Source organism: Gymnogyps californianus, chromosome 1, assembly GCF_018139145.2.
Source record: "Gymnogyps californianus isolate 813 chromosome 1, ASM1813914v2, whole genome shotgun sequence".
NCBI classification, from domain to species: domain Eukaryota; kingdom Metazoa; phylum Chordata; class Aves; order Accipitriformes; family Cathartidae; genus Gymnogyps; species Gymnogyps californianus.
Genome location: NC_059471.1, coordinates 53,541,611 through 53,613,699, shown reverse-complemented (window position 1 = coordinate 53,613,699; position 72,089 = coordinate 53,541,611).

Below are 72,089 nucleotides of genomic sequence, written 5' to 3'. Positions count from 1 at the left end.
GAACGCACAGAAGGGAAGGGAAGGGAAGGGAAGGGAAGGGAAGGGAAGGGAAGGGAAGGGAAGGGAAGGGAAGGGAAGGGAAGGGAAGGGAAGGGAAGGAAGGGAAGGGAAGGGAAGGGAAGGGAAGGGAAGGGAAGGGAAGGGAAGGGAAGGGAAGGGAAAGGAATGAGAAGATCCTTCACCTACATGAAGGAACAAGACCAGAATTTGATAAACAACACACTCTACTGAGACACAACATTTCTTTCCAGTCAAACACTGGAACAGGCTTCCTAGAGAGGTAGTCAATGTCCCATGCCTGTAAGTGTTTAAGAGGTGTTTGGACAATGCCCTTAACAACATGCTTTAACTTTTGGTCAGCGCTGAAGTGGTCAGGCAGTTGGACTAGATGATTGTTGTAGGTCCCTTCCAAATGGAACTATTCTATTCTAACTCAAGACCCTGGATTCCCCACTGGTGACACTTCAAGTTAGATCAAATCTCACATCTTTGCTTCTTTGCAGTAGATATTACATTAGTGTCTCCTGTACTCGGTGACAATCAAGTCACATGTTAGGTGCCTGATAACATAATGTGTCACTATTTACCCCTGCCTCAACTACACCGTAGGTGTGCCAGTCTTTACCTCAGCTAACAGTTGTGCCCCTGCCTGGCCATGGGCCCCACTGGTCTGATCTCTGACCTGCAGACTGACTTCTTGGCTTCACCTCAGAACCACAGAATCACTGAGGTTGGAAAGGACCTCCTGAGGTCATCCAGCCCAAGGATCCAGCCCCTCCTGAGGCCATCCCTGCTCAAGCAGGGTCAGCTAGAGCAAATTGTGCAGAACTGTTTCTAGTTGGGTTCTGATTCTCCACAGATGGAGACTTGACAACCCTTCCAGGCAACCTACTCCAGTGTTCATTCAACCTCACAGTAAAAAAGTGTTTTCTTGTGTTTAGACGGAATTTCATGTTAATTTGTGCCCATTGCCTGTTGTCCTTTATCTGGGCATTATCGAGAAGAGTCTGTCTCCCTCTTCATTCCTTCCCATCAGGCTTTTATACACATTGATGAGATCCCCCTAGAGCCTTCTATTTTCCAGGCTAAATAATCTCAGCTCTCTCAGCCTCTCCTCATATGAAAGATGTTCCAATATTTTTGGACCTCATACTTGTCTTGTCACCATGGACCTGCCCTCTAATCAGCGGAGTATGTCTGACTCTGGTTACCTTTACCAGACATGATTCTGACCCTGACCTGACTAACCTTGTGGCTTGACCTCACATCTGTCCTATCACCATGAATGCACCTGATGATCTAGACTCTTGGTTGAATCTGGCTGCTACCTCTGGGCCTGCTTTGCTCCCCCTGCTTAGGTACTGTAGGACAGGACCCTGGCTGTCAAGGCCCCTGTCCTGCTGGCATGTTATTACACTCAACTCGCCATGCGTTAGGGAGCAGCTGGCCCTTTCTGCTTTCTGATACTTTGTACCGTTGTTCACAATGAATCTGAGTTCCTGCTTATTGCAGTGGGTTTGCATATCCTCTCTGCCATTCACATGAGTCTGAGTGTTCATTTGCCAAAAAAACCCCCCAAACCCCAAAACTCAAAAAAACAGAAATCTGACAGCAGCAGTCTATGGTCATTGACTGAAGAGTTCTGAGATTCCTAAAGTTGCAGACGCATATTTAGTGCAGTCTGGCCAACATCTGCTAAAGCTTATGGTGCGCTTGGAAGTGGGCCACCTTCAACTAGCATCATGCTGCACAATTATTTTTTTTATTAGTTTCCCAGACAGTGATCTGCAATGAAGATATAATCCTGACACGCGGTAACACAAAAAGTAAGGATGAAGCCTCTTGTGAATAGAACAAAGTATTTAAAGAGGGAAATTGGTTTCAGAAAGGAAAGATAAATACATGCACAAAGGGATGCGCTTCTGAAAACTAAATCACAGAATTTAAAGTCATTCCTACTGGTATGACCATGCAATCACAATATTTAAAAGAGCTGATTGAATGGCCATTTGTAGAGAGAGTCTCAATTACTGAATAGTTCATCTAGGCGAGGATGCAACAGGATGCTTGTTTAAGGGGATTTCCTGTTTTTACTATAACTTGTCTTCTCAGACCTTCTCATGTTGTGATGCTTCTGCTTCAGTTTTGCTTCCGCCTCTGCTCTGTTCAGCTATGCCCCTTCCTTGGTTCATTTTTTTCACACCCTATCTCATCTCCTTGGGTTCCCTGCTTTGTTCCCTTGTTACTTGTTACTTGGCTTTTCTCTTGTGCTACTTTTATACTGAAAATGGCAAGTAAGAACAGGATCAGGCCATCTATATTGTTTGTTTTTATGCTAGTGCTGGTTTCATGTGTGATACCTGTAAAGGCATCATTCTTGTGTTTGTGTTGATCTATCGGTGCTTGGCTGCCCCTGTGTGGGGGTGGGGGGGGTGGGGGGGGTGCACACCCTAGGGATACCTGCTCAGCCTTGCCATTGGCTGGACCTAGTGTCAGGGGATCGCTGCAGCCTTGCTCTAGCAGACCAGGAAGGAGAATGGCCCTGGGTCCTGAAGCTCACCATCCTCAGCTTCCCTTTAACAAGGAGGACCATCACGTAGAGGCCGTCACATCACAAGTATTTCCAGAAGCCTCAAGAACAGGAAATAATTTACTAGAAGCAGACAAAAGAGTCACGGGCAAGAGTCATGTGAGTGCAGGGGAGGGGAGGGAATAGCTCCAAAGGGCTCCAAATGACTCCAAGCTACCTCCAACCAGCCAAGGCAATGCTTGCCCTGTGAGAGAGATGGTCTGCCAGAGCTGTGACACCTCAGGGGCAGGCGTTGTAGCTTCAAAATGGAAGTAAAATAGTTTAGTTAACCAGAAAGAGTCCTCTCTCCTCAGTATATCGCTAAGCAGTAGCTGAAGCATCTTGTATACAGGTGTACCCAGGGAAACAGAGCTCTACTACTGCTTTGTAATCCTCCATGCCGGTTCCTGAGGCTGTGATCAAATAACACAAATTAAGATTCAAATTGTTTTATCTCATACTAAGGGAGATGTCACCCAAACATGGGTAAGCATAAAGTTCTCATGAAGTAATTTTTGCATTTCCCTTCCTGAATGACAGAAAGAATTTAAGCATAGTAGAGCCTATATTTCTTCTTTGGTTTTATTTTCAAATACAGCAACACAACTCCTTCAGCTGAAAAAACATGCAGTGTTCATTGACTGCCAACACAAAAAATGAAATGAACAACTTATACTGAATGTTCTAGCTAAGTTATATACCTTACACTAGATCTTCATCTCTGACTTTCCACACATTATAAACATTTTACAATACAATGCTAATTATACAGCTGAGCCCCAAATAAAATAATGTTCTTTCTCAAGAGAAAAAAAAAATCTTTATCTTTCCTGTGATCAGACATTAAGTTCTATTATTTTCATGATGGATAGCACTACACAGAAATATTAAAACAAAGTTGTTTCATGCTTTATATAACATCTATGTCAGCTATCCTTGAACTTTTTAACAACGAAATACATTCGTTTGCCTAATAATATCCCAGTGATGTATTTTCACATAATATTTTCTCCTAAAATAATAAAAAAATTACAATTTAAGAAAACAAAAAATAGAACTTACCAAGAAGTGACGGACTGGTCACTGGCAATTCAACCTCACTGATTTCATACAAGTGCTTGTTACGCTGGCAACATCCTTGTTCTGTCATAGGTAATGTAGCAAGGACAGAAACTCTAGTGGCTTGAACCTTGAACACTGTTTTTCAATTCCATCACAGCATTGGCTCAAGATGCAGCGGTAAAATGTGACCTTTTATAATTCATTTCACATATGACATGTTAAATCTCAAAAGAGAAAATTATGACTAGTGTAGAAAAGTAATTTTATAAAAATTGCAATATGTATAAATTAAACCTTTAATAACAAATGAAGGACATCTTGAGTAAATGAAGAAAAACTCTCATTTTCCTTTCCAAATCTCAATAACTTTAGCGGCTTAAGTAAGTAACTGAGCACTGCCAGACTTAATAAATTACACAACCTGTGTTAAATTCATTTCACATCGGTAATTGTTTAAATGCACTTTCAACATCTATCATTTGCAGACTATTTTAAATGGTGCACTATCATATATTCTGATTTTTTTTCTCTCTTCTTTTCTTATATTATACCTACCTTTCTTTGGGATTAAATCATACCTCTTTTTTACCAGAACCATCCAAGCTACATTCAGATTCCTAATAGAAAAACCCATATATTTTTTAAAAAATTAAAATTACCTCTCTGGGGAAGAAAAAAGTATGATTCATATAATTTTCACTTTACTGGGATGTATTAAGAGAGTAAATTAAGTCCTCAAACCAGACGAGATCTCACATGAACACTCAGCATTTCTTCCATCTGTCTTTTTTTATTAGGGATAAGTCTGTCCCGTGGTTCTTAGTAGAAAGCAATTAACCACTTTTGTTATATAGAGATGACACAAAAGCTGGCATTTTAACGTGTTTTTTCTTTTTCTTTTCATTTTCTAACGCACACCACATCAAAATATTTTTAGCTATCTATTAATCTCTTTTTACCATCTTCTTTTTATATCCCAAGAGCATCATCATGGCAACACACTGTGAGGAAGAGTACTCTTACTGCAGTGTAAGGTAAATAAAGTGTCGTTAGCTCAGATATCAGCAAACTGATTGCAAAGGAGATTCTCAGCATATTCTAATGATTCATCTTAGTTTTCTTGTATTTTCTTAGGGACTGCTGTATCAGTTGAGTGTGATATCTGCTTTCATTTAAAGGTGAATATATTTTCATTTTAATTTGCACAATAATATTTAAATATGGAGTTTTGAAATATCATAGTCAACCTTAACTAAAGGTTTGTTTTTCTACAAGTTTTTACTTTCTTAAACAGGCACCCCTTGTGCTTAAAATGTCTTCACTAGTTCTAAAGTCAGAGATTATTTCACTGGAGCTTCAGCAAAGTTTTCCCTACTATATCTTTCTCTGCTTTCTCTGTATAACTCTGGGGGCAGGGAGGCATTTGAGTTTTGGATTTTGAAGTCTACTTTCACTTCTTTCTTTTTTCTTTTCCCTTTTTTTTTTTTTTTTTAAGAGAGAGAAAGTGTCAAAGTTTGAAAGTAAAATCTTTTCTGGACGCAGTTATAGGAAGTGAAAAAGTATTTCTGAGTACATACAGTGGAATCTGCCAAGATTTTCTGCAGTTTTAGAAAGCATTTTTTCCCTCAGAGACAACTACACATCTTTTCTATCCAGACTGACTAGGCCCAAGGGGCTTTTCTAGGACAAGCTGCACAAAGAATACTGGAAATGTCTAAGTGGAGCAAAATCTTCTCCAAAACCTGAAACTGAGGGACAAAAGAAAAACATTATAAAAAGGATATATTGGAACCTTGATTTTAGGAACTGATTTTTGTGGATCCTTAATAAATGGCAACTTAAATATGGGATATTTCTATCTATGACTGTACTATTTCAGTGAATTTCCATGTACAAGATATGTACACACTTCCTTGCTAAGTTGGATTTGGTAGGAACTGTTTACAGTTCCCAGTGAAACCCTATGAATTCTCCCTAGCAAGGAGCTGGTGAAGAAGTTACCTACTTAAGTTACATATGTTCTATAGTGTAACTGCATTGTCATGTACAGTCATGTACAGGACCTTTTTAGAAAGTGTGGCGGGTTGACCCTGGCTAGATGCCAGATGCCCACCAAAGCCGCTCTATCACTCCCCCTCCTCAACCGGACAGGGGAGAAAAAATATAACGAAAGGCTCCTGTGTCGAGATAAGGACAGGGAGATCACTCACCAATTACCATCATGGGCAAAAGAGACTCGACTTGGGGAAAAAATTAATTTAGTTTATTACTAGTCAAATCAGAGTAGGGTAATGAGAAATAAAACCAAATCTTAAAAACACCTTCACCCCCACCCCTCCCTTCTTCCCGGGCTCAACTTTACTCCCAAATTTTCTACCTCCTCCCCCCCAGCGGCACAGGGGGATGGGGAATGGGGGTTTCGGTCAGTTCATTACACATTATTTCTGCCGCTCCTTCCTCCTCAAGGGGAGGACTCCTCACACTCTTCTCCTGCTCCAGCATGGGGTCCCTCCCATGGGAGACAGTCCTTCACAAACTTCTCCAACATGAGTCCTTCCCATGGGCTACAGTTCTTCACAAACTGCTCCAGCATGGGTCCCATCCATGGGGTGCAGTCCTTCAGGAAGAGACTGCTCCAGCGTGGGTCCCCCATGGGGTCACAAGTCCTGCCAAAAAACCTGCTTCAGCGTGGCCTCCTCTCTCCAGGGGTCCATGGGTCCACAGGTCCTGCCAGGAGCCTGCTCCAGTGCAGGCTTCCCACGGGGTCACACCCTCCTTCAGGCATCCACCTGCTCCGGCATGGGGTCCTCCACAGGCTGCAGGTGGATATCTGCTCCACCGTGGACCTCCATGGGCTGCAGGGGGACAGCCTGCCTCACCATGGTCTTCACCACGGGCTGCAGGGGAATCTCTCTCTGCTCCGGCGCCTGGAGCACCTCCTCCCCCTCCTTCTTCCCTGACCTTGGTGTCTGCGGAGTTGTTCCTCTCACATCTTCTCACTCCGCTCTCTCTCGCTGCAACTGCAACTCCCCTGTAACTTTTTTTCCTTTCTTAAATATGTTATCCCAGAGGCGCTACCACTGTTGCTAATTGGCTCAGCCTTGGCCAGCGGCGGGTCCGTCTTGGAACCTGCTGGCAGACATAGGGGAAGCTTCCAGCAGCTTTTCACAGAAGCCACCCCTATAGCTCCCCCGCTACCAAAACCTTGCCACGCAAACCCAATACAGAAAGAAAGGCAGAAATAGAAAACACTAAATAAATAGATAAATAAGTGTGTGTAACCCTCTGGGATGGAGATCAGAGGTAAAAGAGCTATTTGCTGCCATCTATTGATGAACTGGACAAAGAGATGGAAAGAGCAACTAGCCCTGTACTAAACATCCCCTCTACCAGGATACGAAGGCTTGGTTCATTTTGGAAATTTGCTCAGAATTTCCTCATGGGACCAATGAGATATCATTACAATTTTTCTGTCACTGAAAAACAGTATGACTGTTCTCAGGGTGTTTAATCATAGCTTAAAACTTCATGGTACCCTCAGGTAGAGAGAATCTACTGTGAAAAAGAGGAGATGATGGAAAACTCATTCATACCTTGTGGGAAGAGTGCATCCTTGGTAGTGTAGGAGCAATACATACCTACAATACCTACAAAAATGTAGGTAGTGTAGTGTTCACACAGAACAGTAAAATCATATACACATTATGATCACACATTATTAAAAACCCCTTCTTGAAAAATTACACAATTAAAATGTAGCTGCGACAATATTGGGGAGAGAGGATGGGAGATCTGCAACAACAAATAGTTGCAAAATTTGACTGAACACTTACAAAAAAATTATTTCCAACTTTTATGAAGGAATTTTCCTTGTTTTATGCAGATGTGCTACTTATGTATAGTCTTTGAAGGATTTTATCTAAGTTTAGTTTTGAATTTTGCCCATATCCCTGCAAATTCTGGACCCAAAATTTCTTTTGACAAAGTCTGATCAGATTTTTTACATGAGAGGAAAGGTTTTATTTATTTGTGTTTATTAGGTATGATAGATGAGAAAAATCAAGGTAAATTAATTATATCCATTTTCTGTTTTATTCCATCTTGTTCTGGTGTTGCTTTTATTTTCTTTTTTTTTCTTCTTTCTTTTTTAATAATGACAAATGCATGTTTTCTTCATTGAGCTGTTTTAAACTGATCTTAAAGGTCACCTTTACATGGACCTTTCTGAGATATGAATTAAAGTAAAATATATTTGCCTACTTCTAGACCTAGGAAAAAGAGTCAAAATGTCAATCAGACTAATGTTACTAAACTTATTTTGTTAATTGTGATCTAATCTTCAGCATCTTTTCAAGTGTGATCAAATTAGATGAAGTGCACATAAAAAGTGCAACTGAATACAGTTTATTTGACCACAGAGTGGTATCTGATGTCATTTGAGATGCCCTTAAGCATTCCTCGTCACCACTAGCTGCTGCTTCAGAAAGACTTGAGTTTCCCATAGTTTCTGTATCATATCTGTCAGATGCTGGCATATGTCTTGGGTACTTCAGGGTGTCTCAGATGACTCTACAAGCCTATTTATAGAGAAGTGAATTAAGCACATGATCCTTTCTTCATACTGCAATAAGTACCAGACAGCACCTGCCTCCAGCACACTTTGGTCTCTTTGAAATACACAGAATATTTGCAAGACTAAATCATGAGTATATCGTTATTTCATGGTGATTTAGATTGAATATTAAATATACATACAATATTAAAAATTAAAAGATAGTTAATATAATAAAAGTAAAATCACCTGTAATTTTCTAACTTTCATGTAAACACTCTGTCATCGCAAAGCACGTTCTGTAGTAGATGATTTACACGTGATGTATGTGCTCTTTTGTGACCAGACATCTTAAGGAAAACAAATGGGATGGGAGTAAATTTCAAATTGAGACACTTATACTTTTTTATTTAGGGGAGTTTCAACTATGAAGACTAAATGTTTTTCATGTCGTTAAAAAAACTGAATGCACAGGAATGTACTATCACTATATTTTTCAACATAATGGAACAAATTGTTTATAGAGTTAAAGATAGAAGTTATGAGTGAAGAAACATCAGAACTCTTTAACCTTGAACATTTAAAGCTCAGTTAAGCTCCACACACTTTGGTTTACAGTGATAATGAAACTTTATCACTATTTCAGATGCTTCTGGATATCCAAGGTACCAACATGGAATGACGAATATGAAACAGAACTTACAGAAGCTTTTCATTCCTTTGGACAAGCTGGGAATCAGATAGACCTTTGACAGCTGAAGCCTTTCTTTATTGACTGAAATCGAATATAACATGATGACTATTTGGGACACTCCCTTTAGGATGTTAATCAAGACATTTAGGCATACAAATGGGGCTGGGCACAGCAGGAGCTGCATGGGGGGAATTCTAGAGCTGCCCAACATTATCCCCTGGAGGGCTGCTGTAACAATGAGTGAAATACTGAACAGGAAGGTCCAGTTAGTCACCTAGCTCCATGTCCGTCCATTGTCTCAAGCCAGTCCATTAACCCATATCTGTAGATAACTGGCTGATGAGGTCCTGGACCACCCCAGGAATTACTGACTAAGAGCAGTGGGTGTGCACACAGGCACAGCCTTGTTATCCACCTCTATCAGAATTGCAATTGGACTTCTATATTTCTAAAATGTGCAAAATCTCTTCTGCTATCTCCCTGTATTATCACTATTATACTGGCCACAAATAACCTTAAGAAACTTGCACTGCATGTCATGCAGAACTGCAAGAAGAACTGAAAGGACAGTTAAGAAACAGAGTCCCTGGAATTTATAATGCAAGATCAAAATTCTGTCAGCATCACCAGTCTTTGATGAGTAAGCTCATGGAAATTCAGAGTAACTACATTTTTCTGTTAACTTGACAATGAATGATTGCTACTAACTTCTAAAATGTTCCAAACCTGGTGTATATATGCTTTCAAACATCAAACAGACCGAGTGAGAAAAAACAAGCTATGATTATGAGTTCTATGTATGAGAGAAATTAATGTAAAAAATATAACAATTGCACTTGGGGATGAGAAAAATACAGAAGAAAGTAAGATATATAGAACTGGGAGCAAAAGAGACACTGACATGGAACAAAAGATGAAATAAACTGGTGAAAGGAGGGAGAAGGAATAAGTCTAATACTGTGAATAAATCAATTATAGCTGTATTAACATGTGGTTCATACCTAACAAACATTTATATTTTGTTTTGTCTTTGATCCACTTTTTTTTACCTAAATGCAACTAAGACCATTAAGCAACATGAAACATGAATAATGAGAGGGAAAAATACCTGCAGACTCTTGTAACAATATGACCTAAATCATAGGGAAATCAAATCAACAGCTTCAAAGTGCTTACAATTTTCTGTTTGGATGTTCTAGGTGGTTCTAGGCACAAACAGAACAAGTTGGATTCCCAGTTACAAGATAGGTAAGAGGTACTTGAATGCCCAGCTTTTCACCTTCAGTCCTTCCCCCTGCAATAAAGTGAGTTACATACCATTCTCTTTATAAGGATCTTTTGTTGGATAACACATTCTAACAGATGGAAGTGTTTTTATAAAGAATCTGTAATTCTGGAAGCTAGGCAAGGGAGGCATTTCATTCTCAAGCTTCCCTCATCTTCCCCCAGAGGGTATCTCTTGAAAGATGTTTTGGTCCCAGTTAGCAAATACATAATAAAACAGTAGAATTATTCAGATAAAATTACTCTGGAAGAAGTGTGAACTAAGGCAAGATTTGAGATGAGCCCTCCAAAGGCTTATCTGACCTGCAAGCTGTATTTTCAAGTATTAAGCTCATTAAAAGATAAAACAAAACAAACAAAAATCCTTCCTTACTGTGTGTGACATATTCTAGTTTCTGTCAGAAGGCCCAGGGCAATCTGACCTAACATTAGCTCTGTTCAACTCAGCAAGCAGTCAGTATGCTGGAGGGCAGGGCTGTCATTTAGGGGGTTCTCAAAACGCTATGGAAATGGGCTGCTGAGAAGTTCAGCAAAGTCAGACAGAAAGTCTTGCTCCTGGTGTAGGATTATCCTATGTGAAAATCTGAGCTGAAAGCTGCTAATTGGCTAGAAAGCAGCTTTGCAGAAAAGAACCAGAGGGTCAATATGAATAACATGGTTAATGTGAGTCCGCAGAGAGCCCTTGTGATGACAAAGACCAGTCATATATTCAGTTGCATTTGTAAGGCCAGAGCTAGCAGGTTGAGGAAAGTGATTATGCTTCTCTGTTTGATATTTGTGAGATGGCATCTGGAGTACTGTGTCTAGTTTTGGAGTCCTCAGTACAAAAAAACACGTGGACAAACTAGAGTGAAGGCAGTGGAAGGACACTAAGATGGTCAGGGACTGGAGCACATCACATAAGGAGACGCTGGGATAGTTGGTTTTCTCAGCCTGATGAAGAGAAGGCTAAAGGCAAGTATTAATGGCTGTCTTCAGTTAATGGGAAGGTATTAGACTGATCATTCTTCTTAGAATAAGAAGACAAAGCTGGACTCTTCTTGGAAGTGCACAGTGAATGGGAAATAGCAGCAGTAAGGTTCCAGTTAGACATAAGAAAAATTCTTCAGAGGGAAAGTAATAAAAAATTGCACGGGCTGCTCTGAGATAATGTGGAGTCTCCATCTTTAGAGATATTTGAAGGTTCCCAGGAGATGGTTCTAAGCCATTTGCCCTGGTGTTAGAGCCACTTTAAGCAGAAGGTTGAACCACATGACCTCCTGTGGCGGGTTGACCCTGGCTAGATGCCAGATGCCCACCAAAGCCGCTCTATCACTCCCCCTCCTCAACCGGACAGGGGAGAAAATAAAATGAAAGGCTCGTGGGTCGAGATAAGAACAGGGAGATCACTCACCAATTACCATCATGGGCAAAAAGAGACTCGACTTGGGGAAAAAATTAATTTAGTTTATTACTAGTCAAATCAGAGCAGGTAATGAGAAATAAAACCAAATCTTAAAACACCTTCACCCCCACCCCTCCCTTCTTCCCAGGCTCAACTTTACTCCCAATTTTCTACCTCCTCCCCCCCAGCGGCACAGGGGGATGGGGAATGGGGGTTTCGGTCAGTTCATTACACATTATTTCTGCCGCTCCTTCCTCCTCAAGGGGAGGACTCCTCACACTCTTCTCCTGCTCCAGCATGGGGTCCCTCCCATGGGAGACAGTCCTTCACAAACTTCTCCAATGTGAGTCCTTCCCACGGGCTACAGTTCTTCATGAACTGCTCCAGCATGGGTCCCATCCATGGGGTGCAGTCCTTCAGGAACAGACTGCTCCAGCGTGGGTCCCCCATGGGGTCACAAGTCCTGCCAAAAAACCTGCTCCAGCGTGGGCTCTCTCTCCAGTCCACGGGTCCGTAGTCCTGCCAGGAGCCTGCTCCAGCACAGGCTTCCCACAGGGTCACAGCGTCCTTCAGGCATCCACCTGCTCCGGCGTGGGGTCCTCCACGGGCTGCAAGTGGATATCTGCTCCACCGTGGACCTCCATGGGCTGCAGGGGGACAGCCTGCCTCACCATGGTCTTCACCACGGGCTGCAGGGGAATCTCTCTCTGCTCCGGTGCCTGGAGCACCTCCTCCCCCTCCTTCTTCCCTGACCTTGGTGTCTGCGGAGTTGTTCCTCTCACATCTTCTCACTCCGCTCTCTCTCGCTGCAACTGCAACTCCCCTGTAACTTTTTTTCCTTTCTTAAATATGTTATCCCAGAGGCGCTACCACTGTTGCTGATGGTCTTGGCCTTGGCTAGCGATGGGTCCGTCCTGGAACCCACTGGCATTAACTTTATCGGACATAGGGTAAGCTTCTAGCAGCTTCTCACAGAAGCCATCCCTGTAGCCCCCCTGCTACCAAAACCTTGCCACGCAAAACCAATACACCTCCAAAGGTTCAACTGAAGCTAAACTGTTCTATAAAGATGTGATTCTATGATTACATTTAATCTGGATATCCTTGCGTTATATCTAAATAATGCGATTGGATTAGCATGTTTTAATCTTTCAGGATGGGACTCCTCTCCTTCCATGGTAGACCTGTACATTTTAGATGTTTCCATCTGAAGAGCTATAGGGATGATTTGTCCCAGCCTAAGTGAATAATGTTATTAAATGATAGATTTTACTATTAAGTGCTTGTTTATGAAAGCAGATAAACTTACCTGTATCAAATAGAATAGATTGCTACTGATATTTGAGTCTTCATAAAGGCATGTAATTATTTAGTGTTTTATTGTTACTTATTATGTAATTAGTGGCTTCATTATTTTCCAAAAGACAGACATGGTGATGTTTGCAAAGAAAGGAAAAAAGAAAGCCTACAAAATGAAAGGTCTCTACCAATCTGTGTTAGGTGAAAAAGGCCTTCATTTTGTGATCACTTCATCCCTGAGCATGTTAGCAAAGCATACCAACTATATATTTCAGAAACAGCATTTAGCATATTATCTTAGAATGTTTGCCCAGCATATCTATTGTGTTAGATGTAGTTGTGGCAAACCCCTGATACTGCTGAAAGAAAGAACAGGTGGATTTGGAAATGAGGAAGAGACAAAATATAGAATACGTAGTTAGTTGTGGAAAAGAAGCAAAAAGATCTGAGATAATTCCTTCAATCAGCTGTCTGAATCACTGAAACCCACCTTTTATGACTGTCATTGTCTTCACATATTTGTGTTAGTTATGATGATAGAGAGGAAATTTCAAAAAATACTGTTTTCTTTTTGTCCCAGAAGGAATTACATGACTAAGGTGATTCACAGATTCATAATTTGAAGACCACCATGACCGCCATCACCATGGTGACAAGATTTGAGTATAAATGAGTTTACTTCTCTATAGGAGCACAGTTCATCTTGTTTTTAAATACTCAGAATATTCTTTGAGCTCTCTGATCTGAGCTGATACAGTTTTTAACGACAGTCACAAAAAGGAATGTGTATTTTATTCTGTAGTTGAATTTGCCTAACCATCTTCAACCCATGTATGCTTTGTCAGCCGTACTGAGAAATAAGCGCTCTACTGTCACACATTTTTGTGATATTACAGTGACAATGTCAAGCTTCACTTTTTTTACTAGTAGCTTTGTTTTCGATCTCCTGAGTAAGTTGCACTTTGATCTCTTGATCATTTTTGCACCACCTGGGGATACCCAGAAACATGTGCATTGTTTTGATGGCTGCCTTGTCAATAACTTGCAAAAATTCATAAGAGTGTATCTGATTTTACTTCTTTATAGTCAGAATTTCTTTCCACAGGGCTCATTTGTGATTGTTTTGCTAAGATTCACTCCTTTCTAATGTATGTTTTCAATTTTGCACTCTTCTTTCCAGATAAGTTGCTTTGAAGTTTCTTTTGTTAAAACACATTTTGTTGAGTTGTGACCATTTTGTGATAGTGAAGTGATTCAGCTCCTTCAGTCAGAATGTCCAACTGGGAAAGAAAATATACATGCCAAAGTGCATTGGAATATCAAAAGAAAGGCATTTCTGATTTAAAGGATGTTTGAGTCATACAATTTCTAGTTTTTTTCATTTGTAGTGAAGTTCATTTCAAATATATGATGTTTCATTATTTCATAGAATCATAGAATCATAGAATGGTTTGGGTTGGAAGGGACCTTAAAGATCACCTAATTCCAAACCCCCTGCCATGGGCAGGGACATCTTCCACTAGATCAGGTTGCTCAAAGCCTCATCCGACCTGGCCTTGAACACTTCCAGGGAGGGGGCATCCACAACTTCTCTGGGCAACATTTTCCAGTGTCTCATCACCCTCACAGTGAAGAACTTCTTCCTTTCATCTAATCTAAATCTACCCTCTTTCAGTGTAAAGCCATTACCCCTCGTCCTATCACTATGCTCCCTGATAAAGAGTCCATCCCCATCTTTCCTGTAGGGCCCCCTTTAAGTACTGGAAGGACGCTATAAGGTCTCCCCGGAGCCTTCTCTTCTCCAGGCTAAACAACCTTAATTCTCTCAGCCTTTCCTCACAGGGGAGGTGCTCCAGCCCCCTGATCATCTTCATGGCCCTCCTCTGGACCTGCTCGAGCAGGTCCATGTCTTTCTTACGCTGGGGGCCCCAGAGCTGAACATAGTACTCCAGGTGGGGTCTCACAAGACTGGAGTAGAAGGGGAGAATCACCTCCCTCGACCTGCTAGCCACACTTCTTTTGATGCAGCCCAGGATGCGACTGACTTTCTGGGCTGCGAGCACACATTGCTGGCTCATATTCAGTTTTTCATCCACTAATACCCCCAAGTCCTTCTCTGCAGGGCTGCTCTCAACCCACTCATCGTCCAGCCTGTATTTGTGCTTGGGATTGCCCCAACCCATGTGCAAGACCTTGCACTTGGCCTTGTTGAACTTCATGAGATTCACATGGACCTACCTCTCAAGCCTGTCAAGGTCCCTCTGGATGGCATCCCTTCCCTCCAGCGTGTTGACCACACCACACAGCTTGCTGTCATCGGCAAACTTGCTGAGGGTGCATTCAATCCCACTGTCCATGTCACCAACAAAGACATTAAACTGTGCTGGTCCCAATACCGACCCCTGAGGAACACCACTCATCACTGGTCTCCACTCGAACATCAAGCCAAGTCCCTCTTATTCCTTAGAAATTAATTATTTAAGAAAAAATGTGTTGGATCCAGTATGTCATGATAGTTTAATGTTTATCTTACCAATAAAGCTCCTAATTTCCTTCCTAATTTTTTGTTTAGTTTGAAGGAATCTGTGGCTTATAACAGTTCCAGATGTTTTCAGAAACAGAGTAAACAGAGACTGAAATAAGTACAGGCTCAATCCTTTTCTAAGTTGAAACTTAGATCAGTTTAACACTAGTCCTACAACAGGTTTTTACAATACATTGGTATGGTAGAAAAATAAGCACCTATTACTCTTGGAGGGGAATTCATATTATGAAAGTACTGTTTTTTCAGTATCCTACCACTATAGATGAGTGCCTGTGAAGTGTGTTAATTGATCTGCAGAGAGCAAGCTCAATTAAAGAGACATTTGAGAACAACCTTCAGTTGAATAAGGCATTTCCCAACGTAGGGAACCCTGGAACTCTCCAGAACTCTAATTCTGCTCCAGTGACACCCCAGTGGTGCCAGGGAGACAGGAGGAGGAAGTCTTTTTCCAGAGCCTCCACGTGAGATCAGCTGAAGGTATTTGTGGGAAAAACAAAACAAAACAAAACACTAAACCAATCACCAAAACAAAGAAAACAACCGCCAACAACAATGAACTGTGAAAAAAGTCTCCTAGTCAGGCAACCCACAGCCATAACATTGGCTATATTGGATGTTATGGACATGCTGACAGAAGCATATCCCTTAGCTGTCTTGGAAATGTCAATAAGCATAATAAAGCAGAGGTGATCTGTAGGAACTTAGGAAGAGATAAGGATCTGTGAGCACTTAGGAACTGGATACCAAATCATCTAGCTGGCAGTCATATAGTGCATACTGAGACAAATTTTAGAAGGAAAAAGAAATTAACTGGGAGGAACAGTAATAATTTAGAGATAAAAGACAACTTTCGGCTAAAGTGGAACTGATGGAAGAAAATGAATGCAATTATTCTGTAGCACAGAAATAGAATTAGCTTGGAGAGAATTTCTTTTAGAGATGCAGAGATGAAGAAACCTTAAAAATGTTACCTCTTTCAAAAGATTCAGAACTGGGATCCCCCCTCCCCCCCTTTTAAGAACATAATATCAATATAAAAAGACTACCAGGGAAAAAAAAATACTGAAAAAGCCTCATGTTTGAGACAATTTTATAGAAATAAATATCAATGGAAGAAGAAATTATGGAAGCTGTACAAATACTAAATATAACTTTTCATTATCATTATAAAAGTTGCATTCTAGCATATAAAACATGCTAAATAAATAAAAAATGTAATAGAACTGCTAGAATATGCTTAATATTCATTCATTGTCAGGAACAATGCAATTTGATGAGAATTCATCAACTGAATATATAGATTTCTCTTTTCCTTATCATTGTTTTATTTTAAACTATGCCAGTTAAAATGGCTAACATCATCATAATAGCAGAAATAAAACTTTTCGCCTCTTTCAGCAATTAATCAGAGATTAACTGGAAATAAAACTGAAATATTAAAAGTCACTGAATCTTTCCTATCATAAGCTTTTTTCCATTGGATTTGAGTTATTCTCATAATGTCTGGTAAAATATATTTTTTCTCAAATTAAATTAAGAAAAATTATCTTTGATTTCTTTATTTAGTTCAGCATATCATCACTACTCTCTAGAACAATTAAAATATATCACAAAGATATTTAAATGGATGATTCATTAAGTAAATAATTATGATTTTGTATGGGCTTGAAATATTCTTCTGATCTTCAAAGTAACCAAGTAAAAATGACATAGTCTACACAAGGTACCAATACGGCAGTATTACCTCAGCATGAGTGCCTTGGAATTCCCATGCGCCTCCCCCCCCCCATATTGACAAAATACCTCTGCATTTTAAGAGATGCTTCAGTGGCAGCTCATTTGAGCACTGTTGACCTCTTTTTGTACTTCACATTCCCCATTTGAAAGCAGTCCTGTTTATTACACTGTCTTACCAGAGATACACCCATGAGCTTTTTTTGGTGGTGATGAGAAACAAGACCTAATATTTGCCTTTCTCATACCATGACAGGTGAAGCTTGGTCATCATAATAATTTTGAGAGGAATCTGGGAACATGTGACAGTGAGAAAAAAATGAATTCCAAGAAACATATTTCAAATTATTGTGTCAGCTTCAGTTGGGGAAAAAAATGTTTATCTGAGTGCTGTATTTATGAAGATTTAGGGGGCTTTTGTTATTAACACAGCAATTCTTAGAAAGGTGTCACTTTTTGAAGGAAAAGAAAGTTTTACTGTAAATATAATTTTCTGTCTATATAATTTATATGGAACCTTTTTATGACAAGTTTTTTTGATATGAACATTAGTTACCTATTTCAGTGTATCTCACGGTAAACCTTCCCCTTGAGTTACAAAGCCTCCATGATGTACTGCACGATGTATTCACTATTGAGTATCTCTTGTAACAAATGTATGATAGTATAAGATTTTCACTGTCTTGGTATTATAAAAAGTTAAATGAGTACTGATACAATTCAAAGAGCAGATTAGCAATAATGATAGCTTTGCTTTGGTTTAAAATTTAGCTTTAAAGCATATGAAATGTTAAACCAGGGCTACAATCTCTACCCACTAGACAAATAAGATGATAATACAACTTCTACTGTTGGGCTAAACCAGTCATACCATAAAGAATTCTCGTATTAAATTCTATGGGTGAAGTATTTTATAAAAATGCTAATTAAGGTTTAGCAAAATCTGTTTTGCTCTGCATTTACTTTTAAAAAATGTCTGTTCAGCACAGAAAAATAGGAACATGGCAGATGTTGTGGAAAAATCAGCATCTATTGAGGGTTTCAAGTGTTCCTAAAAAAGACTTACTGCCTTTCTGAATAAGATCAAAAGAAGAGAATTTTTGTTAAGAAGGGAAAAAGAAAGTAATTCTAGTGAACAGAAAATCAAATAGCATATGCATCTATTTTTTAAACAATCAGCTGCTGCAAGTGATGTGCATTTTGTTCTGATAGTAATAGCTTAAAGATTTATTGTACTTCTACTTTACTGTTTTTGACTATAAGAAAAAAAGGAAAATGTAAGGAAAAAAAAAGTCCTACTGATTTTGACGAAGTTAAGAGATTGACCCTGACAATTAACATTATGTAGGACTAATAGTCAATACGAGGGGAAAAAGCAGACTAAATTTCTAGGCATTAGAGCAGGGAACTGTAATCTCTCTGTGTTTACAGAATAAACAGATTTACAGGTAACTGCATAAAAATACTTTCCAAGAAAGATTCCTGTGCCTCAGATCATGATATTCCCCAGTTCTAGGTCTGTTTTCACTGATTCAAAAAATCCACTGATTTCAAAAGAACCCCAAAAATAGAAGATGAGTCACGAAAAAATCTCAAATATGCAATCCAATGCCATTTCAAGCTAAAAATTAAAGGTTGAAAATTGTTTTGCATTACCTCAAGTGCTGTCAAATGGACAACTACACACCATTGTCTTTTTAATTTTTTTTTAATATACAAATATTTGTATTTGTAGTAAATTCAATAGTATTTGCATAAATCATGATAAAACTCTAGTCTTATGAAAGTTAACAATTTACCTCTCACAAGTAACTGATTTCTGCAAGAGATTGGGGAAAATGGATGGCATATTCCAGTTTTTTTTTTTTGTGAACTACATCATTTTGTTCTGAACAAGGCCTTCATTATTATGTAAATGAATTATTACTCCTCCACTAGATTAGACATACATATTTGAATTGTTTGAATAACAGAGACAAATACTCTTGAAATTTTTCCTGCCTTGGCCCTGCTTAGATACACCCCAGTTAGTGCTATTCTGAAGGTATCACCACTCTGTGATGGGCAAGACAAGGAACTGAAGATGAGAGGTAATCATCTCCCTTGCTTTTAGTGTTCCATTTTCTAGCTAAGAGTTTTAGTCCTTGCTCACCCCAATGAGGAAGAAGAATTACTAGGAAGAAAATTAACTCTATCCCAGCCGAAACCCCGATACAGAGGTACAAGATTTATGGGAGTGAGGAACTTGTCTGGGTGCAAGATGGAAAAGAAAATCCCCGTGCTTCCAGCTCAGCATTTGCGTAAGGCTATGCCCTGTGGCAGAGACATCTACTAACTTCTTGCATTATTAGGGAGACAGGACTTAATAAGAAGCAAAGTATAAGTGAGAGAACAAAGAGGGAGATCCGTTTCCACTTACAATATCCCCAAATCCTATATTCCTTCGCTTTAAAAATATAATTATATGCAATTCATAGTGATGACATGATACTTGCCTTTTTATTCTCTTTTTAAAAATCATTATTGTAAGTCAAATATCTTACAGTTGCTGGCAGAAAAATGAAAAAGCCCCTCACTACTTTCATTGGAAGTATAATTTTGAGTTTTTTGTAGTGTCTTATTGCTATAGCAGATAGAGATCCACAAATTTCCATTCTGCATAACACACAACAAGACATGGAAGACCTTATGTCTAAATGGAAAGGAAAGACAGGGTAGAAGACAATAAAAACTGTAAAAACATGGTAGTACTCATCTCAGATCTCATGATAATGTGACTTTAACTTCTAATTCAGTGCATTTTCTTCCCTGCTACATTTCCTACATATGTATCTGATAGTCTTGGAATATTTTTCTTTTACATGTTTCACTCAGGGGAAAAAAAAAAGATATCTCATCATCTAGATTCAATTCATATTATCTAATTTTAGATGACAAACTTGTTGGCATCGGCATTTGATCTCATCAGACAGACTCCTTTTACAGTCTGTGGAGAGTAATAAGCACTTCTGTTGTGCAATTCACCTTGTTCTACAATAAATATCTAAAACAGAAAAACTCTGGGCTAGGAATTCCTGCTTTTCCCCTGTGTAAGCCTAGTTGCTGAGATACAAAAAAGGAGTTTTAGAGTTCAAGAATATTGGAGAGCCAGGAGGGGAACAGCACTGTGTTGTAAACCAGTAGGAAACAAACAAACAAAAAAGGTTGTTCAAAAGGCTTTTTCATAAGAATCAGTGTAGTTATGTTGAAAACATTTTATATGAAAATTCAGGACAGACTAGATATGTCTAAATTTCTTTACAAGGAGAAAGCCTGCAGTTTCAGAGTACAAAAGTGTGAAGACTGAAAAAACCTGTTTTGGAAGACTTTGTGCAGCAAACAGTATATGTAATTATGAAGACTATGTTCACTTGCATCAACTTAAAAAACAGAATACTAAAACTCAAGGGCAATTCTTTGGGTTGGATAGCAAGCAGTTTAACACTACTTATCAGCAGCAGACTGCCTAAGACTTTCCTACCCAGCAAGACAGGTGAGAGAGCTCTGTGATTTGGCAGCTGCAATAGCTTTACTGAAAAATAGAAAAGTTAAGGAACTGTCATAGCAAATGGCTTATCAAGAATTTAATCTTCATCTGATTGTTATTTCATATTGGAAATTACTTATGTGGTTATTACACATTATTCTATTTATTTTCCTTCTTACTGTCAATTTCTTCTTTCCCTCAATAAAGTACATTTTTTGATTCATTGTCTGCAAATTGAGAGTTATAAAATATTGAATATCAAGACAGTTTATTTTCCCAGGTTTCCGAGTGGTGTCTTGAGCCAATATTTATTAGTGACCCTAGAAATTCAACCTGTCCTTTGTAGATACCAGCCATGGGTTCGCAGAAGAATTTCACATCTAGAAAACTAGTTCTAGTGGTAGATTTTTGTGTTGTATAACTCTAAAATGAGGTGAAATTAAATCCAGGGAAACAGCTGAGATGATAGTGATAAGGGCATACTCTAAGCAGCTGCTCGGCAGTATGATCACCGAGCAGAGCCCTGTAGAGCACTGTGATGTATATGAATAAATAAGTGTAGACATGGTCTAAATGTCCAGAAGATGTTGATAAAATCTTGTTCAGATAGCAATCAAAGAACGCCTTTGGCAGTGTATGACAAAACATTGCATTAATAGTATAGCAAGTGAGGACAGCGTTCCTTATCGGGTCCTGATACTTGTGAGGGAAGACAACATAGAAATATGTATAAGAAAAATGGAAGGAGAATACAAAATATTGGTCACAAAACTGAAAAGATTAAACATTTTGTCCTTTTTATCCAAGAAAGTCACAGACTTTCACATAAAGAAATAGTCACAAAAGCCTCTATTTCTGCAAAATTTTCTAAGCTCATTTAATATACTAAAAAAAGTCAACAGCAGCTATTTTGACAGGTTTGTTATCAAGTGATGTGAACAATGGGAATCAGATATTCCACTAAAAAGTAACTTCAACAAGAGTGAACTGGATATCTTACTCCTCGGGAAGCTATCATAGACTAGTTTTTCCACTTACTAGGACACACAGTAAATCACAAATCAGAGCTTCCATAAAGCAGATAGGACTCTAAACTGGATATTTATGAAAAACAACCTTTGTTTTTTTCTGCCAAGAGGTCATGTTTTTATGGTGTCCTATTCAGTGGTGTGAGACAAGGTTTTTATCCTTAAAGAACTTATGTATTGTTAACCATTTATTTACATTCAGAGACATCCCCCTTTTTTTTTGAGAAGGGGTGAAACTATGACAGATAGACACAAATTTATTCTAGATTTTATTTACTGTAATTGGAATATCTTTGTAGATGCAGGATATTGATACAAGAATTTAGATTTTTTGGGAGAGAATTTTCTGGATGTTACCTGTGACTGACCCTCCTATGCATTTTTATACAAATTTGTTTATTTATGTTCACACAAGCACATACCCACACAGACAGATAGCTAGAGAGACAGATGCATGTGCGCACACACACATACACATTCACACACACACTTAGGATATATAGTTACGCATCACGTGTTCAGTTTTCACTGGAGCCAAGCTGAGAGACCATACCAATCATTACTGTCCATCAAGGTACCTAAAGCAGTGTCAGGACAAGGTCATAAGATACATATGTAATAGTTTTGTTAAGCAAAAATTCTCTTTCTATATGAGACCAGATCTTCGATTTGTGTATGCCTTCAAGTTGCATCCTAGCTTCATGTCAGGAATAGATCAGTCACATACCAGTTCCCTCCCATTTTCTCTTGTTACTTGTTTTCTATAGAAGAAAAATACAACAGACTTTAGAAATGAGGGTACTACCAAACAAATCCCCAACATGAGCAATCAGTGGACTAGTCCAAGAAGTGCACCCAAAGGCAGACACATTTAAACACAAGTGAAGTATGCTAAAATATGTGGGTTTTGGTTTGAAGGGTTGTTCCAGTAAATGAACTAGCATAGGTTTTCAGTACTTACTACAGCAAGTCTTTCTTTTTTTGTGAATTTTTTCATAAAATTTGCAGTAAGTTTTCTGTTATGAGGATTTCTTCTTTTATATATATTGTTTTCAGTTCAAACTTCTGAATACATTTGAGTGTGTTATTTGAAAACTGAGGCATGTTTTGCTTTGCAAACACAGTTTTGTCATGTATAAGCTTGCTGGAAAACAATGATTACAAATACTGATCTAAAAATGTAAGAACAAACCCAGGATACAGAAAACATGTACAAAATCTTCAGAGAACAGGGCTGAGCAACATCTAGTACCTGTAACTTCTAGGGAAAGGTTCTGACAGTCTCAAACACTGGTCACTAAAAGTGTTTGTGAGACTGACTAATATGGCACTATCAAAATGCATTATTCAAGACATCAGAGACTGATGAAAGTAGAATGCTATCACACTGAAGCATCTTGTCATTATTAAAGCCTGTCCTTGGAATCTTGCCTAGTAGTGTATCTTTTAACAGATTTCATAAATGTTACTCTATTAAAAAATGTTCGCAGAACTTTTTAAGATGATACCATTTTAGCCTATGTTGCTTGGGCTTTTTGTGGTTTTTTTTTTCTTCCTTTTTGCTAAGCACTAATCAACCTTAAGGTTGAATGCAATTTTATAGAAGCAAACAGTCTAAAAATGTTCAGCTTTCACCATCAAATATATTTACATTAAACCTTAATTACATTTCGCCTCTATTCATATGCTAAGAAGATTTGTTTTATTTATTTTTACATGTCTCCAAACTGTTTTGTCATGGTTAACAACAGCTTTGTAATGGCTGTGCATTTATATGTCAAAAGCATTGTTCATGTCTGTTTTAAGCTTGAAGCAGAATGATTGGGAATGATTGCTGATTTTATAATTTGTTTAATTGCTGTTTAATAATTTGTTTGTGCCTTTTTCTCCTTGATTTATGTTCTATTAAGACATTCTGCATTTTATCATGACTGCTCAAGGACTATATTTTAATTTCCATCTCTACTACCATTTCTGTTACCCTTGAAATACCTTCAGTTCAGTACCCCATCCAATCTTGGACTATACTCCCACTCCCAGTTTTTACTCATTTGTACCCAGATTTGTATTGCTCTCCTGAATTCCAGGTACATTCCCTTCTATCTTCTGTCAAGCCCTCAGTACAGTATATGACATTACACTTTCCCCAGTGTCCTGTTTCCCTTTTTCTGTCTCAACAGCAAAAATCAAGAAGCCTGATATGACAACGTCCTTCTATGTAATCATCAGTCCTTTTTTCAGTTACGTCCTTGATCTCCTTTCTATGCTTCCCCAAACTCATCTTAGACATTTTTCTAAACACTTTTTTCTTCACTCTGCAGGTCCTCAAGTCATGCTTCCTGTCTCTAGACTGTCTTCCTACAGTCTTCCTGCAGGCTCTGCAATTATAAACTCTGTGCTCAGTAACAACTTAGTTTATAGATATTTATACATGTTTAAAGCAGGTACCTTAAAATTTGCCTTTTATATACCTAAAAAACTTCTTTCTGTCTTTACATGCACGCTAAATCCATTCCCTCTTGACTTTCAAATTCCTAATATAAGCAGTATCAGCTGGAACCTAAAGCAATACTTCCTGAACTAAAAGGAAAATTTAAAAAAGTCTCTTTTTTACCTGATGTTACAGATTTGAATTTTAATTTTGAACTCTTTTGTACCTCTTTGTCTCATTTTAAACACATTTTAAGGTTTCTTTCTGTTTTCAGATCATGGAAAGCTGTGCTAGGATAGAAGAAAATCTGTCATTAAAACCATACAACTCCTTCTGATACCTAATAATATGTAACACCAAAACTCAAAGGAAAACCCAAACCATCAACAAACAAACAAAATCTGCAAAGAAGGGTGTTATGGACAATTTCAAGGTCTGTTTCTTCACAAAGAAGTTCAAAGGACAAGGACTTCTAATAGGAAGCTTTTTCAGTGCTGCCTGTAGATTGATTTCTGCTGCTGTAAAATAATAGGATAAATGCATATGAAAATGGTGAAGGTATTCAGGAAACATCTGAAAGTGAGGTATAGTTATTATTACATAAAATGTCTACACATCACACTGAATCATTCTAATGTAGTAATTTAAATGTGGAAATAATATCAGATCCAAACATAATTTAAAAAAATATGTCAGAACAGTTCGCTACTTATACCTGCAGCTAAAATCTCCTCTTTGTGATAAATATGTTTGCTTATGCACTTACTAAATGGAATAACCTTAAACATATTTTGCAGTCTGCTAAAGTGCTATGCTCAATACAATCTACTGTACAGTTTGAGTGCTTCTCTGTAGTCAGAGGAGATATCAGGCTGCTTTGGTATCTACCATTCACAAAAAGAACTAAAAAGGTTGAAAAAAATCCTCTTTAAATTTTGTAATTTGGTACCCTGCAAACTTTATTATATTTTAAAAACCATCTGATTATTCTTAATTACACTGTCGTGGTTTAACCCCAGCTGGCAATTAAGCACCACACAGCCTCTCTCCAACTCCCCCCGCCTAGTGGGATGGGGGAGAGAATCAGAAAAAAAAAAGTAAAATTTGTGGGTTGAGATAAAGACAGTTTAATAGGACAGAAAAGGAAGGGAAAATAATAGTAATAATAGTAATAATAATAATAATAGAATATACAAAACAAGTGATGCACAATACAATTTTTCACCACCCGCTGACTGATGCCCAGCTAATCCCCAAGCCACAGCTGGGGCGTATAAACTCCCCCCAGTTTATATACTAGGCATGACATCATATAATATGGAGTACCCCTTTGGCTCATTTGGGTCAGCTGTCCTGGTTGTGTCCCCTCCCAGCTTCTTGTGTGTTCCCAGCCTCCGCTTGGCAGGGCAGTATGAGAAGCTGAAAAGTCCTTGACTTAGTATAAACACTGCTTAGCAACAACTAAAACATCAGTGTGTTATCAACACTGTTGTCATCCTAAATCCAAACCACAGCACTATACCAGCTGCTAGGAAGAAAATTAACTGTATTCCAGCTGAAACCAGGACATACACTGACATAAAAGTAATAAAATATAGCATTACGTAGAAGAAAAAGTAGAAGTGAAATAAAGGACAAAATAGAAGTACTGTTTATTTATTGAAAAAACTAGGTCAGATATGTGATATTTCTTGTTTGAGTTTTCAGCCAAGGCTTAGTTAATGATCTCTGGTCTGGAAAACCACAATCATGCCTGTCAAGAGAGAAAATATGGTTTAAAAATTTTCTAAAACCAAAAATGTAATCTTTTGTTAAATATTATTCACTGAGTTGTTTATCAAATGTGGGATATTCCACAGATCTTAAAATTTGTCATAATTCAAAACAACTCTTTTCTGAGGGGGGATCTGTGTTTCCAGTCAGTGATAGGAATGTTTCAAAATGAAAACATTCCATCATAATGATAATAATAATAATAATAATAATAATAATACCATCAGTGAAAAACATGAAGACACTAGTGTTTTTCAGCTATCAAGGACAGATGAGACCATTAATTTTCAAGCACAATGGGGAGCCTTCCTGAAAACCTAATGATACATTCTGGCCTCTAGTGATTAACACTTAATAGGATGAGAAATGAATTCCAGATTTAAATTGTTGAAAGGCATAAAATCTATTAAAAAGAAATTGCCTACAATGTTCTCAGCTGAAGTTATATGACTTGGAATGCATAGATGTATATAAGATTTTTCAAGAAACTGGTTTGGGTCACTACAGTTGTAATTGAAGGTGATTTTGGAAGCAGCTGTAGAAAAGGACCCTAGTATTAAACAAATGTTTTCAATTAAAGTATTAGCTATATGGATATTTAAATCTGTTTTTCTTTGTGTGAATCCATGATCTGGAAGTATATTCTTCTTAATGCCAGCATACATCTGCTGATCTCTTCAGCAATACACTGTTAGCAGCTGAGAATAAACTTTTGCATTTGGAATCCAGGCTATAGGGCAAAAATCTGATAAACTTAATTTTTTTTTTTTTAATTGACTATTTGGAAAATTATGAATTCATAAAAAGTTTATCATTCATAGTACTTAATACATACATTACAAAGAGAACAGGCACACTGATATACACTTCATTTTTGTTCCAAATATGAATTAACTCAATGAAATTAAGAACTATACTTAGGTGAAATTGAATTAATTTAGACATATATACTGTCCATTGACTGTATATATGAACTGAATTAATTTATGCCTTTGAAAGCACATTTGGAGTAGTCAGTAAGTGATCAAGACAGGCAAGCTGAAGAGTAAACCACAGCAGAATTATAGAGACATGCATCAATGAACAAAAAAGAAAAGCTTTTCCAGGAATTAGAGTACTTATGAGCAAGAAGAAGGAAATCAATGGAAAGACTGTAGTTTCTCCTTCGAAGTTCATCTTTTTTTTTAACCCAAACTGCTAGAAGAACTTGCAAAGAATGCAGATGCAGTCAGCTATGACAGGATCTCTGACATTTCATGAAGAGTTCCCATCTACCTAACCTGTATCTTACTTTCCAGTATTCTTTGTTGTTGTATTCCTTTGCAGTGGTTTGGGCTGGGATAGAGTTAGCTTTCTTCAGAGTAGCTTGTATGGTGCTGTGATCTGGATTTGTGGTGAAAACAGTGTTGATAACACACGCATGTTTTAGCTATTGCTAAACAGTGCTTACACAGTCAAGGCCTTTTCTGCTTCTCACACCACCCCACCAGTGAGTAGGCTGGGGGTGGGCAAAAGGTTGGGAGGAGACACAGCTGGGACAGCTGACCCCAACTGACCAGAGAGATAGCCCATACCATATGATGTCATGCTCAGCAATAAAAGCTGGGGGGGAAGAAATAGGGATGTTTGGAGTTATGGCATTTGTCTTCCCAAGTAACCGTTATGCGTGATGGAGCCCTGCTTTCCTGGAGATGGCTGGACACCTGCCTGCTGATGGAAAGTAGTGAAGAATTCCTTGTTCGGTTTGCTTGAGCATGCAGCTTTTGCTTTACCTATTAAACTGTCTTTATCTCAACGCACAAGCTGTCTTTTACCCTTCTGATTCTCTCCCCCATCCTGCAGGAGGGGAGTGAGTGAGTAGCTGTGTGAGGCTTAGCTGCCTACTGGGGTTAAACCACAACACACAGAAAAAGAAATATAGAAGAGAATGTGTTAGCTAATTTTGGAGTTATAGAGATCTATAAAGCATTTTCAATTTTTAAGTAACATAGCAACAAATAGAATAACAGAAAAGGACGAGGTGGGGAAGCAAAAAGGAGAGGAGGAAGGGGAAAAAAAGCAGGAAAAAAAAGAAAAGAAAAAGAAAAATTGCTCAATAAATATGTTACTAGTAATCTAAAGTACCTTCTGAATAATTGAATGAGAAAAACAATAAAAAGGGCACAGAAAAAGAACACACTTATGAGAAAAAAGGTGCTTAATAGTCTTTAAGGCTTGGTTATATCTGTGAGGAGACAACACTTGAAAAAAATCTGTAACTGCCTGCCCTATCCCAGAAATCTCAGAAGAGCAGTTCATTTTTCTCTCCCCTATACTTTACTTCCAGAATAGTTATTTGTGTTTCTGTATTGATTCAATTGTATGAAGCTGATAGTATCTGCCCCTTTCTTCTTGTGAGGGACTAAGTAAACAGTTAGCATTCTCAAACTTTTGGGCCAACATCTGTTTTATCCCAAAAGAGCAAAGAAGAAATTCTGACAATCTAGCATATATCATGAAGCGTTACTAAATGTAATCAGATTAATTTAATTGTTTGCAACGTGTCTTTAGAAGTCTCTATAGTAGGTATCCCGAAGTAGAACAAGAAAAGAATATTAACAAAGGCAAATATTAACAGATGCTCAAGAAAAATATGAATTGAATCAGTTATCCAGTTAGCATTCCATCATAATGTAAATTATGTGCTTATGAAGGAATATATAAGTTATTTCATTTAATTTTAGGGTCATTTTAAAAAATATTCTTCATTTGTATTGTGCATCCTTGAATAAAGTGAATGAATACTTTACATCTCTTTCTACAGTAGACAGGTTGCAAACATATGCATCTTTCTCTTACACGTTCTCCAAGCAAGAAACCAGAATAGAGAAAATAGCTAGTATCTGAAATTATATACTTAAGAATTATTAACGTAAATACTAACTTAAAAATACTGAAACTAAAAGCTAAAATGAGCTTGCCAATTACCTCAGATGACAGAAAACAGCCGTAAACTGTTTTGCATCTGATATGTATTAATTTACCCACCCAGTTCATAGAGAAGTTCCACATTATCTCTGGTGAGCCATACACACAAAAAGTTTGGGCTTTGAAGAAACACTGAAATTGCACACTGAGGAGAATGCAAGTTGGACAATCTGCACCTGTAACAATTATTGACAGAAATTTCAGTCATTAAAGTTTTCTATTTATGTCTTTGAAAATAAAATACCTGTGTCAGGTAGAAGGAAGACTACTCCACTTTTGTGTTTCACTTCATTCTGTGGTTGCTGAAAGGCAGACACGATTTCTAAAAAGATATTTTAGCATCTATATACACCAAAAATTGTATTATTCTTCTCTCCAGATTTCTACACTTTCTGTTTTTCTAGTTTCAGTACAGTCAGGCTGTATCTACCAAAAAGGATTTTGTTTGGGGGTTCCATTTAATCACCGCAGGTGAACATCAACAGCGTTTATTCATCCACACTTACCCTACCATCTACCTCCTGCTGGGCTGTGCCTACTGAGAAACAGAGTGCTTCTGTGGGTGGGGAGGAACTCTTCTAGGAGCATCTGCTGGGAACAATAGAAGGATGTAGGATTATACACAGTGGTAATGCTAGTTCACTTGGGAACATGAACTACACAGAGAAAAACAAAAAAAATCAGCATAGTCACCTACTGACACCAGGACCACAATGTGATGACCTCATCTGTCCTGAAAGAACAACACTATTAGTAGCCATGGTGACTAATCCAATGTTAGTCCCACTGCGTATAAACACAGACTGTTCTAAGAACCAACTCTCCAATGATAATTGACCACACATTTGATAAAAAGATATGTCATAGACTGCCCTTTAGTGAGCTATAAGTTTCTGTTTCTTGTTATGTTTCTAATTTGTAACAAAAACTATTTTTAAGATAGTGATTTTAAAATAAAGGGTAGTGATCTTTAAATTCTGGGCTCAATAACTGCTAAATTGTCATTAATTGCTAATTTGGCTGCCACTTAACAAGAACAGCTCTGCAAGAGGTCCCATTTCATGTGGTGCTTTTCTTTTAGTATGTTGCTTGTGAACTTTTTCTGTGTGAGATTTATTTACTGAAGCTAGGTCAGATACCTGTCTCAAATAAAACCAACTTTTTCTCTACTAATTTCAAATCAGTAACAGTTGTGAAATTTCAACTCTAAATTTTTCAAATTCAGTTTTGATTACAAAAAGAAAACAAATCAGTCAGTAATAGATCTGGCTGATTACTGAAAAATAAAATAATGTCTAACTGTTTATTTGAATAAAGACAAAATTTCACTGGAAATATTCAAAGGCTATGACTGCAATTTTTCTAAGACTGAATGCAGAAAGATTTGTTTCCTGAAATGGTTACAGCATGAAAACAATTCCAAATGCTTGCAAAAATTTGCATTCATTCCAAAAGCAGTTGTATGGCCATGGATACTGTTTCTTTGTCTGTGAGAATACTCTTATTTGCTTGAAGAAAGGAAAAGAAACATATCTTAGGGAACTGATGGCAACTTGTAAATAGCAAATAGGTTTTTGTGGGGGTTTTTTTAAGTAATAACCATGGTAAGTAGTGCAATGACCAGCCATAGGCTGACAAATGCTTGATAAAATATTTGTCAAGTAATTCTGAAAAAGTTTTAAAATCTAACATGGATAATTAGAAAATTGGTGAAAAGCTAGATTTGTTGAAAATATATTTTCACAGAATCAATTGTTGAAGTTGGAAGGGACCTCTGGACCTCCACCTAGTTTAACATCCCTGCTTAGAGCAGGGCCAACTGAAGCAGGTTGCTTAGGGACATTTCCAGTCAAATTTTGAGTGTCTACAAGGATGGAGACCTATAGCTTCTTTTGGCAACCTGTTCCAGTGTTTAATCACCCTTACAGTAAGTGTTCTCTTATGTTTAGGTAGAATTTTCTGTATTTCAATATGTGCTCGTTGCTCTTGTCCTGTCATGGCACATCACTGAGAAGAATCAAGGTCTGTCTGCTTTTCTCACCTCATCGGATATTTATTTAACCACGTGGATAATATATCCCTTCCCTAAGCCTTCTCTTCTCCAAGCTAAATCATTCCAGCTTTCTCACCATCTCCTCATATGGCAGATGCTCCAGTACCTCAATCATCTTTGTGACACAGTGTTGGATTTGCTCCAGTAAGTCAGTATCTTTACTGCACTGGCAAGCCCAGATCTGGACACAGTACTGCAGATGTGGCCTCACCAGTGCTGAGGAGAGGGGAAGTCTCATCTTCCTCGACTTGCTGGTCAATATCTTTCTGATGCAACCCAGGATGTTGTTGGTCATCTTTGTGGCAAAGACATATTGCAAGCTCATGATCAACTTATTGTCCACCAGGACTCCCTGATCCTTCTGTGCCAAGCTTCTTTCCAGCCAGTAAGCCCTCAGTATGTCCTGGTGCATGGTGTTATTCCTCCCCAGGGGCAGAACTTTGCATTTCTCTTTGCTGAACTTCATGAGGTTCCTGTCGGCCCACTTGCCCAGCCTGTTAAGGTTCCTCTGAATAGCAGAACAACCATCTGTTTTATCAAACCCTCCTCCTACTTTTGCATCATCTGAAGACTTGCTGGACATGCACTCTGTCCTATCATCTTGGTCCGTAATGAAAATGTCAAACAGTATTCGTCCCAATATCAACCCCTGTAGTATACCACTAGTGACTGGCCTCCAGCTGAACTTCATGCTGCTGATCACAACCCTTTGAGCCTGTCAGTTCAGCCAGCTGTTGATCTATTTCATTGTCCATTTATGTAGTCCGTATACCATCAGTTTCTCTATGAGGATGTTATAAAAGACAGTTTCAAAAGCCTTTTTGTCAACAGCTTTCCCTTCTCAAGTGCCCAGCTATTTTCTGTTCATTTCTCTCTTTAATGCAAATTAGATCTATATTTGTTCTAAACTTTTTTTTTACAAGTTGTCCCATCCCGCTCGGCAGGTTTAGGGAAAGGTAGTTTCATATACTCTGGGGTGGTGCACGGGAGAAACAACAAAGTTCTCAGGAGGTTCAATCAAAGCAACTTTACTTCCAAACTTTAAAACTTTCGGATAGAACAAGGCACTTGGCAAAACTCTGCATACAAGATATTTTGAGAAGAGGAAGGAGAGAGAGAGAGAAAAAGAGACAGAGGGAGACAGAGGGAAGGAAAGGGCAGGGGGGGGGAGAGATCACCTGTCTGGGTTCCAGGGTTGGTCCAGCCAATGGGGGAGGGGGTGTTCCTCTGGTCTGTGGGTGCGCTCATCTTTTTCTTTTCCTCTTAGTTCCCCCTTTTTTGGCACTTGCCTTCTCCTTATATTCTTATCCTTCAATGTGGACTGCCTTTTATTTTAATTAGCCTCACTTGCTATGTAAATTAGCATGCATGCTTCTTGCAGGCTGGGGGGGACAAGTCTTTTTGGTCTCGAATTGAGTCGGTGGTCGCGATCTCCCCCTGCCACATTTATCTTTCCCCTAGTTACTGCTGGCTTCGCTGCTTCTTGCGCAATTCATCCAGCCTTTGACAGGCTACTCCCTCTTACCAGTCTTTAGCTCCTCTTCAAGGATCGTGGAGTGTTTGATCTTTCGTTAATTGTGAGTGTTTGAGACATTCTTCGGACAGGCTCAGGGGATCTAACATCCTCCCCTGTATCCTTATCGAATTTTGTCTCCTGCCATTGTTCTTCAGAGCAAACAGCTCTTTGTTCCAGGGGGTTACAAGTTTGTTTTATTCAGTTGGTCTCCTACACAAGCCAACTCCATTCCCTGCCACATGGTTTATTCTCCCAAAGTTAAACAGAGCAAACTAGAAAATCTATTGTTATTTGATGAGGATAAGAATGATTAGGACACTATGTCAGTGTCTGCTATAATACAGTAAATGGAAAAATATTAAATTTTAAGAAGAAGCTATCAGTCATCTAAGAAACATCTAAAAGAGACCAGTGATGTGTTTTGGAAAGTGAATTAAAAAGACAGTATTTGAATACTTGATTTTATTTATGAGGGCCAAACCCAATATTGTAAGGTTAGGAACAGTTGTTTAGTTTCTGATTCTATATGCACAGCCTTCGCTGCAAAAAAATGTTATACACATTTATGTGTAAAATACTGTTTTTTCTACTTAATGACATACTGCCTGTGAAGTTCTGAGATCATTTAGAGATACAGTTATAACTTTTCTGGAGTATGACAGGTAGAATAGAATAGAATAGAATAGAATAGAATAGAATAGAATAGAATAGTTCAGTTGGAAGGGACCTACAATGATCATCTAGTCCAACTGCCTGACCAATCCAGGGCTGACTAAAAGTTAAAGCATGTTGTTAAGGGCATTGTCCAAATGCCTCTTAAACACTGACAGGCTTGGGGCATCGACCACTTCTTTAGGAAGCCTGTTCCAATGTTTGACCACCCTCTCCGTAAAGAAATGGTTCCTAACGCCCAGTCTAAACCTCCCCTGGTGCAGCTTAGAACCATTCCCATGCAGTCTGTCACTGGATATCAGGGAGAAGAGATCAGCATCTCCCTCTCCACTTCGCCTCCTCAGGAAGCTGTAGAGAGCAATGAAGTCACCCTTCAGTCTCCTTTTCTCCAAACTATGCAAGCCCAAAGTCCTTAGGCACTCCTCATAGGACATTCCTTCCAGCCCTTTCACCAGCTTTATCGCCCTCCTCTGGATGCATTCAAGGACCTTCAAATCCTTTTTAAATTGTGGGCCCCGGAACTGCATACAGTACATATTGGGGACAAAGTTTTTAATAGGGCCTGTTGCGACTGGACAAGGGACAATGGTTTTAAAGTAAAAAAGGGTAGATTTAGACCAGATATAAGGAAGAAATTTTTTACGATGAGGGCGCTGAAACACTGGAATAGGTTTCCCAGAGAGGTGGTAGATGCCCCATCCCTGGAAACATTCAAGGTCAGGTTGGACGGGGCTCTGAGCAACCTGATGTAGTTGAAGATGTCCCTGTTCATTGCAGGGGGATTGGACTAGATGACCTTTGAAGGTCCCTTCCAACACAAACTATTCTATGATAATTCTATGATGATTCAAGGTGAGGCCGCACGAACACTAAATACAGTGGGATAATCACCTCTTTTGACTGGCTGGTTATACTGTGTTTGATGCACCCCAGGATGGGGTTTGCCCTCTTGGCTGCCAGGGCACACTGCTGACTCATATTGAGCCTGCTGTCAATCAGCATCCCCATATCCCTTTCTGCAGGGCTGCTCTCCAGCCACTCCTCTCCCAATTTACACTTGTACCTGGCATTACTCCATCCCAGGTGCAGAATCCAGCACTTGGACTTGTTAAATTTCATCCCATTAATCATTGCCAAGTGCTCTGAGGGACAAATGTAGCTTAATCAAGAGTAATGCATGATTTTTCTCAAGGATGGAGCTGATTTTATTTTTTTAGTAAGTATTAGTGATTTAATATTCAATTTATAAGGAAAAACTTACATACTGCACGTGGTTTAACGCATGCATAAATATAGTTACTCATAATACCACAGTGTTGATCTAGATAGAACACCTTAAGTTCAGCAGTAAGTAATATTTGAAAGTGTACGGACAATGCTAAAATAAATTTAATGCAAAGAACAGGCTAGATAGACATGTCTATCTATCTCATAAACTAAAATATTTTCAAGAAAAAAACATAGTATCTGAATTACATCAATTAGCACATGAGAGTTTGTGTTCCAGTACCAGCTGGTCAGTAATAAAGAGAATATGATTTTATATTGTTTAAAGTTTGCATTTGGTTAATCTGAATGAATTTATAGGATGTAGGCCTACAGACTATAGATTAGGTGGATACTTAGATCAGACCCAAAGACTTTTCCAGTAAGACCTGGGTATATCATAGAATCATAGAATAGTTTGGGTTGGAAGAGACCTTTAAAGGTCATCTAGTCCAATCCCCCTGCAATAAGCAGGGACATCTTCAACTACATCAGGTTGCTCAGAGCCTTGTCCAACCTGACCTTGAATGTTTCCAGGGATGGGGCATCTACCATCCCTCTGGGCAACCTATTCCAGTGTTTCACCATCCTCATCATAAAAAATTTCTTCCTTATATCTAGTCTAAACCTACCCTCTTTCAGTTTAAAACCATTGTCCCTTGTCCTGTCACTACAGGCCCTGGTAAAAAGGCAGTCCCCATCTTTCTTATAAGCCCCCTTTAAGTACTGAAAGGCTGCAATAAGGTCTCCCCAGAGCCTTCTTTTCTCCAGGCCGAACAACCCCAACTCTCTCACTCTTTCCTCATAGGAGAGGTGTTCCATCCCTCCAACAATTTTTGTGGCCCTCCTCTGGAACCACTCCAACAGGTCCATGTCTTTCCTGTGCTGAGGACCCCAGAGCTGGACTCAGTACTCCAGGTGGGGTCTCACCAGAACAGAGTAAAGGGACAGAATCACCTCCCTTGACCTGCCAGCCATGCTTCTTCTGATGCAGCCCAGGATACGGTCGGCTTTCTGGGTTATGAGGGCACATTGTCGGCTCATGTCCAGCTTTTCATCCACCAGTACCCCCAAGTCCTTCTCAGCAGGGCTGCTCTCAATCCCTTCATCCTCTAGCCTTTATTGATACCAGGGGTTGCCCCTACCCGTGTGCAGGACCTTGCACTTGGCCTTGTTGAACCTCATGAGGTTCACATGGGCCCACTTCTCAAGCTTCTCCAGGTCCCTCTGGATGCATCCCATCCCTCAAGCATATCAACTGCACCACTCAGCTTGGTGTCATCTGCAAACTTGCTGAGGGTGCACTCAATCCCACTGTCTATGTCATTGATGAAGATATTAAACAGTGCTTGTCCCAATACAGACCCCTGTAGGACACCATTTGTCATCGATCTCCATCCAGACATTGAGCCATGGACCACTACCCTCTGGATGCGACCATCCAGCCAGTTCCTCATCCACCGAACAGTCCATCCAACAAATCCATTTCTCTCCAACTTGAGAGAAGAATGCTGTGGGGGACCATGTCAAAGGCCTTACAGAAGTCCAGATAGATGACATCTTTAGCTCTTCCCTTGTCCACTGATGTAGTCACTCCATCATAGAAGGCATAGAAGGTTGGTCAGGCAGGATTTGCCCTTGGTGAAGCCATGCTGGCTGTCTCGAATTACCTCCCTGTCCTCCATGTGCCTCAGCATAGCTTCTAGGAGGATCTGTTCCATGATTTTCCCAGGCACAGAGGTGACTGACGTGTTGGTAGTTCCCAGGGTCCTTCTTTCTACCCTTTTTAAAAATGGGTGCAATGTTTCCCTTTTTCCAGTCACCAGGGACTGCACCTGACTGCTATGACTTTTTCAAATATCATGGAGAGTGGCTTGGCAACTACATCAGCCAATTCCTTCAGGACTCTGAGATGCACCTTATCAGGTCCATAGACTTATGTATGTTCAGGTTCCTCAGGTGGTCTCAAACCTGATCTTGTCTTACAGTGGAAGGGACTTTGCTCCCCCAGTCCCCGTCTTGCGGTCCATCCACTCGAGAGGTGTGGGATGAGAGGTTGCTAGTGAAGACTGAGGCAAAAAATTTGTTGAGTAGCTCAGCCTTCTCCTCCTCCGTTCTTACCAGTTTGCCAGTCGTGTTCATCAGGGGGATACACTTTCTTTGACCTTCCTTTTCTGGCTGACATACCTATAGAAGCCCTATTATTCTTTGCATCCTTTGCCAAGTTCAGCTCCAGCCATGCCTTGGCCATCCTGAGCTCATTCATACACAACTGGGAAGCATCCCTATGTGGCAGGTGCAACTGTTCCAATAAAGATTGAAACTTCTTGACTGCTGAAAGGAAAGAGTTCTAGAAGCTGCAGTTTGTTGGTCGAGCCACACAGCCGTGTGGTGACTGTGATCACGTACACACCTCGGTCAAGGGATAGGAAAGGCAAGGCCCTTCAGTTGACAGACAAGGCCCTCAGCCAATGAAATGCCTCGGTCAAGAGAAGTTTCTAGACTGCTGACTATATATAACCACAGATCAGATTTGACTAGTGTATAAATGAAATCCTGACAGAGGGCAAATTGAGTTGGTCCTCCTCAGAGCAGTGGGCCTGCAGGTGAGGACTCTCCCATTAGGTTGGGATGTCACCTAAGGAAACTCCTTGAAGTTGAGAGCCCTCGCCTTATTGGGTCAGTGATTGCACATTTTGGGTCATCATTCTAAAGCTTAGGAATTCTTAAGTCAGCTGTGTAGTATCAGTTCTGTTTGACAGACATCCAAACCTGTAGTTTACTAATGTTTGTCAGAGTGCTTAATAATTTTGATTAGAATAAATCTCATTTTGAGTACCTGCCTCGTCTATTTTGAGAGACTCCATGACACCTATACTCTTCCCAGGATACCTGTCCCTGCTTCCACTCCCTGTTCATTTCCTTCTTGCCCTTTAGTTTGACCAGCAGGTCTCGACTCAGCCATGCTGGTCTCTTGCCTTCCTTTCCTGATTTCTTACACACGGAGATCGAGAGCTCTTGCGCTCTATGGAAAGTGTCCTTAAAGATCTGCCAGCTCTGTTCTGCTCCCTTGTCCCTGAGGGCAGTTTCCCAGGGGGTCCTATTGACTAAGTGCTTGAACAGCTGGATCTAGATTCTTCTACAGTGGACTCATCCAGGGCACTTGTTAGCTGTGGAAATCAAGACAGTATTTATTCACTGGGAAAATGGAGGGATGAGACGTATGTTATGATGGAGGGACTAAATCAGAGGTAAGGAGTACCAGAGATATGACAGAGGCCTGACTGTTAGGCCAGAGTCTCCCAGAGTTCCCATTGAATACACATTCATAACTGTATAGACAAGTTTTGTAATGGTGATATCAGATATTTCTTTACATTTATCTCTCAGGGTTACGGGTGGTATTAATCTTCTCTAACCTGAGTGTCTACACATTAGATGGCTAAGTCTGAGTAGGTCACCTTAGGCTTGCCTTATTTTTAATATAGAGAAATAAGCACCTCCCCGAGGTGATTGGTCTTATTTTGTGAGAAGGTGACATAAATTAGATGAACCATTCTCTGGAAGTGTCTGGTTTTTGCCTTTGACTGTACAGGCAATGTAGCGTGTTTAATTAGATTTAGACATCTACAATTTTTACATCTAAGACTGAGTTGAATTCTACACTTAATTGCTTGAGACGGATATGCTCGGGACTGTGAGTTACTTGATCTGGTATTCTGCTTCACTGATTTTCTGCACTTCCAAATATTCTTATACTAATTTTGATATAAACACTCAGGATAGGATTCCACTCACCTGTAGCTGTCTGTCTGCCTCTTTCTCTAGGGGAAGATTAATATATGTGAGCTAGTCATCTTAATTCATGTTTTACGATGGGCTTCTAATCAGTGCAGTTAATAGAGTTTGATATCTATATGAGGTGGTTGTGTTTTATTCCCCAGAAATATTTATTTCTAAATCATGTAAAGGGTTCCCCTCATAACTACCTCAGCTGCAGATGTCTGTCCTTAAGATTTCTAAAATTAGACGGTTGATCCTTAGTGTTCTGCTCTCGAAACCAAGAAATTTTCAGCATGTGCAACTGTAAGAAAACTGTGAATTAGTCAGAGGAGATGCTATTCTCACTTAACTTCAGCCATATACAAGTTAGGTGTCTAGTATAATCCGTCCAGCAAAATTCCCTCTATTGTCATAGAGAGAAAATAGGTATTTCCAAAGTGGGAAACAACTTGACAACTAGTTTACACTTTTTAGACAGTGAGATTTAAGTGAGACAAATCCAAAATGGGTAAAGAATACTACAGATATGCATACTGGTCAATTTGCTTCCCCCCCGCCCGAATTAACATGCAAAAACATGCACTGAAGTTCTGATTTGTGTTCTCTGTTATCTTGGGAAATACATTTCATCTGCCATGATTGTCTGTCTCTGTAAAATAGGAATATAGTGCTTTTCTCTTTCGGAAGCCAAATATAAAAAGTAGTTGCTATGTTTATGATGCCATAATTAGTGGAGCATGAAAGATATTTGGCTGATAAAAGATAATTTGGCTGAAGTATATACAAAAAAAAAGAAGATCTTTCTACCTAGAAACAAGCATCTAGCTGATAGTCACAGAACAGGAATATGATTATCTGGGCTTCCTCCCTAATAAGTAGAAAGAGATAATCCTCTTCAGATGTTGATATATCTAAGACTGAATTGCTTTTTAAAGTCTCTTTTTTTTCACTTTCAACAAACTACAGAGTGAGTTCATGATGAATAGGATCCCAAATTATGTGTTTTGAATAAGTGGCTAGAATTAAGGATGATGAAACAAGGTCAGAGAGCAAAGTCTAAGGAATGGAATTTATGCTTGCAAATATGTGACTCCAAAGGAGCAATTATGTTTCTCCAGTAGATAGATTTATCATGGAAGTTTATGATAAGGAGCAATCAAGATGTGATCTAGCAATGGAATTCTCACGCTAAAATAGTCAGATGCTTTTATTTATGAGACACATTTCTGAACGCAGTCAATTACATTTTCACCTTTCTAGCATCAGGACTTTTGAGGAAAATGTTATATATTAGTATATACATATGTGTGTATACGTGTAGATACATAAATATTGATACACTTTCTTTTGTGCTGTTTTTTGTATTCAAACAGAAAGAATATAAGCACATCCTGCAGACAAAGCTAGGTGGTGTAAGATAACCTGTCAGTAAGATAACCTGTCAGTAAGATGCAAAGTAATGATGGATGACTATTTTCCTCAGGACTATCTTCCTTCAATCTGTTTTAGTTATAGCAAAATTAATTGTTGCCATTTTTTTCACACCATCTCACACAGCTTTACTACCATGGTAGAAGCAGGTGAAAGACCCTGTCTTCTGAATCTGCACAATAGTTGTACTAGATCAGCAAAAGGTAAAGATCTTACTCATCAAGTAAGATTCAAATATTCCTCAGCTATGACAAGCATGTAGATTCAGCAAATACACTTCAAAGAAAATGCAGATGTTAAAAAGGAAAGAGTGAGCATAGACTCTTTTACAAATGCCTTTGAAGGCAACGCAAAATGTCATACAGTGTGAATTCAAGCAGTTTAAATAGGCTGGCATGAAATTTAGGACCTAAACTAATTATTTAAAAACCACTGATTCTTTTTTTTAATGTTTTACTTATTTTGGGATGAGAATGGTTGAGAATATTCACTATTGAATAGATGAAAAAGTACATAACAGACCCTTGACTTAGGTTACACAGTTAACCTAGAAATCCGATACTCCAGGCACCAGTACATACTTAGTCTGGCATAAACACTATTGCTGGAGCTCTTCCACCTTATACAAATAATAAAAAATTGGCTTTAGACGGGGCTGTAATACAGTCGTTCCCCTTTTGCTGTCTGTATTAATATTCTGCCCACCAGACCAAAAAGAAACATCCTCTGAATAGAGTATTGGAGTATTTCTGAAGTAAAATTGGATCAGGTGCAAGAAGAGAAAAGAAGTCACTACTCTTTGCACTGTCATAGTTTATCTAGAATCCCCAAAAGTAGAGATACTGGTTTAAATCCCTTTGGCAGAGAAGGGAATTGTTATTTTCCATAATCTGCTGAGTCCTCAAACCACTGACCTAAGGGACTGGAGACAAGCACTGCTGCCATTTATTCTTCTTCAGTTGCCCCAAATTATTTCTTCCCCCCTTTTTTTAAATTTTTTTCTTCAGACAGATTAGCTAGTAAATTTGTCCTACATTTAAACACACACACATAAAAAGAAAATTTTATTTCAGAAACAAATATGTATCATTATATACCAATAAATACTACACAATTTGGAAAAAAAGAAAAAAAGAATCATCTTCTGGGAAGGGACTGAAGAATCCCCAAGTCTTCAAATTCTAATTCCAGTGTAAGTCTAACCCTACTATTCATGGCTAAATATCAACACAAGTGGAGTACAGGGACTGTAACTACACTACATAAGTTCTCTGCAGGCCAGTCTTGTCTTTTGTCTTTTTTTTTTTTTTAAATAATATTATACTGCTCTTATGCTCAGTCTAATAATCACTGGTCCATCTGATAAGTCTGCTAGTGTGTCTATGATGGTTTGTATGTAGCTACTTATAGATTAGCATTTGATCTTGTGGAGTGGGCCATATCCATCAATGTGTGTATTTCTTACAAGTGCCATAAACTTTTTGTCGGAATAAGGGTTATTGGAATTTTATAGGATAGAACGAAAATTCATTTCATTCTCTTTAACCCTGTGGTCCAAATCAGGAAGTAACTAAACTAAGTAACATAAACTATCATTAATTTACTTAGAATGGATGAACAAATGATTATTGGCTCAAAATAGATATATTCACTTTATTACTTGGAATAAAGGCATGTTAAAATTAATTTTCATTGTTAAAATAAGAATTAAAAATAGGTCTTGTCCTGGTTTCCGCTGGGACAGAGTTAATTTTCTTCTTAGTAGCTGCTACAGTGCTGTGTTTTGGATTTAGTGTGAGAATGATGTTGATAACACTCTGATGTTTTAGTTGTTGCTAAGTAGCGCTTATCTTCAGCCAAGGACTTTCCAGTTTCCCGTGCTCTGCCAGTAAGCAGGTGTGCAAGAAGCTGGGAGGGAGCATAGCCGGGGCAGCTGACTTGAACTAGCCAAAGGGGTATTCCATACCATGGAACGTCATGCCCAGTATATAAACAGGGGGGAGTTGGCCGGGCGGTGCGGATCGTGGCTCGGGAACTAACTGGGCATCTGTCAGCGGGTGGTGAGCAATTGCATTGTGCATCACTGGTGGTTTTTTTGTTTGGTTGGTTGTTTTTTTTTTCCCTTCCTCCCCCTCCTTTTTGTTATATTCCTTTTCATTACTATTATTATTATTATATATTTCATTATTACTATTGTTAGTATTATATTTTACTTTAGTTATTAAACTGTTCTTATCTCAACCCACGAGTTTTACTTTTTTTTTCCCCCCTCTTTCCTCCTCCTCACCCCACTGGGAGGGGGAAGGGGGAAGCAGCTGCGTGGTGCTTAGTTGCTGGCTAGGGTTAAACCACGACAGGTCTACTTTGTTAAAGCTCTGATATAAAATACTTAGTCATAGATTAATAGTAAGTAGTTATGTGATGAAGTAATACAACCTTTTTATCCATTAGTGGGAAATTATAACATGATAACACAATTTAGATTAGTATTTCAGACTTTTTCCTCATATTATTTACAGTCATTATAGAAGCAAGGTGTGAGACATTCACTTTGTATTAAGAAATTTGAAATTCTGAGGATGGTTCAAAGTTTCTTAATGTTGAAATTGTGCTTCAGAAACAAGTGATCTCCTATGCAGATATTCTGTATTGTTCTCAAATAAAAACATGTGCTCAACAACTACAAGAAAAGAATTACTCATTCCATAGTTAGCTACAACAATCATGAAGCCCTGTAAATGAGGGTGATACAAATTATTCTTTCAGCTCTGTAAACTAAAAAGACAAAATTATTTTTACTTCCTCAATGACAAATATATCACACAAAGAAATCTTTCCCTCCAAAGTGACAATTCAGAATTATCACCATAGACAGTTTGTTTCATTTTATTTTTCATGGATGCTCAAATGTTTATAGTACATGAATAAATTAAACAAGTAAAAAGATTTCAAAAAAAAAAAAGTTTGAGAGAACACATGCAGAATGGTTTGTACCATATCAAAACAAAAGCCCAGTAGGGATGGTCTAAAGGGTTTGATAAAGTAATCCAAGATAGCTGAATACAGAAAAGCCTTACTGACTTATAATGACAGCAAATCATAAAATTCAAAAGATTGATGCTTATTTTTGCAATAGTTCCTACAAAATAATCTTTAAATCTAAAAGAGGCTTTCATATTGTCTGTTTATAGAGCTTGATGAAATAATTGTTATAAACAATTTATGTACTGAAGAATATTTAGATTTATTTTGCATAGGGGAAGAAAAATAATTTATTTCATTATTCCACTGAATTGAATATATAGAAACTATATGGCTATGTCCTATGAAACATTTACTTGTTTTGTTTTTAGATGGCCACAGGATCACAGGCGCATGAAGGTTCAGCCTTGACAAAACAGTTGTAAACTGTGGTCTCCACTGTTGCATAAAATAGGGCTGGCCTTTGCTAGTTCATTATTAACAAAATGGGATCATGAAAAAAAATGTATGATTGTTCTTTGCTTTCAGGGTAACATTTCCTGTACCATAATGTGCCCATTTTCATAGAATCATATGCCTGCCAAGTGTCATTCATATGAACTGACAAATTTCTTCTCTGCTGCCATTTAGCCTTTTTGGGCTGTCACTCAGAGACCAGTCTCCAGGGAGTCAGCAAATTTCCCCTAAAGCAATCCCTGAGCTTCTAGGAGCAACTAAATGACAGCTGATACTATCTTCTACAGAAAAGGCAGCTGAGAACTGTTTTCACTTTTTTCTCACCCCTTATTGCTCCTCAGTTGGCTTCTTGCATCTACTATACCTGCATAATCATGACAGCAGCGGAAAAAGAGAAACCCTTATCCACCAAAAAGCAGCTTCTGACTCACCTTCTCACTTAGGTAACTGCCCTGCCATCCCTTATGTTGAAATTGCAACTGGGATACAACTGTCTCTTTTTCGTCCTAGGTAATAGACTTGGTTGGCCACTGAAAATGTGTGAATTCATTACTTCAGCTCAACAAAACTGCTTTTGCCTCTCCTTCCCTGCTTTCAGAGCAAGTTGAAGTGGGAATGGGGTTGATATGGGACTGAGAGGATTATTATATCAAGTTCTCAGGAAAATTTTCTTTATGCAGGCTTTGCACCTTTCTTCTGGACAATATTCCTAAGTAACATATTAGGAGCAGAAACATTATTTTGTAATGCTTCAAGTCAGAGTCACTTGACCTTTTTTTTACATAAGATGGCTAGATTTTATGCTTTTTTTTCTGTACAAAAAAATGAATTCTGATTGCGTTTACACAAAAGATTATTCAGGCATTCTTACCTTTTCATTATGATCAGAATTTCACCATATACATGGGGAAAGAGAGGCTAGTGAACTCTTGCAGTATATATTACTGGGAGCAACTGTTTCTTTTATGTTGAGCATGTACATCTTACTTTAATATGTGTTTAGCAGATTTGGCATGTCTGTTCTTGTATAATATCAACACACATCAATGTTTTTCAGGTTTACCCAAAAACAACATAATTACAGCAAAATTAACACACACACACATACATTTATAAGTATAAATACTAGTGTTAAGGTATGCAGGCAGATGACTAGGCCCTGACCTAATATTTAGCTAACTGAACAGAACGTGAAAAACATGAGAACATGAGCTTAGCATGAGAAACTGCTGAACATAACAAATAAGAAAACAATAACCTGCAAAAGTTTCAGACAACACCAGGAGAAATGGCAAGATTTTGCATGTGGTTAAGGGAAGTTATGTGAGAGACAGACACACCTCAGATAATTGGAGGGGAACACTGAGGACCTGCTGGGGACTGGGACCTTGTAAGGCTGGCAGTGCCTCAGTAACCCTATCAGAAATACCAAATTGGGGACAGGTGCAGCAGACCTGGGACTAAAAAGGAACACTTAGGTGTGAACTATTTAGTTGGGAGAAGAAAAGGGAAGAGAAAAGGAGAGATCAATGTAGATGAGGGAGGAACAAATGCGGGAAAGTGGAGACATGGGAAGATACAAGTGGCTGACAGCATGTAAAAAAGACTCTTGACCATTTTGCTTTTCTGCTGAGCTCTGTACCTGATGATTTCAGTCTGTCCAACCTTCTTATTAAACTTTGTTCCTCACAATTTTCTGTGTGAGTGCACTCTACTCTGAGACCACGCGTGTGAATCGCTAGTGAACTTCAGGCCAGATATGGATATAGGAGCCAGCAATTGGAGAGACTGCGGTCAGCTGCTGGATAGACCCATATTTTGTGTGTGTCTGTGTGTATGCTCTGCTGGTAAACTTCAAGCTGGACTAGCCAGTGGGTAGGCGGAACCTAGGAAAGATCCAAGGTCTGAGTTAGTGAACGAGCTGAGGACCTAAGATCCAGGCATGGGTATTAGGTGAACTTAAAGCCTGTGCTAATACTCAAGAGATCTGTGAATGTGGGTATGATTGTGGGTCAGGGAGTAAGGGTGTCTACCTATCAACAAAAAACTTCAGTCCTGGTCAGCTGGAGGGGAGGAACAGGATTCAGTGTTATCCATGTTCATGTGAGTGCTGCTGTCATTAAAAGCACTGGCCTGTGTTGGTCTCTGTGTCTGTATATGTGTGTGTGTGCGAGTGCTTGTGTGTGCACACAGATGCACATGTGTCTTTTGGAAACACCTATTTACTGGCTGGACCTACTGAAGGAAAGGGTAGTAGCTACAATGACCAGACTGGGATTCCCTGGGGTGTGAGAGTGCACCAAATCGGGCTCTAGCAGACTGGGAAGGAGGAATCCCCAATGCCCAGAGGACCATCAGATTCAGTTTCCTTAACAGTGAGGAGCATGGGGAAATTTAGTTTAAGCACTCTGACAGTTGTATTCTGTATGTGTTTGGCTTGCTGAGCTTTACAATGAAGTACTACTACTTATACGATACTGAGAATCAAACAAGAACCTTTACTGAGCAGCTTTGATATGCTGTTTGCGTTTCCTGCGTTTTTCCTGCTGTGTGCTCCAGGCTGCTTCTCTTGTGAAATTCAGTGTCAGTGTTAAGAAACATATTAAAAATACAAGTGAAATTCAAGCACAAGTCCAGGAGAAAACAAAAACAATCTAACCTGATTATAATGCTTAGATACCCAGCTGCTGAAACACAGACAGATATTGAGTATGAAATATTTTCTTCTCTCTTCAATGTGTGAATAACTGGTGCTTCAGAATTAAGACCAAAACAGACTAAATACTGAACAGAGAGCTGACCTTATCATGCAGTTACATACTGCTAGGTAATTACAAATGTTGATGTCAGAGTTACATTTTAAATCACTTTTTTAACTCAGGGTTGTAAGAAAGTACTTCTGACCACAGAGAATCTATGGACCTGAAACCTCTCTTAAAGATAAATGCTTACAATCTTTCCTCTAAATATGAATAGGTGTACTTTTACAATTTTTCTTTTGAAATTTACCCAAGTAGAAAAGAGTTAATGAAATGCCTGTCCCTTTTTTAATACTATTGGACCATGAATGAAATATGCATCTGAAAATACTTGTTTCAATGCCTCTCTGACCAAAACGATATTCAAGCCAATTCTAGAAAGTCAACAGCTGTTTTGGAATATAGTGTGGCAGAAACATTTGCTATGTAGAAACATTTGCTATGTCTCCTATTGCAACTATAATATTGTGACTACAGGGACCTAAGGGCCAGGGTGTAGGGGACGGCAGGTGAGACAGTGTAGTATTCCGTTCCCAGGGTAAATGGCACAACTAAAGTCCTATCTCCTGTGTGTGTACACAAACATATGAAGCACAAGAAAAAGAAGGAATTAAAAGGCTATGCCCAGTCATGGAACCACAAAATGACTATGGTGAGAGATACATGGTGGGATAGCTTCAATGATTAAAGTGCTGGCTAGCTGGCTGGCTGGCTGGCTGGATTCAACCTCTTCAGAAAGCATAACACAGAAAGGAGACAAAGAAAAGGCTTGTACCCTATGTGAAGGAGTAGCTTGAGTGTACATTTATATGCCTAAGGGATGGGTGAGAATTTATGGGTCAGGATCAGAGATTAGGTTTAACAGTGGAGGAGAGATTATGGTGGACACATTCTGGAGATCACTTTGTTACATTATGTGATAAAAGCTTGTTTGCACAACCAGAATGATCAAGCTGGGGACCACTTAAGCAGACTGGGGAGGATGGATTTCATCTAGAATAGCTGGCTAATGTCTTTATGAAGCTGATCTATACCATCTTTGAAATATTTGACAATCAGGGAGTTCCCTCATAACTTGAGGAATGCAAATGTCACACCTCTTTTCAAGAAGGAGGGTGCATGGAATTAAAAGCAGGTCAGGCAAACCACAGTCCCCAGGGACATAATGGAGCAAATCCTGCTGGAAGCCATGTCCAGGCATGTGGAGCACAAGAAGAGATAGGGAATACCCAGCATTAATTTACCAATGTGTATGGCCAACATGGTTGGCTTCTACGGTGGAATGACTGACTTTGTGAACAACAGGAGAGGAACCATGTGTGAGGGACTGAAAGAGTTAATGTCTGTCAATGTCTCAAACATTGTAGCAACCAAGGTGCGGTCTGCATAACAAAGAGGGCCATTAACAAGAAGTTGGCTGTCATGGACACAGGGGGTGTGCTGGAGGGTATGCAGTCCTGTGTTCTGGCAGAACCAGCCTGGTAACCCACCACATATGGCCAGAGGCCACACAAAGCTTATTTGAGGAGGGGGCTTGTAGCTCCTTGGCAAGTCCCTAAGACCACCACCCCAATAAGCCGCACATGCTCAGTAGGTGAAGAACCTTCTGGAACACTACCATATATGTTGAGAACTGTCTAGAATGAACCCATATAAGTCTTCAAGAGGCGTGACTGTGAACAGAGATTTAGACTATAAAAGACACAACTGCAAAGAGCCACGGTGTGTGCCCATCACTGGAGGATTGCCACGCTCGTCGCTGACATCGCGGGATCCAAGGGTGGTGACTATCTCTTTTTCTTTTCCCGCTCTTTCTTTTTCTTTCTTCTTCCTCTCTTTTCTCTCTTCTTGTGAACGTTTTGCTGCAACCCACGCTGCCCACCGTTATGCCTTCTACAGTTTGGATTGTTCGAATAAAGCGTTCAAAGTGATCGTTTGCTGTCGTTTCACCTTAATTTAGCCCGGGGGGATCCCAGAACCTCTACAACCCTCTGGTCTGTCTGGTCCGGGTCGTAACACCATGTTATTTACTTTGACTCTAACAAGGCTTTCCATGTGGTCTTCCATAGTACTCTTTTAGCATAATTGGTGAGTTATTGACTAGATGGGTAGATCGAAAGGAATGTTGAATACTGGTTGAACCATTGGGCACAAATTTCAGCAGTTCAAAGTCCAACCTGCAGCCATCAATGAGTGGCATTTCCTAAGGGTTGATACTGGAACCAATATTGTCATTACTGACAAGGATGATGGGATGGAGCACACACTCACTGTACGGATATTATGCTGGAGTACAGGACTATTATGAAAGGGGACATCAAAAAGCTGGAGAAATGAGAGAAACCTCATGGTTTTCAGTAAAGGCAAATGCAAAAAACCAAGGCACATACACGCTGGGTACCTCAAACTTGCCAGAAAGGAGCCTTTCAGAAAAAAGACTTTGGACTCCACACAGACAACAAGTTACAAGGGAGTCAATTGTGCACACTTGTGATGAGGAAGACTAATCATAGACTGGGCTGCATTTGTAGGAGTATAGCTAGAAGGCTGAGGGAAGTGATTATTCTCTACTGGCATTTATGAAACTACATCTGGAGTCTTGTGCCCCGTTTTAGGTCCCCAGGACAAGACAGACTGGAGTTAATTCAGCAAAGAGCCATCAAGATTATCAAGGGGCTGGTGCACATATGGAGAAATTGAGAGAGCTGGGTTTGTATAGTCTGAAGAAGAAAAAGTTTGGGGTAATCTTACTGACGTCTTCAACTACTGAATGGGAGGACAGAGAGAAGTCAGAGCCAAACTCTTCCCAGTGATGCAAAGTGAAAAAGGCAATAGGCGACAAGCATAGCTTGCTGCAAGTCAAACTCTGATTAAATATAAGGAAAAAAAAATCTTTACAATAAGAGTGGTCAAATACTGAAACAGGTTGCTGAAAGAGGATGTGGAATCTCCAGCCTTTGAGATATTCAAAACTCAACTGCACAAAGCACTGAGCAACCTAATGTAACTTGGAAGTTAGCATCACTTTAAGCAGGAGGTAAAAACAGATTACCTGCAAAGGTCCCTTCCAACCTAAATTATTCTCTCATTCTCTGCTTATATTAATGCTGGCACACCACAGAAAGAAGATTTTTAATATATATCCAAAAAGAGCATAAGAACAGTTATAACTATGTAGTTTAGTAATTGCATATTAGAGAGAGAAAATAGACTGCACTGTTTCAAGAACCCTTTGAATAGTCCTTAGAGCAAGCCCTGTTACGAGTATTCTACATGAGTATTCTAAATTAAACTCACTGAAACTCGGATTATAGTTAATCTGCCACTATCTTTCTGGGCAAAAACTATGGAAACCTTTTCTTCATTGTTCAATTTAGAGATACTCAAATATGAATTTATGATCTTAGGTAAGATAATTAAGTAGCTCATCTCTAATTTTGTCATCTCTTATGCAAAATAACAATAGAACTTCTCAAAATTCTTAGCATTACGAAGCTACCACTGAAAATAAGAACTCTGAGACCAAAATGCTCTGTTGTGAACAGAATGGTAGCAGGTACATAAATCCACATCTTTCATATTCCAATTGCAAGGACTAAGGACTACAAGAAAGCACAATATTTTTTTTCTTTCCTAGCCAATTTTCTTTCACTGTAAGTTTTAGGTGGCCTAAAACATCTGAAGATGCTTTCTCATGTGTAGACTGAGAAACTCTCTCTAAGGCAGCTAGAACTTTTACATGATATAACAGTAACTGTGGAGAAATGCAAGGGTTAAGCTGGCTTTATGTCCTATTAACAGGAACTTAGATCCTATTGAACTCGAATATTAATGGTGATTAAGACCTTTTTTAGCTTCTCATAGTGGCCTAAATGTATATATAGGTACATAGAAAACTTGGGTTGCAGTCTACCTGTGTGCTGGACTCTTTTTACCAGTAAAGAAGTAGCTAAGTTGTTCCTTGTGAGGTGAATTCATTGGTAAATATATCTCTTCCCGCAACACACAATGGTCATTTAAAAATAGCAATTCTCTGTTGAAAGACATTAAATCAGCCTATATGTTTGGTTTAATTGCATCTTTAAAATGACTGAAATAATCCTCCCAAACATCCATTCGTATTATCCAGGATTATGAATAAACATTGACACAAATTTACAATCTTTTAAAGGCCTGATTCTCAGCTGCTATAAATTAGCATATATTCACTGAAATGTGTAAATTGACACACCTCTGGCATTAGTAGAGCTATATTGATTTAAGTCAACTAAGAAACTGCCCAATATTCCACTAAAAACATTTCAATATAGTTTGTTTAAAATACTATACTACTTTCAGGATGGATTATAAGAATATAAATGTGTTTCCCTATGGACATAAAAATGATTGACATTTCCTGTCTCAGTAGATCTTTAATAAATTAGCTATTTTCCATAAGGCTTTTTTATACATAATTTCAAAATGCTAAGTATGTTATCTTTATGTCTATTTACACAATAGACAATAACAGCCATGATTTGAAAACAAAATTATTTTATTTGATTGAAAGTAATTAGAAAAGTAATCTGTTTGCATTTACTTAGCTCTGTGAAGATTGTTTTTCTGTGAGCATGATTGGATTGTTGCTCATGCATTTTAAAAACAAATTCTGACTAGATATGTTGCTTTTAATGTTTCTAACATTCAAGATGCTCTTTGGCTGTCAGTGTCAGAAAGTTTAATTTCTTACACTTTCAGTTATACTGTACTATACTGGTACTGCTTGGGTTTGGGGCAGGGTGGTGTTTCTTTTTTTAAGAGAGTTTCACACTTTGTATGTAAAAGCTTAACAGATTGAACCTACTTCATATCCATAAGATATACCAATATCCTTTGCAATGACACCGTAAAACATATGGAGAGGTATGTAAGTATTTTGGGAGATGTATACTCACAGAAGAAAGGTACAATGACTTTTACAGCATAGGTCAAATATATGTACTCTTTAGGGTGGAAAGTGTGTCTCTTCTACAAGCAGTAATGCAGAGGGGAAAATCAAGAAATATAATATACAGGAAACTTGATTCTTCTATCAAGATCATGCTTTAACTCACTCTTTACCTACAGAAGAAGTCAAAAAGAAGGAAACATTTGCCTGTAACACTGCTCGCCTTGATTGGATTCTATGAAGACTGAATGCATGAAGTATTTGAATAAAGTTGTATAATTGTATTGGGTTTGCATGGCAAGGTTTTGGTAGCAGGGAGGGCTATAGGGGTGGCTTTTGTGAGAAGCTGCTAGAAGCTTCCCCTATGTCCGATAGAGCCACTGCCAGCCGGCTCCAAGATGGACCCGCCCCAATCAGCGACAGTGGTAGCGCCTCTGTGATAACATGTTTAAGAAGGGGAAGAATTTACCGCATAGCAGCAATTGCAGCCGGAAGAGCAGAGTGAGAAGATGTGAGAGAAACAACCCTGCAGACACCAAGGTCAGTGAAGAAGGAGGGGGAGGAGGTGCTCCAGGCGCAGGAGCAGAGATCTCCCTGCAGCCCGTGGTGAAGACCATGGTGAAGCAGGCTGTCCCCCTGCAGCCCATGGAGGTCCACGGTGGAGCAGATATCCACCTGCAGCCCATGGAGGACCCCATGCTGGAGCAGGTGGATGCCCGAAAGAGGCTGTGACCCCCTTGGAAGTCCGCACTGGAGCAGGCTTCTGGCAGGACCTGTGACCCCGTGGAGCAAGGAGCCCATGCTGGAGCAGGTTTGCTGGCAGGACTTGTGACCCCACAAGGGACCCACACTGGAGCAGTCTGTTCCTAAAGGACTGCACCCCATGGATGGGACCCATGCTGGAGCAGTTTGTGAATAACTGTAGCCTGTGGGAAGGACTCATGTTGGAGAAGTTTGTGGAGGCAGAAACAATATGTGATGAACTGACTGAAACCCCTATTCCCCATTCCCCCTGTGCCGCTGGGGGGGAGGAGGTAGAAAATCGGGAGGGAAGTTAGGCCCGGGAAGAAGGGAGGGGTGGGTGGAAGGTGTTTTTAAGATTTGGTTTTATTTCTCATCATCCTACTCTGATTTGACTGGTAATAAATTAATTTTTTTTTCCCAAAACGAGTCTGTTTTGCCCATGACGGTAATTGGTGAGTGATCTCCCTGTCCCTATCTCAACCCATGAGTTTTTCATTATATTTTCTCTCCCTTGTCCAGCTGAGAAGGGGAGTGATAGAGCGGCTTGGTGGGCACCTGGTGTCCAGCCAGCGTCAACTCACCACAATAATTAATAGTGTTCTGAAGGAAGTACTTACCTCTAACTGAAAACTCTTTCAACTCATATTAAAATAACCCCAAATGTACTCCTAATACTTAAGAAACATATCCAGGCACCAGCTCACCTTTTCAATTATATATTTGCTCAAATTTCCCTGCAGATGATCATTAGGAAGACCAGAACTGTACTTTTCATCATTTCAAGCAATATCAGAGAACTCACATCTTGCTAAGAATATATCCACATTAAAGACAAAAGAAGCCTTCTTGAATTACATCAGTCAAAGTTAGATCCTAATCTTAGTATCTTTTTCACTAGAAATCCAGTTTATATTTAGTATTAATCATGGCTCATGTGGACCATATTTTTGATAACAGCGTAGAGAAAGCAACTTTATTTCAATATTGATGTCATTTCACCTTTCTGCACTATAGTTTCAACAAACAAATTTTTCTTAGAACATTTCAAAAGCACTTTGACAAACAAGAATGAAAATTGTTATATAAAAGCTTATTTTGCTTTTTATAGAATATATTCTATGAAGGTCTTCATTTATTGTGAATAACAGATCTGGAAAAACACATAGGTTGCTTCTTACTTATAAGGTATTTGGTAGCTGTCAGAAAATTTTGAGAAACAAGACCCTACAAAAAAGAACTAAAATATGAGTATTTATTTAAAGACCCTTTTGGAAGAGATTGCAAAACTACAGTAGCCCCTTAAACAAGTTAGGAGCAGTGTGGGGGACAAATATATTCTGAGGAGTAGTGTGCAAAATAAATGCAGAGAAATAATTCCCAGAATCTTTCATATTCACATAATCTTTCATATATATTTTATATATAATCTAAATCATATCTCATTTTAATACATTAATGGCGAGTTAGGACAAATATTTAATAATTTAAGTTTTCAGTTTCATGATTACATGTATTGGGTCTGGCTGGGATGGAGTTAACTTTCCCCATAGCAGCCCTCTTAGTGCTGTGCTTTGTGTTTGTAGCCAGAACAGTGTTGATAACACACCAATGTTTTGGCTAGTGCTGAGCAGTGCTTGCACAGCATCAAGGCTGTCTCTCCAACCCTCCCCCTTCCCCCAAAGGCCAGCAGGCTGGTGGTGGACAAGATGTTGGGAGGGAACACAGCCGGGACAGCTGACTCAAGCTGACCAAAGGGGTATTCCGTACCATATGACGTTGTGCTCAGCAATAAAAACTAAGAGAAAGGAGGAGGGGAGGGGGCATTCATTATTAAGGCATTTGTCTTACGAAGCAACCGCTACGCATACCGAGGCCCTACTTCCCAGGAAGTGGCTGGACATTACCTGCTGATGGGAAGTAGATAATAAATCTTTTTGCTTTTCTTTGCTTCCATATGTGGTCTTTGCTTTTATTTATTAAATTGCCTTTATCTTGACCCATGAGCTTTTTGTCTTGTTTTCTTCCCTTGTCCCGCTGAAGAGAGGGCGTGAGAGAGTGGCATGGGGGCCAGCCAAGGTCAACCCACCCCATTAAGGCTTTCAGCTTTCAAATATTTGTGGAGATTAATATTTTCATGTAAATTATTTCATATTTGAGTTTTCATCTGGAGTTGAAAAGCAGGGAAAAAAAAAAGATGACCTAAATGCCAATCATTCTGTTGCATGTAGAGGCAAAATGAGGCAGAAAAAGAATTAATGGGATGTTTCAATATGAAGATCACAAAAGGGATGCCAAAGCTTCTGTTTTCAATTCTAGAAGGATGATTGAGGTTTTGTAGACCTGAAATGATATCTCCCTTGTTATAGTCTAGTTTCTCTTCTTCGTCTATTAAAATCTGTGAAAAACTTCCAAAGCAAAAGAAATACCTACAGCAGTAGTTTAGTTTTCCTTATTCTGTGTCCAAAATCGTTTTCTGAACTTGTATTATTAAATGTTGAATGGAAACACTGTCTGACCTAATGGTTTTCTATAAAAGATCCTGTAGATCTACTAAAGTTTCTCTGTAGCACTGCCTTACTGCATGCAAAAGTGAAACCATCGAAGTGGATCAAGGTCAGCATTAGTAGTAACATGTTACTTGATTGTTTATGAGAATTAATTTGTATGTTTGTATGTAAACGTATGTTGGCAGACATATTGTGTTAATGACTAAAGGTATTTTGTAGGTACAGTAACTGTAGGGATTTCCATAAATGTCATACTGCTAGTATTTATGTGGAGAATAAGAACAAATCTAAATAAAAATTTAAAAACAGTACCTTCCAATTCAAACTTTAATTGTATTGAATAATAAATAAAAAATGACATATTTAAAATGTTCTAAGAACTGCTCTCCACACATCCCAATGAATCAAATCCCAAATAAGCCTCTTACTTTCAATGCACATGACAATAAAATACAGCAGCACAAAGTCAAACAGCAGTAGCTGAAGATCACAAAGTGAAAATCCAAAATGTTTCAAGTTACTTCTGTATTGATCCATTTGCCATTTCAAAGATTGGAGGCCAGACCCAAATAAGGACTTAGCTACTCAAATGCACAGCCTTTTCAAGGTATAGGATCATACAGTAATGAAAGTAAATAATAATAATTTAAAAAAAAAAAAGCCTGGGGAAAGCTAAAGTTAAAACAGTAAATTCTGAATGCAGTTTTGATTCTTTTAGTCATTAAGAATATATTTTAAAAGAAGCTTTAAAATCCAGAGGTTTGGACCTATGAAGATTTTAAGAGCCAAAGCCCAGTTGTGACCCTGAATACTCCAGCTTATTGAATTTAGACATGGGGGTAACTAATGTCTGTCAGCAGCCTAATTTTTTGTTTGCAATTACCTCAACATCTACTTTTATAGCTCGTCATATAGCCAAAATTGCCCAAGAAGGGACAGGATGAGCATCTTGGAATTTTATTCCCGCTTAAGTCGAACAAGCCTGCAAAAATCTATTCTTCTGCCATTTAAAAAATGCATCTACCAAACAAATACACCAACAAACTCACATCCAGATCTGAACTATGCAGTGTTGCCATGACCACTTTATTTTAAAACACTGCCGTAGGATGACAGGATTGTAGCCTCTTTTATTCAATTGACTTTTAGTGAAGCATTCGTCTAGACCACGGGTAACTGGGGTTCAGTTCCTGTCATAGCCTGAGGAGATTCCCTTCTCTCACTGCCAGAAGAGTGCCATAATAACCAGACTATACATTTATCTAAGTAAAAGTATTCCTCATCCATTCTGAGAAAGCTGTTACAATGTGTAAAAAGATACAAAAATATAAAAAGAGTAAGATTTGTCAGGCTGTTTTTTGAACAGAACTGAGGATAAATCTTTACCCTAATGGTTGCAGTATTTACTTGGGAAAAGAGACACTGATTTCTGCTCCTTGATTCCAGGACTATTTCCCTAGTTTATGCAGAGGCTTCTTACTGCAAAACACAGAGGCCACAAAGTTCTGAGTTTTCTATGTTGAACTGATGAGAAAATCCTAAATAATTTTAAAAATCCAAGTCCAAGTATTAAAGAATTTTCAGACATACTACTGTCTTCAGAAATACATAGAACTTAGAAGGTAGTACAGATCAGTGTTAAAACTGACACTGGTGGGACTTTTTTTTTTTTTTTTTTTTTTGTATTTCATGTCAGTTTATACTATTTCAGAAAAGCAATGATGATGTCTAGCCATGGAGTAAGGATTGTCCCTTGGGAAAAGGTGGAGGACTTAGGCCCTACCAGCCTTTTGTTATTTTATTATGGGAGACTTCAGCTTCACTCAACCTCAGCAGCACAGAGGGGGAGTGGATATTCGTACCTTCCCATTGTATCTGACAGAATGGGAGGTTTTGCTATAATGGAAGTTCAAGTATGATTCACGGACAGCCTGTGTTTTGGGTAGGTAGACAGTATCTAAACTGGCATGTTTTCAAGTGTTTAATTCAAACTGCTTTATAGTATAATAAATACTGTAGTCACAAGTGAGCATGCTTGCCTCTCCACTGCCAGTGTGCCTGAGCCTTCACTGAAAGAAAAAAACACCAGCTTATTTGGGAGTACAGGTTGCTGAACAATACGGATACCAAATTCTGGGTCTGTATTGCCATAGCTAAGCTCAAGGGATTGGTTTTGTCTGATTATGTCTGTGCTCTCCTTTGTTTGTTTTGGATTCAGCCTATCAAATCCCCCCAGCTTTTCATGTTTTTCCTCATAGCTTGTTCATTTTTGGAGCTTTTTAACCTGTGTTATCCAATTCTGAGCTATTTTCAGTTTCTCTGCTTCTAGTACTGCAGGCTTGCACAGGGGTTGTACAAATGCATAACGAAATCTCTTTCCTGTTCTCCATCTTCACAGACTTTGCTTCATTGGACAGTTCATTTGGTGACATCAGGCATGAGTGTCAGTGTGTTTTGGGGTCAGCTTCAGTGAAGCCTTTTTGCAGTGCACTGCAGCTCTTACCCACGGTATGTGCAAAGGGTCCTTTTCCATTATAAAAAAGGGGGGAGGTGACAGAGTGGCTTGGTGGGGGCCTGGTGGCCAGCCAAGGTCAACCCACCACCCTGTGATACTCTCACCCCCCAAGAGACCATTATTACTTTACAACCAAAAAGTATCAAAAATACCTCCCCACACACACAGCCACACACACATTAAAAAGCAATAAGGGCTAATTTGCTAGTGTCATAAAGTAATCATATTAAAAGGGATTATACTGTAACTTTCACAGAGGTGTTACTGTCTGCTCACTGCCTGCTCAGCAAAGGGAGGGAAAGTGCATTCAACCTCTGAATTCTTAAAAAAAAGAGGGAAAAAAGATGAAAAAAATGTAAGGGCAGGAGAAACTGAGCCATCAAACTGAGTAAATGGCTGACTAACAGTATGACCATTTTTTTCAGCTTTGTCCTTTGTTTTCCCTCCACGTACACCACGTCTGTTTATAAGCCTGACTTGTTATGTCATGTTTGATTTAGATTGTATGGGGCAGGGATCCTCTTTGTGCTGCATCTGAGTGGTATATGACATGTTTACGTGTGAAAAAGATATATGCCAGCCAAAGAAGAAGAGTTTATCTCAGTAAGCAGAAGCATAAGTGAAACACTCTAAAATATTATTGTAGAAGCTGGGCTCAGGTGCTTCACCAGGCTGAAGGACACTTGCCTTTTGAAGGCAAATATTTGTATGCAGCCCATGAAGATTTTATGATAGCTACTTTCTACGTTTTTGGTAACACTAATAAAATGCATTTCTCTGCCTTACCAAAATAAATATAATGAAATTAAATGTTTAAAAGCTTAAATTTTATTTCTCATTTCCTTCTATTTTTTGTAAATTCCTAAGCATTAAGATTTAAGTGGACTGGTAATAATATAAAGTAAAATAGTATAGAATAAAATAGAACCAGTGCCACTTCTAGAGAAATTTATTTTTGAGCTGCCATGATTTGCACAATGAACTCTATCTGGAGGAAACAAAAAAAAAGAGAAAGAGAGAGAAAGCTAGAAAGCTACTATGTAGAAATCCATCTCTAGGGAAAAGGGGAAATGCTTTTATTTCCAAGTAGATACAGGTCCCTATGCTCCCCACGTAATCTGTGTCATTTTTGAATAATCTGTAAAATATGTACTTTTTACATATAAGTTTCACCTACTTTTGGCCAGCTAAAAATGGCTCAATTTTTATAAAATATCTTTTTATTTTAAAAAAAGGATTTATAAACAGCTTGGGTTTTTTTTTCCCCAACGATACCTAACTGGAAGGCAAGAAGTAATTTTTTTTATGTTTCATAGAGACAGGAAAAAACTAGCAAACATTTATGTATTTTCATTATTTTTATTAGCATTTCAAACTAATACCTGTCAGATAAATGAACTGTTAGCTTTTTTGATTATAAATAAGTAATAAAGAGCTTAAGTTTATGACTGGGTTTTCAAGCAGCATATATCAGTCCTAGCACCATGAAGATTAAAAACCACCTTAGTGCTTTATAAATCTTCAGGGTAGCATGACTGTCTTGTTCCAGTTTAACTTTATCACTAATGGATTTATAACTATGTCCTGTTGACATATATCTGGTAATACCATTCTCACAGTTCATGCTGCTGTGCTAATCAAATTGAGTAGCTGAAAATGAAGACAAAATTTCAGTCTTGAAGTAATTTATTTTATATAACAGAGTAAGACTACTCTATTCAGCACTTTGACTTTTTTATGTTTCAAATATTTTCTTGTTTTCTTACACTTTTTGCCCCTGAACGTGTTCATCAATATATACACTTTTCTTTCCAATTCACCTTTTCCATCTGACCCTGAAAGACACCAAAACTTTCTGAGGAGAGGAGGAACAAAAAAGTTGCAGACAGCAGTATCTTTAATTTATTGATCTTTATTTTAATATATTTTTTTTCCAAACAAGAGAGCCAGAATGCAGGAAGGAGAGAAGGAATAAATATAGCCTACATGTCATTGATTCTACTGCATTTTGAGAAAAATGAGGAGGAAAAGAATTTAGGGCCTTTGGCAAAATCAAGAACATAAAAGGGTTGAAAGTGCTGAAACATTCACTTCCATTTTAAGAAAGTATTTTTTCTAGAATTTTTTTTTTTTTTTGGTATTGCATTTTCCTGCCAGTATAGAAAAGATTTATGATGGAAGGTTATGAAGAAATAATTTCCCACTATTCAAAGCTTCTGGTGTCCAACTTAGAAAGAATTTTCTCATGAGAGATAGAATATCTGGATTAAAATGAACAAGAGTCTTTCACATCCCACAGAATAACATATGTGTTTTAATTTCTAATCTCTTGAAAGACTATGTGTCCAGAGTTCAGGAAAATCTCTATCAAATCTCTTTAATAAAAGGGTGTCTCTAGCCTCACTTTTAAAGATGGGCTAGAAGTACTTATCTTCAGGGAAAACAATACTAGTAAACTCCAAAATCTCAAGGAAGCACTTGCCAGGAGGCATAGGTATGACACCTACACTTGAGAAAAAAGTGAGATTTGAGTAACTCTAACGTTGTCAGAAATTCTGACTGTCTTGTTTTTGCTGCCTGGAGGGTATTTGGGTCTGGGCCTCATGAGCAGAATCATAGGAGATGAATGACACTGCTGTGCTACTTGTGCTTCAGTTTTGGCTGGAGCTGCAGCCAAGTGGCAAAAGCCATTCGTGCCCGCACTGCTGGGGAGTGCAGCAGCTGTGGGGAGCGGGGCAGGCCTACTGCATGTCCAAGTGCTCCTACCGGGAAAGCAGGCTGGCTTGCTCCAGATCACATAGAGCGTAAACTGCTGTAAAAGGGGATGGACAACCCATGGGCGCTGAACTGTTCCACAGCAGCACACTGTCCAAGACCTGGGAGGGGTAACACCCAGATTTGGGGCAGGGGCTGGAAGTCTGTGCACACAAGGGAGTCACGATCCAGGGGGCCTATTCTTTTGACAGCCATCAGTGTGCAGGCTCTACCTCCACGCTCAGCGCAAAGTGATCATTCCAGGCCACTGACAAAGGAGTTTAAGGGTGAAGTTTTGGGATCAGGAGTTTCCCATGGTCCATAACTATGACTGTCTAGCAAGCTACAAATTCACACTCACAGGGAGAAACTTGTTTCATTGCACATGTCCTTAATCCATCCTTCAGGTATAGTCTATAGTAACTACAGATCTCTCATATGTGCGTTAACAAACAGATTTATCTCTGTAATGAGATGTTTGACAGAACTTTACATGTGGGTTTTTTTTAAAACATGATAGCTTCAGAAATTTATGTTTTATCTAACCTTTTTATTTGGGTGGAAAAAAAAAAAAATTGTATCCAACAGGCCTCTATGGGAGTGGTGCTGGCTGGGTAGCTGGCAGGGGAGCGGGGGGAGTTACAGGGAATGGGGAAGTTGTTAACAGCAAAACCCTGGCATGCAAGTAATAGGTTATTTCACCATTCTACTAATACTATTGATGTTAACAAGAGCAGACCTGTCAACAGTGTAGCTGAACTATTGACATTTGTCATCACTTGTCAGCTCTCACATCTCTTTCTGACCGGGGTTGTATTTCCCTTGAATGTCAGGTTTTTGAGATGAGCCCATTTATGATACTTACGAGGCAAACACAGGGGTACAGTGAAGTGGATTTCCCTGAGTAATTACATCTGTCAGCAGTGGCAATATTTATGATCCAGATTTATTAACAAGACACAGAAGCTACCAGGACTCTGCCTGTAACTTCTGAATGAGTGACTGCTGCTGTCAACCACTGAATGCCCAGAGGAAAGGTGGGGATGGTGGCTTTCAGGGGTCCCAGCAAAAGTGGCAATGTGCTGGCAGGAAACAAGAAAAGAAGTTGGTGTTTCTTTGACACGTACCTGCAGAACTCTTAGCCTCAAGCAACACAGCATGATTGGCTTATGTATGATTGCATTTTGAGTGTTAGTTTGATTTCCATACACAGCCTTTCAAGGACAGAATGAAAACAGCTATTTATAAATATAGTCCCAATTTCTCTCTGTTCTGTTATCTGGTTTAACTGAGAGCAGAGGATCTGTAATGTCAGAAGAGTTGGAGTTTCAGGTATGAAATTTCAGTATATCTATAATTTCAATAATGGGAAAAGCGGCCTGGCAAGGTGACTATCTCAAAGGTGTAATGAGCCAAAATTTTTAGGGATTATGAATATCTGTTGTAATAGTATTCCATCCAACACTTTATCAAACAGCAGAAAATATTATCCCTTCTATAGTTACTATTTGCCCATCCAAGGCTGATATGAGAGCAATCTCACAGATATCTATCAATAGATGATATAGATTGATGTAGATGTAGATGTAGATGTAGATGTAGATGTAGATGTAGATGCAAATGCAGATGTAAATGCAGATGCAGATGCAGTGATAGAGAGAGACATACATATGAAAAAAAGCCAGAAAGTCATACCAAAGAGGGGAGAATACTTGAGGGGATAAAAAGTCTTTTGTCTCTGGATCCCTTTTGTCTACTCATTAATCAGATAAGGATTCCAGGAATAGAGGCTAGTTAGTAACAATTGTGTCCCTTTGTTTGGTTTTGGCTTTTTTCAATTAAGAATTTCTCAAATGTTTGAGGTACAAGTATGGACACATAGTCATAGTTTGTCTTTTACAAAATGAGACCCACAGAGAAAGACACTATTCTTCAACACATTTTCTGAAGGAAGACATTGTATTATTTCTAGTGTATAATTAAAGTGTATAACAAGAAAAATTGTTTCTGGAGGCACTGATACAGAAACCTACAGTTATGACAATAGTGACAGCTGTTAGTAAGTGAGAATATAAGAACAGATATTGTCCTTAATGCCAGGCTGTAGGGGAATTGTGGTTCTACCTTTCACACAGCAAAAATAACACTGACTGGATCAGCAGAATAGTAATATATTGTCATTCACCCTCAGTGTCAAGTTCTCAGATTTGCAGTGAAGGAGTTTCTATCAAAAGGTGTAGTAGTATCAAGGTAAATTCTTTAGACTCTGCTTTCTATAATTTAGTAATGCACAGTCTTGGGTTCGAGCAAAATTTATATTGGTTACAGTGGTGTCAGTTGATTCAGAATTGATTACCAAGGAAGTCAGAATTTTAGGGCTATGAAGGAAGGGTAAATTTACCAAGGTAAAACCCAATATGAATACATATCTTCTGAGATCAAAGTAATCTTCTACTTTTTATTTATCCAAAAACATATTGTAATAATAATTCCATTAGCAAATGTTGGCATTTGAATTGATCATGATCATTTAAGTTACAATTAAGATTTTTACAATACTTTGCTTCATATTTTACTACCAATAATTTCATGAAAGGAAATCAGCTTGAAGAGGAATAGTTTGGTGTGTACAGTGGGAAACAGTGATTATAATCTGATTCTTTTTAAACAAAAACTAAAAAATTAGGCTAAAATTATCGTAGTACTATTTATTGTAGTTCTGATCAATTTAAATTAAACTTTCTAAATTGCTTTGTCCATATACATTATTTTCTGTGTCCACATAAATTACTTTTTGCTTAATATCATTGTAATGTAAATATCTATTGAATCAGGATACAGCTAGCACAGTGAAAACAAGGGTCCCTTTGAGTTAATGAAGATATATTTATTTATAGGTATATTTGCAGGTCCTCAGTGGGATGGCTCGAAAGCAGGCTGAAAGACAGCATGCTGTGACCTTTGTTCTGTCTGTTCACATAGGGGCCTTATGATAACGATAACTCAGAATCTACATGTTGCACCCAAGAAGCCTAAAAAAACCTTGTCCATCCTCCATCAGTAACACAATACTTCAAGGCATGCAAAATATGTGTTGATGGCTTAAAGCTAAGCAGGCAATCTGTGACCGTTCCCAGCTCATCCACAGCACTTGTAAATCTGTTGTTGGTTTCCTAAAACAAAGAATAAGTGCTAAATTTCTGTTTCAGATGCTGTATAATTTTTCTAACACCTGTACTTGAACACAGAGTACTGCATCCAGTTCTGGGGTCCACAGCACAAGAAAGACATGGGCCTGTTAGAGCAGGTCCAGAGGAGGGCCATGAAAATGATCAGAGGGCTGGAACACTTCTCCTATGAAGAAAGGCTGAGAGAGTTGGGGTTGTTCAGCCTGGACAATGGAAGGCTCCAGGGAGACCTTACTGTGGCCTTTCAATACTTAAAGGGGGCTTATAAGAAAGATGGAGAGAGGCTTTTTAAGAGGATCTGTAGTGAAAGGACACAGGACAATGGTTTTAAACTGAAAAAGGGTAGATGTAGATTGGATATAAGAAATAAATTCTTTGCTGTGAGGGTGGTAAAACACTGGAACAGGTTGCCCTGAGAAGATTTTGATGTCCCATCATTGGAAGTGTTCAAAGTTAGATTGGATGGGGCTTTGAGCAACCTGATCTAGTGGAAGGTATCCCTGCCCATGGCAGGGGGGTTGGACTAGATGATCTTTGAAAGTCCCTTCCAACCCAATCCACTTTATGATTCTATGATAAATCCACACACAATAATTTGGAAAGTAAGTACATTACATCTGACACAGACAGGGCTGAAGCACACACCCATACTTAAAATGCAGAGTAGAAGTAATTTAAATGAGTTGTACCATTAACTGACTTTAAGTCAGTGTGAATCCATGATCTCACTTAAAAAGAAAATAAATGTATTCTGGCTTATACTTATTACAACCTGTTTGGCTTCTCTTTCTCAGAAATAAGGTTTACATTTTTAAGTCTCCTTAGTATTACCTAAATGTGTTAGCAGTCCAGCATACAACTGTGTTATACACTGTTTGGAGGAAACAACATTGCTTTTATTTAAGTTTGCACTATATGAATTTGCTCAAGGAAATCTGATGTGGGTTAGGGAGGCAAACAGATGACACTGGTACAGATATATTTAGATCAACTAATGTGTATGAAAAGAGATTTTCTGTAGGAGGAATATATAAATATAAACATATAATTTGGTTAAAAAGCTAAGACCTAAAAATGCTTTTTTTTACAACAGCAACATGGAACTATTTGCATTCACATTTTGAAACCATTGTTACAGGATACTACTCTTAAACCTTTACTAGTATTAGAGAAAATGAAAATTGTAATTAACACTGAGAGCTCTAGCAAGCTTGTCAAGCTTTCAATTCACAGTATGTGCATTTAGTTCAACATGCCTGTCTGTTGAAACCAATTAAGTAAATTAAAAGTCGCATTTCCAAATGTCACTTTTTAATATTTTTTTTTTTTTTTACTATATTTTAACACATTTACTAATTGCTTAAAATCTCTCTTTGTAAAAGTACCCAAAATAGATAACTGGTCTATCAGTCTTCTCACGCTATCTTGTATCTTGCTTTTTCTGGTTTATTTGTTGGGAAAGGGAATATTGAGACAATTGTTCTAGCCATATTTACACCTTTGTGGGTGACTAGGTTTATGTGTTTCTAACTTTAAGATAAAAAAGTCATTCAAATTCTGATTTAAATTTTTGGAGAAGGAACACAAAACTGAATCCATGTTTGCATTACATATTTGAGACTCTTGCCACACTTAATTTTCACCTTAGAAATAAGTCAACAGCACACTAAAAATGTTAAATACACTGAATGTTGGCAGTTCATATCTGGCCTACCTTTCATTAAACACCACAGGGGAAATAAATCTCTGTGTCAAACAATATTAACAAACAGTCAGTAGACAGTAAATTTAAGTCCCCACTTCAAATATTCCAAGGGAAAATGAGTCAATTTGATTTTTTTTTCCTTAAAAATATATGCAAGTTATGACAAAATGGAAGACAGATAAAATCTTGTTTTTAAGTTCAGGCCACTAAACAGAAACAACAACAACAACAGCAAAAGATATATCAGGTACCAACAGCTATTATTTTCCTTTTAAGGGTATAATTCTTCATTCATTACCTGCCTTTCCTTTAACTCTAATCATACAGCTTTTTTTATTTCAGTTGAATTTTAACAGTATATTATGATATATACACTCCTTCACCCCTTTACCTGAATCAAGTTTCTAGTTCTCCATCTTTTTCAGGAGAAAATAACACCGTGGCGTACAGTGGAGGAACAGGTCAAATCATAAACAGCAAGGGACCAAGGCAATGCAAAAACAATTGGTTATCTGAGGTCCAACACACAGTGAAATTTTGTGTAAGGAGTGAGATTCTTTTAATTTTTTAGCAGGTATATGGGCAAACGATCTTTGAACTTTCAGCGTTCCTTTAACAGCAAGCTTTTTCCCTAAATATACATCAGAAATAAGGAATCTTTCGAATGTGTAATTAATATAATCACTTATTGTGACGGTATTTAGTTTCTGTGTAACTGAATACATTTAGTTACTGTGTAAGAATGCGAGCCTAAATGCATGATGTTTATAATAAACAATGATAAAGTAGAAATTGCTTGCAATTTCATGCATCTGTCCACAGGTACCAGCTTGCTAATGGATGATATCTGAAGGCTTCAATATATATACACAAATAGCATTCCTCTATACAGTTTTATACAGTTTACAACTCTGTATTGAACTGTACTAACATCCATGTGCTAGAGTGAATTAAAATTAAAAAGCCAGTGAAACTTTTTCTGTGTTTTAGGAAGACATTTGTTAAGTTAGACTAGAAGACCCAACAATACTGAGCAGTGGTGTACATATCAGTGTGGCTACATATTGTAACTGCTAAAATATTTTTTTATTCTGTTGGATCATCTCCATAGTTTTTTCCCATATACTGATATGAATTGCTAATTGTGTTGTGTGAAGATGAGAGTAATTTTGCACTGAATGTTGAGTTATCTATAGACATTGAAAGTTAAACACAATAGTATAAGGTAAATATTAGCATACAGCAAAGTTGTGTTGAAAAGTTATGGAAAAAATAATATCTCAATATATTGCTACGGGTAATTAAATTTAGACACAGACATATAAATGGTGCAATTGTATTCTTATTTGTTGTTATTCATTAGCATTGTTTGTTTGGGGTTTTTTTAATTGAATTTTAATTCAATACCATGAGGTTAGTGACCTATCCATATATACAGTTAGATATGTGGCACAAAAAGTACATGTCTACTGTTCATTAATAAAGTGGAATAAACTTTGGCAGCATTCAGAAATAGCACAGATTTATTTTTTGTAAAAGAAAGAGTTATTTTACCTATGAAATTGGTAAGACACTTTGAAACATTCTGATTTATTTGATCAATTTTAGACTTGCTGACCCACACAAATCTCTGCAAGCAATGTTTAAATATATTAGAATTTTTGACTCAAGCATTATTTTATATGAATACATGAAACAGTTTGTGACAAATAAGTCACTGTTAAATGGTGTCTTGCTGAATTCTTATTCAAGAACTATAATTTTAAAATTTATTATTTATTGTCATATATGAAAAAGCAAGATATATTAATCTAATAATTATGATTGTCTCTGTTCTTTGAGAACATAATATATTGTATGCTACAAAGCATCATAATATATTTCTATTACTGCATTACACTGATTCGGCCACATAGAAAAAACCTCTATATTCAGAATAAATTGTATATGAAATATTTAACATGGATTCTTAATAAAACATGTATATGTGCTTTCTTTTACCAACATGAAAATCTTTTACCAATGTAATGCTACACAAGAAAAGCATATTATTTCATATAGGCCTAAGTGTCAACTTAAATATCCAGTTTCTCATCATAGTGAACTAACCTTTTGTCTTGCTATGTTTGACAATAAACAGTTACTGAATGTTGAAATAGCTTATGGTGATTTTTCCATTGAAAATATTCCCATCACACGTTGTATTGTCAGAGTGATTTAGGCCACTGTTTCTGAAAATGGTTAAAGTTATTTCCTTTTGCTACACAAGTATTTGCATGATGAAAGCAATCATATATGGTGTGTCTCAGTAAGAATGTTTTCTACCCTTATCACAACTTCTTTAAACAATTGACAAACCTCACATGTACAGAAATAATCTTCTCTGGAAATCTCTCCTAAGAGAATTAAAAGAAACAAGTTGTATAATCAGACTATTTTGATCTGTAAAGGATGACTGATACGGATTTATGTTGTTATATAGATTTATTTCCCTGAAAGAGTAACATTAGTGAGTTAAACATTATTGACACCAGATTAGTCATGTCAGCAACAAAATATTATTGCAGAGGGCTGGAAAAAAAGGGTTGCAGAAGTTTTAATTTCTAAAAAAAATTATTGTTCAAATACGAAATTCCAACTTTTTGAAGATTTTATTGATATCACTGAAAACTTTTTTTTTTCTGAAATAGTTTGCTTCTGGAAAAAAATGCAGTATCTCAGAAAAGATGTAATACATATGTTTTATGCTTTTTAATTTCTTTTTTGATATGCCACCTGGATTTCATCTCTAAAAATCCACTGTAGTAATGAGAGCTCTATGATGTACTCTGCCATTTTGACACTACGGGAGAAGTTGGTATCAAATTATCAAAGCAAGCATTATATTACTAAGGAATCAGGAAAACGAAAATATAAAGTTCTTAATTTTCACTTCTATGAGACATCACAGTACTATTTTCAAAATTATTTTTTTAAACAACTTGGTTTATTCTGACCTAATGTAACAAGTATGTGAAAAACTGCTAAGCATGGGATTTAGTCTATAATATATAGATTTACACATTATATAGTAAGTAGGCGTGCTGGGAAATATGAATAGATAGTAGTGCATATGGCACATACAATTTAGCATATTTGCAAGTATGGATTAACTATGTAGGCACAGTAATAGGATGCTCGTAATAGTGCCTGATTATTAGGGTTTTTCTTCTTGTTTTCAGACCTTGTTTCCATTTAGTCATGCTTTTGTCAGAACTGAGCTGAAGTTTTGCATAATGATAGTCTGCATCACCCTGAATTTTGGAAACTTTTGGATTATATGATCATCTGATTCTGAGAAAATGGCTAGAGTACATAGTATTTAACTTTACTTAAATAAACCATTGACCTTTTCAGCAAGGATACTTCTTCCTGATATTATTGCACAAATTTGTCTACATTTTTCCAGTTTATAAAATCTGTGAATAACTTTGTTTTGCTTGTGCACAATCAAATACATCTAGTAAAGCCTCCAGCCAATCTATCTTTATCTGTGCATGGTCAGACTTACCAATGCTTCTAATACTGTACATACTGCTGTACCCACAGAACCAAGGGGCTCTCTTACAGCTGGTCCAAGCTGCTGAACTGTATATACATGATCATAAGAGAACAAATGAGCATTTGTTTTAGCCCATCTATCAGTAGGAAGAACTGTATTCTATTTGCTCTGGGCATGATTTTTTTTAACCCTATGATTTGCGAGGAACCTTTTTCACCAGATTGTTGGAAGTCAGAGTGCACAGTGGTTTATGCCCATATGTCAGATTGATTTTCCCATTCACTTCCAGATTCCAGTCCTTTGATCAGACACATCTCATAAACTTTAATTTCTTCCAGGGAGTTAGCTAAGGAGCTACTTCTAAACCAAAACTCAGGTGTGCTTCTGACGACAGGTCATTCTAGTGATCATTTTTATCAGCAATATGGGCAAGGCAAAAGTTTTCTTTCCAGTGTCCTTCACATTCCTCAAATCTTGTTTCAGAAAAACTTTCACGTCAAACTCCTGTGCATGATTTCATACAATGTGTAAGGGACTGCAATGGGTTTTGTAAATACCAGAATAACACCACTCTGCTCAGCTGCAAAAAAAAAAAAGTTCTTATATCATTTTAGCTACTCTGGGCTGAAAACACATGTCTACACATAATTGTGCCTTCTAGCTAAAGAGGTCTGGGGCCATATGTCATTTCTTAGAATCACAGGATGGTTGAAGTCAGACGGGGGCCTCTGAAGATCGTCTAGCCCACCCTCCCTGCTCAAAGGAGGCTCAGCTAGAGCGGGTTGCTCAGGAGCACACCCAGTCGGGTTTTTAGTGTCTCCAAGGCTGGAGATTCCACAGGCTCTCAGCTACCTGTTCCAGTACTACTTGACTGCTGCTGTGGGTTCACCCCATCTGACAGCTAAGCACCCACACAGCTGCTCCTGCGTGTTATCCTTTCTTAAATACGCTTTCTCCAAGGCACCACCATCTTGGCTGAGGGGCTCAGCTGTGCCCTGCGGTAGGTCTGTTGGAGCCGGCTGGAACCAGTTGTGTCTGGCATAAGGCAGCCCCTGGCCTCTCTTCACAGAGGCCACCCCTGCAGCCCACCCTGCTCCCAAAACCTTGAAACCTACACCCAATACAATCACTCTTATAGTAAAAAAGTATTCTCTTAAGCGTAAAAATTCCCTGTGTATATCTACTTTGCCCATTGCCTCTCACCCTGCCACTGGGCTCCACTAGGAAGAGTCTGGCTTTCTTTTCTTTATTCCCTCACCATCAGATATTTGTACATATTGGCAAGATCCCCTCACCCCTCAAGTCTTCACTCTTCCAAGCTGAACAGTCCCAGATCTCTCAGCCTCTCCTTGTATGACAGATGCTCCAGTCCCTTCATCATCTTGGTGGCCCTTCGCTAGACCCTCTCTATATGTCCATGTCTCTCTTGTACTGGGGAATCCAGAACTGGACCCAGCACTCCAGATGTGGCTTCACCAGTGCTAAGCAGAGAGGAAGGATCACCTCCCATGACCTGCTGGTGACACTCTTCCTAACGCAGTGCAGGAAGCTGTTGGTTTTCTTTGCTGCAAGGGTGCATTGCTGCTTCATGTTCAGCTTTTGGTCCACAAGGACTCCCAGGTCCTTTTCTGCAAAGCTGCTTTCATATCCAAATTCCCCTAGAACTCATTGCATATACCATCAGATACTGGCATTTTTTTACTGTTCTTTTCATTGATTTCTTTTAAAATCTCTTTACTCAGGTGTAATACTTACTCTGACTAATCCCCATTAAAAATTGTTTCAATGTTCAAATCTTTCTACTTCCCTTTCTTATAAATTTTGAAGCAAATAATTAATTTAGCTTCATTTGCACTGATTTTATACTCCTTGAATTCCTATTTTACACTCTGATTAATTCTCATGCCTTTTGATTCTCTGGCAGAATTCTTGCTTCTGACTCTTTCATGGAAAAAATAAACTGCACCACATGAAGGAAAAGGCATTTCACAAACAATTTTTTCTTACACAAGAATATCATTTGTGACTGTTCTATGATAACTGTTATATACAGAAACTTGAATAATAATATCTTGAAAAAGTTTGTGTGTTGTCTTGCGTAGAGACTCCAAAAATCATCACATATATGAAAAAAATCATTGCTAAGGGATGTTATAAACAGCCACTGCCTCCAACAGCTCTGGCCCAAGATGCCTTCTGCCTGGTTGCTGGAGTCCAGCCCCATGCCCCGGGGATGCAGGTCTCTGCCCAGGTTGAGGAACGCGGCCGACGCTTTCCTGTTTGCAGTTTCAACCAGTAGCAAGACTGAATGTGTAGCCAAGAGACACATGTGCACGCACACACAAAGGCACACAGACACACACACACGACACCGACATGGCTGGTCACACAGACTGCCAGAGACAAGGCGCTGCCTTCAACAGCACCCATGTACAGGACTCACATCAGACACAAGCCCAGACAGTCACATTCCCTCCTCCTCTTGGGCTGGCAGAGGCAGAAGGTCACTAGTGCAGCACACACACGACACTCTCCAAGTTCACAAGCACAACACATTTGTGGATCTCTCAAGCACTGGTATCGCCCCTCTGTCCACCCGGCACCCCAGCTCTTTCTACCCACCCCATGGGTCCTGTACATCTTGCTTACATCCTGGACTCTCAGGTCTGCATCCTTACCAGTATCAAACTGCAGAAAACTTGCAGTTTTCTGATAGCCCATTAATTAGTGTGACTTGTGAGGTTTGTTTCTTATCTTTGCCTCCGTCATGTTTGTCTGTCAGATTTGTGTCTCTGTATATTTTCTTTATGGCTTCCCTCTTTTCCTTAGTATGCCATTTGACATGGTCTTCAATCAGATAATTTTACTGAAATAAACATTCCTACATTCCATGTATTCTTATCAATTAGTCTGCCTCACAGTTTTGGTTCTCATTACTGCCTCCTTTACCATTTGTGTGTCAGATTTATTTCTCTGTATATTTTGTCTATGGCTTCCTCTTTTTCTTATTATCCCTTTTTGCACTGAAAAAGCCCAGACCATATACCCTTAAGGGAGCAGAAGGTCTCTCTTCCACATACTCTTTCTGTTACAATCAGTCTTCATACCCTAGTTTTAATGGCTGCTAGAGTGCATTAGTGTTCAAAGACAGTTAGGGTATTTTTCTCAGTGACACTGTAGCTGAGGTACTTAATTTTGATTGAGGTTTATGCTTTTCTGTTTGCCTAGGACTATTTGTAAATGCTGACAATGCTCTTTTGACATAGTTGATAGTATAATACTAATACTTAAATTCTCCAGATTTAGGCATGGAATTTACGTCTAAGATAACAAACATTTTCCATGTAAATACCGGGTCAGAAAGTTATATACAATTAACTTATATGTTGTATTTGCTTTTTCAACACATAACGTGATTTCTTAGCTTGCCCAATTTACTATACCTACTGAATGCAATTGTAAGGTGTTTCTGCTGAGTTGTATTACAACATCCCACTGATTATCTTCTCAACCAATATTTAAAATGCTTATAATCCCTGTTATTTCATTTACCACTGGTCTGCAAGCTCTAAGACCTTCATTTTTAGTCAGGTAGCATTTGTACAGAAGTTTATATTTGGACTTGCTTCAAGAACCTCTTTCTATATACTATAATTAATCAGATCTTTATTTTTTTACACTTTCTTCTGAAATACTGCATTTTATGACTCCATTTCCAAATTACTAAATTGTACAGTCATCTGAACTTCTCAGATTTCCTATAGTTTTTAATTTTAAAACTCTATCTCTCTTCTTACTAAAATTAAGTTCCATTAGGCACGTTCCATTTTCATTTAGGTGAAGACCATCTCTGAAGTAATGGCTCTCTGTCAATTTTTTTTAATTCCTAACATATCTAAACTTCTTCCATGCATTATTTTTTTAAGGATAAATTCAGACTTTGACTTTTCTGAGGCTGGGTTTTTTCCATGGTACTAGAAGCATTTCAGTGGTTCATGCCTTTAGCCTCCTGTACAATGATGCTACTACATTCTAGATGTTAAAAGGTGATTATGAACAATTAAAGTCTTTGACCTTCCTCACTTTAAGGTCAGGAATTTACCCGGAGGTGAATTAGGAAGGTTGATTATGCCAGTATTTTATTCATAAGGGTAAATATAGATGAAAGAGAGTATTTCAAAACAAGCCAGAGGAAAGTGTGACACTCAAAACCTTCTTGTGGGCAAATAGAACATACCTTATACATAACGGCAAGAGTTTATTGCTAGCCTAAATAACGTTTTAATTATCTAAATAAATATACAACAGTATCATTATTGATACATCTTGTTCTTTCCTCTACCAATGTTTACAGCCTTAACTACTTTATTAGAATCTAACTAAAATTTTCATAATTACATTGGTGAAGCGGCAGGTGCGGATTGGGTTATCTGAAAGTCGAA